Below are 70,921 nucleotides of genomic sequence, written 5' to 3'. Positions count from 1 at the left end.
ATGTAAACAATGGGTCTGACTGAGGGCCTCCATGAGAGAAGCCCAAGCAAGACGCGCCCCGAGGAGCGTCTTGCCACATGTCACCACTGGGTCTGACTGAGCGCCTCCAGGAGAGAGGCCCAAGCAAGACGCGCCCCAAGGAGCGTCTTGCCACATGTCACCACTGGGTCTGACTGAGCGCCTCCAGGAGAGAGGCCCAAGCAAGACGCGCCCCGAGGAGCGTCATGCCACATGTCAGTACTGGGTCTGACTGAGCGCCTCCAGGAGAGAGGCCCCAGCATGACGCGCCCCGAGGAGCGTCTTGCCTTATGTCAGCACTCGGTCTGACTGAGCTTCTCCAGGAGAGAGGCCCAAGCAAGACGCGCCCCGAGGAGCGTCCTGCCACATGTCAACAATGGGTCTGACTGAGGGCCTCCAGGAGAGAAGCCCAAGCAAGACGCGCCCCGAGGAGCGTCTTGACACATGTCAACACTGGGTCTGACTGGGCGCCTCCAGGAGAGAGGCCCAAGCAAGACGCGCCCGGAGGAGCGTCTTGCCACATGTCACCTCTGGGTCTGACTGAGCGCCTCCAGCAGAGAGGCCCAAGCAAGACGCGCCCCGAGGAGCGTCTTGCCACATGTGAACAATGGGTCTTACTGAGGGCCTCCAGGAGAGAAGCCCAAGCAAGACGCGCCCCTAGGAGCTTCTTGCCACATGTCAGCACTCGGTCTGACTGAGCGCCTCCAGGAGAGAGGCCAAAGCTAGACGCGCCCCGAGGAGCGACTTGACACATGTCAACACTGGGTCTGACAGAGGGCCTCCATGAGAGAGGCCCAAGCAAGACGCGCCCCGAGGAGTGTCTTGCCAAATGTCAACTCTGGGTCTGACTGAGCGCCTCCAGGAGAGAGGCCCAAGCAAAACGCGCCCCGAGGAGCATCTTGCCACGTGTCAACACTGGGTCTGACTGAGTGCCTCCAGGAGAGAGGCCCAAGCAAGATGCGCCCCGAGGAGCGTCTTGTCACGTGTCAACAATGGGTCTTACTGAGGGCCTCCAGGAGAGAAGCCCAAGCAAGACGCGCCCCGAGGAGCTTCTTGCCACATGTCAGCACTCGGTCTGACTGAGCGCCTCCAGGAGAGAGGCCAAAGCTAGAAGCGCCCCGAGGAGCGTCTTGACACATGTCAACACTGGGTCTGACAGAGGGCCTCCAGGAGAGAGGCCCAAGCAAGACGTGCCCCGAGGAGCGTCTTGCCACATGTCAACACTGGGTCTGACAGAGGGCCTCCAGGAGAGAGGCCCAAGCAAGACGCGCCCCGAGGAGCATCTTGCCACATGTCACCTCTGGTTCTGACTGAGGGCATCCAGGAGAGAGGCCCAAGCAAGACGCGCCCCGAGGAGCGTCTTGTCACATGTCAACAATGGGTCTGTCTGAACGCCTCCAGGAGAGAATCCCAAGCAAGACGCGCCCCGAGGAGCGTCTTGCCACATGTCAACAATGGGTCTGACTGAGGGGCTCCAGGAGAGAAGCCCAAGCAAGACGCGCCCCGAGGAGCGTCTTGCCACACGTCACCACTGGGTCTCACTGAGCGCCTCCAGGAGAGGGGCCCAAGCAAGACACGCCCCGAGGAGCGTCAGGCGACATGTCAGTACTCAGTCTGATGGAGCGCCTCCAGGAGAGAGGCCCAAGCAAGACGCGCCCCGAGGAGCGTCTTGCCACATGTCAGCACTGGGTCTGACTGAGCGCCTCCAGGAGAGAGGCCCCAGCAAGACGTGCCCCGAGGAGCGTCTTTCCTTATGTCAGCACTCAGTCTGACTGAGCGCCTCCAGGAGAGAGGCCCCAGCAAGACGCGCCCCGAGGAGCGTCTTGCCACATGTCAACAATGGGTCTTACTGAGGGCCTCCAGGAGAGAAGCCCAAGCAAGACGCGCCCCGAGGAGCTTCTTGCCACATGTCAGCACTCGGTCTGACTGAGCGCCTCCAGGAGAGAGGCCAAAGCTCGACGCGCCCCGAGGAGCGTCTTGACACATGTCAACACTGGGTCTGAAAGAGGGCCTCCATGAGAGAGGCCCAAGCAAGACGCGCCCCGAGGAGTGTCTTGCCACATGTCAACTCTGGGTCTGACTGAGCGCCTCCAGGAGAGAGGCCCAAGCAAGACGCTCCCCGAGGAGCATCTTGCCACGTGTCAACACTGGGTCTGACTGAGTGCCTCCAGGAGAGAGGTCCAAGCAAGATGCACCCCGAGGAGCGTCTTGCCACTTGTCACCACTGGGTCTGACTGAGCGCCTCCAGGAGAGAGTCCCAAGCAAGACGCGCCCCTAGGAGCGTCTTGCCACGTGTCACCACTGGGTCTGATTGAGCGCCTCCAGGAGAGAGGCCCCAGCAAGACGCGCCCCGAGGAGCGTCTTGCCACATGTCACTACTCGGTCTAACTGAGCGCCTCCAGGAGAGAGGTCCAAGCAAGACGCGCCCCGAGGAGCGTCTTGCCACATGTCACTACTCGGTCTGACTGAGCGCCTCCAGGAAAGAGGTCCAAGCAAGACGCGCCCCGAGGAGTGTCTTGCCACATGTCAACACTGGGTCTGACTGAGTGCCTCCATGAGAGAAGCCCCAGCAAGACGCGCCCCGAGGAGTGTCTTGCCACATGTCACTACTCGGTCTGACTGAGCGCCTCCAGGAGAGAGGCCCAAGCAAGACGCGCCCCGAGGAGCGTCTTGCTACATGTCACTACTCGGTCTGACTGAGCGCCTCCAGGAGAGAAGCCCAAGCAAGAAGCGCCCCGAGGAGCGTCTTGCCACATGTCAACACTGGGTCTGACTGAGTGACTCCAGGAGAGAGGCCCAAGCAAGACACGCCCCGAGGAGCGTCTTGCCACATGTCAACACTGGGTTTAACTGAGCACCTCCAGGAGAGAGGCCCAAGCAAGACGCGCCCCGAGGAGCGTCTTGCCACATGTCACTACTCGGTCTGACTGAGCGCCTCCAGCAGAGAGGCCCAAGCAAGACGCGCCCCGAGGAGCGTCTTGTCACAAGTCAACACTGGGTCTGACTGAGCTCCTCCAGGAGAGAAGCCCCAGGAAGACGCGCCCCGTGGAGCGTCTTGCCACATGTCAGCACTCGGTCTGACTGAGCGCCTCCAGGAGAGAGGCCCAAGCAAGACGCGCCCCGAGGAGAATCTTGCCACATGTCAGCACTCGGTCTGACAGAGGGCCTCCAGGAGAGAGGCCCAAGCAAGACGCGCCCCGAGGAGCGTCTTGCCACATGTCAACACTGGGTCTGACTGAGCGCCTCCAGGAGAGAGGCCCAAGCAAGACGCGCCCCGAGGAGCGTCTTGCCACATGTCAACACTGGGTCTGATTGAGCGCCTCCAGGAGAGAGGCCCAAGCAACACGTGCCCGGAGGAGCGTCTTTTCACATGTCAACACTGGGTCTACCAGAGGGCCTCCAGGAGAGAGGCCCAAGCAAGACGCGCCCCTAGGAGCGTCTTGCCACATGTCACCTCTGGGTCTGACTGATCGCCTCCAGGAGAGAGGCCCAAGCAAGACGTGCCCCGAGGAGCATCTTGCCACATGTCAACAATGAGTCTGACTGAGGGCCTCCAGGAGAGAAGCCCAAGCAAGACGCGCCCCGAGGAGCGTCTTGCCACATGTCAGCACTCGGTCTGACTGAACGCCTCCAGGAGAGAAGCCCCAGCAAGACGCGCCCCGAGGAGCGTCTTGCCACATGTCAGCACTCGGTCTGACAGAGCGCCTCCAGGAGAGAGGCCCAAGCAAGACGCACACCGAGGTGCGTCTTTCCACATGTAAACAATGGGTGTGACTGAGGGCCTCCATGAGAGAAGCCCAAGCAAGACGCGCCCGAGGAGCGTCTTGCCACATGTCAACACTGGGTCTGACAGAGGGCCTCCAGGAGAGAGGCCCAAGCAATACGCGCCCCGAGGAGCGTCTTGCCACATGTCACCACTGGGTCTGACTGAGCGCCTCCAGGAGAGAGGCCCAAGCAAGACGCGCCCCAAGGAGCGTCTTGCCACATGTCACCACTGGGTCTGACTGAGCGCCTCCAGGAGAGAGGCTCAAGCAAGATGCGCCCCGAGGAGCGTCATGCCACATGTCAGTACTGGGTCTGACTGAGCGCCTCCAGGAGAGAGGCCCCAGCATGACGCGCCCCGAGGAGCGTCTTGCCTTATGTCAGCACTCGGTCTGACTGAGCTTCTCCAGGAGAGAGGCCCAAGCAAGACGCGCCCCGAGGAGCGTCCTGCCACATGTCAACAATGGGTCTGACTGAGGGCCTCCAGGAGAGAAGCCCAAGCAAGACGCGCCCCGAGGAGCGTCTTGCCACATGTCAACAATGGGTCTGACTGAGGGCCTCCAGGAGAGAAGCCCAAGCAAGACGCGCCCCGAGGAGCGTCTTGCCACATGTCAACACTGGGTCTGACTGAGCGCCTCCAGGAGAGAGGCCCAAGCAAGATGCGCCCGGCGGAGCGTCTTGCCACATGTCAACACTGGGTCTGACAGAGGGCCTCCTGGAGAGAGGCCCAAGCAAGACGCGCCCCGAGGAGCGTCTTGCCACATGTCACCTCTGGGTCTGACTGAGCGCCTCCAGCAGAGAGGCCCAAGCAAGACGCGCCCCGAGGAGCGTCTTGCCACATGTCAACAATGGGTCTTACTGAGGGCCTCCAGGAGAGAAGCCCAAGCAAGACGCGCCCCGAGGAGCTTCTTGCCACATGTCAGCACTCGGTGTGACTGAGCGCCTCCAGGAGAAAGGCCAAAGCTAGACGCGCCCCGAGGAGCGTCTTGACACATGTCAACACTGGGTCAGACAGAGGGCCTCCATGAGAGAGGCCCAAGCAAGACGCGCCCCGAGGAGTGTCTTGCCACATGTCAACTCTGGGTCTGACTGAGCGCCTCCAGGAGAGAGGCCCAAGCAAGACGCGCCCCGAGGAGCATCTTGCCACGTGTCAACACTGGGTCTGACTGAGTGCCTCCAGGAGAGAGGCCCAAGCAAGATGCGCCCAGAGGAGCGTCTTTCCACGTGTCAACAATGGGTCTTACTGAGGGCCTCCAGGAGAGAAGCCCAAGCAAGACGCGCCCCGAGGAGCTTCTTGCCACATGTCAGCACTCGGTCTGACTGAGCGCCTCCAGGAGAGAGGCCAAAGCTAGACGCGCCCCGAGGAGCGTCTTGACACATGTCAACACTGGGTCTGACAGAGGGCCTCCAGGAGAGAGGCCCAAGCAAGACGCGCCCCGAGGAGCGTCTTGCCACATGTCAACACTGGGTCGGACAGAGGGCCTCCAGGAGAGAGGCCCAAGCAAGACGCGCCCCGAGGAGCATCTTGCCACATGTCACCTCTGGTTCTGACTGAGGGCCTCCAGGAGAGAGGCCCAAGCAAGACGCGCCCCGAGGAGCGTCTTGTCACATGTCAACACTGGGTCTGTCTGAGCGCCTCCAGGAGAGAAGCCCAAGCAAGATGCGCCCCGAGGAGCGTCTTGCCACATGTCAACACTGGGTCTGACTGAGCGCCTCCAGGAGAGAGGCCCAAGCAAGACGCGCTCCGAGGAGCGTCTTGCCACATGTCAACACTGGGTCTGATTGTGCGCCTCCAGGAGAGAGGCCCAAGCAAGACGCGCCCGGAGGAGCGTCTTTTCACATGTCAACACTGGGTCTGACAGAGGGCCTCCAGGAGAGAGGCCCAAGCAAGACGCGCCCCGAGGAGCGTCTTGCCACATGTCACCTCTGGGTCTGACTGATCGCCTCCAGGAGAGAGGCCCAAGCAAGACGTGCCCCGAGGAGCATCTTGCCACATGTCAACACTCGGTCTGACTGAACGCCTCCAGGAGAGAAGCCCCAGCAAGACGCGCCCCGAGGAGCGTCTTGCCACATGTCAGCACTCGGTCTGACAGAGCGCCTCCAGGAGAGAGGCCGCAGCAAGACGCACCCCGAGGATCGTCTTTCCACATGTAAACAATGGGTCTGACTGAGGGCCTCCATGAGAGAAGCCCAAGCAAGACACGCCCCGAGGAGCGTCTTGCCACATGTCAACACTGGGTCTGACAGAGGGCCTCCAGGAGAGAGGCCCAAGCAATACGCGCCCCGAGGAGCGTCTTGCCACATGTCACCACTGGGTCTGACTGAGCGCCTCCAGGAGAGAGGCCCAAGCAAGACGCGCCCCAAGGAGCGTCTTGCCACATGTCGCCACTGGGTCTGACTGAGCGCCTCCAGGAGAGAGGCCCAAGCAAGACGCGCCCCGAGGAGCGTCATGCCACATGTCAGTACTGGGTCTGACTGAGCGCCTCCAGGAGAGAGGCCCCAGCATGACACGCCCCGAGGAGCGTCTTGCCTTATGTCAACAATGGGTCTGACTGAGGGCCTCCAGGAGAGAAGCCCAAGCAAGACGCGCCCCGAGGAGCAACTTGACACATGTCAACACTGGGTCTGACAGAGGGCCTCCAGGAGAGAGGCCCAAGCAAGACGAGTCCCGAGGAGTGTCTTGCCACACGTCACCACTGGGTCTGACTGAGCGCCTCCAGGAGACGGGCCCAAGCAAGACGCGCCCCGAGGAGCGTCAGGCGACATGTCACTACTCAGTCTGACTGAGCGCCTCCAGGAGAGAGGCCCAAGCAAGACGCGCCCCGAGGAGCGTCTTGCCACATGTCAGCACTGGGTCTGACTGAGCGCCTCCAGGAGAGAGGCCCCAGCAAGACGTGCCCCGAGGAGCGTCTTGCCTTATGTCAGCACTCAGTCTGACTGAGCGCCTCCAGGAGAGAGGCCCCAGCAAGACGCGCCCCGAGGAGCGTCTTGCCACATGTCAACAATGGGTCTTACTGAGGGCCTCCAGGAGAGAGGCCCAAGCAAGACGCGCCCCGAGGAGCGTCTTGCCACATGTCAACAATGGGTCTTACTGAGGGCCTCCAGGAGAGAAGCCCAAGCAAGACGCGCCCCGAGGAGCTTCTTGCCTCATGTCAGCACTCGGTCTGACTGAGCGCCTCCAGGAGAGAGGCCAAAGCTCGACGCGCCCCGAGGAGCGTCTTGACACATGTCAACACTGGGTCTGACAGAGTGCCTCCATGAGAGAGGCCCAAGCAAGACGCGCCCCGAGGAGTGTCTTGCCACATGTCAACTCTGGGTCTGACTGAGCGCCTCCAGGAGAGAGGCCCAAGCAAGACGCGCCCCGAGGAGCATCTTGCCATGTGTCAACACTGGGTCTGACTGAGTGCCTCCAGGAGAGAGGCCCAAGCAAGATGCGCCCCGAGGAGCGTCTTGCCACGTGTCACCACTGGGTCTAACTGAGCGCCTCCAGGAGAGAGTCCCAAGCAAGACGCGCCCCTAGGAGCGTCTTGCCACGTGTCACCACTGGGTCTGATTGAGTGCCTCCAGGAGAGAGGCCCCAGCAAGACGCACCCCGAGGAGCGTCTTGCCACATGTCACTACTCGGTCTAACTGAGCGCCTCCAGGAGAGAGGTCCAAGCAAGACGTGCCCCGAGGAGCGTCTTGCCACATGTCACTACTCGGTCTGACTGAGCGCCTCCAGGAGAGAGGTCCAAGCAAGACGCGCCCCGAGGACCGTCTTGCCACATGTCAACACTGGGTCTGACTGAGTGCCTCCATGAGAGAAGCCCCAGCAAGACGCGCCCCGAGGAGTGTCTTGCCACATGTCACTACTCGGTCTGACTGAGCGCCTCAAGGAGAGAGGGCCAAGCAAGACGTACCCCGAGGAGCGTCTTGCCACATGTCAACAATGGGTCTGACTGAGGGCCTCCAGGAGAGAAGCCCAAGCAAGACGCGCCCCGAGGAGCGTCTTGCCACATGTCACTACTCGGTCTGACTGAGCGCCTCCAGGAGAGAAGCCCAAGCAAGACGCGTCCCGAGGAGTGTCTTACCACATGTCAGCACTGGGTCTGACTGAGCGCCTCCAGGAGAGAGGCCCCAGCAAGACGTGCCCCGAGGAGCGTCTTGCCATATGTCAGCACTCAGTCTGACTGAGGGCCTCCAGGAGAGAGGCCCCAGTAAGACGCGCCCCGAGGAGCGTCTTGCCACATGTCAACAATGGGTCTGACTGAGGGCCTCCAGGAGAGAGGCCCAAGCAAGACGCGCCCCGAGGAGCGTCTTGCCACATGTCATCAATGGGTCTTACTGAGGGCCTCCAGGAGAGAAGCCCAAGCAAGACGCGCCCCGAGGAGCTTCTTGCCACATGTCAGCACTCGGTCTGACTGAGCACCTCCAGGAGAGAGGCCAAAGCTCGACGCGCCCGGAGGAGCGTCTTGACACATGTCAACACTGGGTCTGACAGAGGGCCTCCATGAGAGAGGCCCAAGCAAGACGCGCCCCGAGGAGTGTCTTGCCACATGTCAACTCTGGGTCTGACTGAGCGCCTCCAGGAGAGAGGCCCAAGCAAGACGCGCCCCGAGGAGCATCTTGCCACGTGTCAACACTGGGTCTGACTGAGTGCCTCCAGGAGAGAGGCCCAAGCAAGATGCGCCCCGAGGAGCGTCTTGCCACGTGTCACCACTGGGTCTGACTGAGCGCCTCCAGGAGAGAGTCCCAAGCAAGATGCGCCCCTAGGAGCGTCTTGCCACGTGTCACCACTGGGTCTGATTGAGCGCCTCCAGGAGAGAGGCCCCAGCAAGACGCGCCCCGAGGAGCGTCTTGCCACGTCACTACTCGGTCTAACTGAGCGCCTCCAGGAGAGAGGTCCAAGCAAGACGCGCCCCGAGGAGCGTCTTGCCACATGTCACTAATCGGTCTGACTGAGCGCCTCCAGGAGAGAAGTCCAAGCAAGACGCGCCCCGAGGAGCGTCTTGCCACATGTCCACACTGGGTCTGACTGAGTGCCTCCATGAGAGAAGCCCCAGCAAGACGCGCCCCGAGGAGTGTCTTGCCACATGTCACTACTCGGTCTGACTGAGCGCCTCAAGGAGAGAGGCCCAAGCAAGACGTGCCCCGAGGAGCGTCTTGCCACATGTCAACAATGGGTCTGACTGAGGGCCTCCAGGAGAGAAGCCCAAGCAAGATGCGCCCCGAGGAGCGTCTTGCCACGTGTCACCACTGGGTCTGATTGAGCGCCTCCAGGAGAGAGGCCCCAGCAAGAAGCGCCCCGAGGAGCGTCTTGCCTTATGTCAGCACTCGGTCTGACTGAGCGCCTCCAGGAGAGAGGCCCAAGAGAGACGCGTCCCGAGGAGCGTCTTGCCACATGTCAACACTGGGTCTGACTGAGCGCCTCCAGGAGAGAGGCCCAAGCAAGACACGCCCCGAGGAGCGTCTTGCCACATGTCACCACTGGGTCTGACTGAGTGCCTCCAGGAGAGAGGCCCAACCAAGACGCGCCCGGAGGAGCGTCTTGCCACATGCCAACACTGGGTCTGACTGAGCGCCTCCAGGAGAGAGGCCCAAGCAAGACACGCCCCGAGGAGCGTCTTGCCACATGTCACCACTGGGTCTGACTGAGTGCCTCCAGGAGAGAGGTCCAAGCAAGACGCGCCCCGAGGAGCGTCTTGCCACATGTCACTACTCGGTCTGACTGAGCGCCTCCAGGAGAGAGGTCCAAGCAAGACGCGCCCCGAGGAGCGTCTTGCCACATGTCAACACTGGGTCTGACTGAGTGCCTCCATGAGAGAAGCCCCAGCAAGACGCGCCCCGAGGAGTGTCTTGCCACATGTCACTACTCGGTCTGACTGAGTGCCTCAAGGAGAGAGGGCCAAGCAAGACGTACCCCGAGGAGCGTCTTGCCACATGTCAACAATGGGTCTGACTGAGGGCCTCCAGGAGAGAAGCCCAAGCAAGACGCGCCCCGAGGAGCGTCTTGCCACATGTCACTACTCGGTCTGACTGAGCGCCTCCAGGAGAGAAGCCCAAGCAAGACGCGTCCCGAGGAGTGTCTTGCCACATGTCAGCACTGGGTCTGACTGAGCGCCTCCAGGAGAGAGGCCCCAGCAAGACGTGCCCCGAGGAGCGTCTTGCCATATGTCAGCACTCAGTCTGACTGAGCGCCTCCAGGAGAGAGGCCCCAGTAAGACGCGCCCTGAGGAGCGTCTTGCCACATGTCAACAATGGGTCTGACTGAGGGCCTCCAGGAGAGAGGCCCAAGCAAGACGCGCCCCGAGGAGCGTCTTGCCACATGTCATCAATGGGTCTTACTGAGGGCCTCCAGGAGAGAAGCCCAAGCAAGACGCGCCCCGAGGAGCTTCTTGCCACATGTCAGCACTCGGTAGGACTGAGCGCCTCCAGGAGATAGGCCAAAGCTCGACGCGCCCCGAGGAGCGTCTTGACACATGTCAACACTGGGTCTGACAGAGGGCCTCCATGAGAGAGGCCCAAGCAAGACGCGCCCCGAGGAGTGTCTTGCCACGTGTCAACACTGGGTCTGACTGAGCGCCTCCAGGACAGAGGCCCAAGCAAGATGCGCCCCGAGGAGCGTCTTGCCACGTGTCACCACTGGGTCTGACTGAGCGCCTACAGGAGAGAGTCCCAAGCAAGATGCGCCCCTAGGAGCGTCTTGCCACGTGTCACCACTGGGTCTGATTGAGCGCCTCCAGGAGAGAGGCCCCAGCAAGACGCGCCCCGAGGAGCGTCTTGCCACATGTCACTACTCGGTCTAACTGACCGCCTCCAGGAGAGAGGTCCAAGCAAGACGCGCCCCGAGGAGCGTCTTGCCACATGTCACTACTCGGTTTGACTGAGCGCCTCCAGGAGAGAAGTCCAAGCAAGACGCGCCCCGAGGAGCGTCTTGCCACATGTCAACACTGGGTCTGACTGAGTGCCTCCATGAGAGAAGCCCGAGCAAGACGCGCCCCGAGGAGTGTCTTGCCACATGTCACTACTCGGTCTGACTGAGCGCCTCAAGGAGAGAGGCCCAAGCAAGACGTGCCCCGAGGAGCGTCTTGCCACATGTCAACAATGGGTCTGACTGAGGGCCTCCAGGAGAGAAGCCCAAGCAAGACGCGCCCCGAGGAGCGTCTTGCCACGTGTCACCACTGGGTCTGATTGAGCGCCTCCAGGAGAGAGGCCCCAGCAAGACGCGCCCCGAGGAGCGTCTTGCCTTATGTCAGCACTCGGTCTGACTGAGCGCCTCCAGGAGAGAGGCCCAAGAGAGACGCGCCCCGAGGAGCGTCTTGCCACATGTCAACACTGGGTCTGACTGAGCGCCTCCAGGAGAGAGGCCCAAGCAAGACACGCCCCGAGGAGCGTCTTGCCACATGTCACCACTGGGTCTGACTGAGTGCCTCCAGGAGAGAGGCCCAACCAAGACGCGCCCTGAGGAGCGTCTTGCCACATGCCAACACTGGGTCTGACTGAGCGCCTCCAGGAGAGAGGCCCCAGAGAGACGCGCCCCGAGGAGCGTCTTGCCACATGTCAACAATGGGTCTGACTGAGGGCCTCCAGGAGAGAGGCCCAAGCAAGTTGCGCCCGGAGGAGCGTCTTGCCACATGTCAACACTGGGCCTGACAGAGGGCCTCCAGGAGAGAGGCCCAAGCAAGACGCCTCCCGTGGAGCGTCTTGTCACATGTCAACACTGGGACTGTCTGAGCGCCTCCAGGAGAGAAGCCCAAGCAAGACGCGCCCCGAGGAGCTTCTTGCCACATGTCAACACTGGGTCTGACTGAGCGCCTCCAAGAGAGAGGCCCAAGCAAGACGCGCCCCGAGGAGCGTCTTGCCACATGTCAACACTGGGTCTGATTGAGCGCCTCCTGGAGAGAGGCCCAAGCAAGACGCGCCCGGAGGAGCGTCTTTCACATGTCAACACTGGGTCTGACAGAGGGCCTCCAGGAGAGAGGCCCAAGCAAGACGCGCCCCGAGGAGCGTCTTGCCACATGTCACCTCTGGGTCTGACTGATCGCCTCCAGGAGCGAGGCCCAAGCAAGACGTGCCCCGAGGAGCATCTTGCCACATGTCAACAATGAGTCTGACTGAGGGCCTCCAGGAGAGAAGCCCAAGCAAGACGCGCCCCGAGGAGCGTCTTGCCACATGTCAGCACTCGGTCTGACTGAACGCCTCCAGGAGAGAAGCCCCAGCAAGACGCGCCCCGAGGAGCGTCATGCCACATGTCAGCACTCGGTCTGACAGAGCGCCTCCAGGAGAGAGGCCTAAGCAAGACGCGCCCCGAGGAGCTTCTTGCCACATGTCAGCACTCGGTCTGACTGAGCGCCTCCAGGAGAGAGGCCAAAGCTCGATGCGCCCCGAGGAGCGTCTTGACACATGTCAACACTGGGTCTGACAGAGGGCCTCCATGAGAGAGGCCCACGCAAGACGCGCCCCGAGGAGTGTCTTGCCACATGTCAACTCTGGGTCTGACTGAGCGCCTCCAGGAGAGAGGCCCAAGCAAGGCGCGCCCCGAGGAGCATCTTGCCACGTGTCAACACTGGGTCTGACTGAGTGCCTCCAGGAGAGAGGCCCAAGCAAGATGCGCCCCGAGGAGCGTCTTGCCACGTGTCACCACTGGGTCTGACAGAGGGCCTCCATGAGAGAGGCCCAAGCAAGACGCGCCCCGAGGAGTGTCTTGCCACATGTCAACTCTGGGTCTGACTGAGCGCCTCCAGGAGAGAGGCCCAAGCAAGACGAGTCTCGAGGAGTGTCTTGCCACATGTCAGCACTGGGTCTGACTGAGCGCCTCCAGGAGAGAGGCCCCAGCAAGACGTGCCCCGAGGAGCGTCTTGCCATATGTCAGCACTCAGTCTGACTGAGCGCCTCCAGGAGAGAGGCCCCAGTAAGACGCACCCCGAGGAGCGTCTTGCCACATGTCAACAATGGGTCTGACTGAGGGCCTCCAGGAGAGAGGCCCAAGCAAGACGCGCCCCTAGGAGCGTCTTGCCACATGTCATCAATGGGTCTTACTGAGGGCCTCCAGGAGAGAAGCCCAAGCAAGACGCGCCCCGAGGAGCTTCTTGCCACATGTCAGCACTCGGTCTGACTGAGCGCCTCCAGGAGAGAGGCCAAAGCTCGACGCGCCCCGAGGAGCGTCTTGACACATGTCAACACTGGGTCTGACAGAGGGCCTCCATGAGAGAGGCCCAAGCAAGACGCGCCCCGAGGAGTGTCTTGCCACATGTCAACTCTGGGTCTGACTGAGCGCCTCCAGGAGAGAGGCCCAAGCAAGAACCGCCCCGAGGAGCATCTTGCCACGTGTCAACACTGGGTCTGACTGAGTGCCTCCAGGAGAGAGGCCCAAGCAAGATGCGCCCCGAGGAGCGTCTTGCCACGTGTCACCACTGGGTCTGACTGAGCGCCTCCAGGAGAGAGTCCCAAGCAAGATGCGCCCCTAGGAGCGTCTTGCCACGTGTCACCACTGGGTCTGATTGAGCGCCTCCAGGAGAGAGGCCCCAGCAAGACGCGCCCCGAGGAGCGTCTTGCCACGTCACTACTCGGTCTAACTGAGCGCCTCCAGGAGAGAGGTCCAAGCAAGACGCGCCCCGAGGAGCGTCTTGCCACATGTCACTACTCGGTCTGACTGAGCGCCTCCAGGAGAGAAGTCCAAGCAAGACGCGCCCCGAGGAGCGTCTTGCCACATGTCAACACTGGGTCTGACTGAGCGCCTCCATGAGAGAAGCCCCAGCAAGACGCGCCCCGAGGAGTGTCTTGCCACATGTCACTACTCGGTCTGACTGAGCGCCTCAAGGAGAGAGGCCCAAGCAAGACGTGCCCCGAGGAGCGTCTTGCCACATGTCAACAATGGGTCTGACTGAGGGCCTCCAGGAGAGAAGCCCAAGCAAGATGCGCCCCGAGGAGCGTCTTGCCACGTGTCACCACTGGGTCTGATTGAGCGCCTCCAGGAGAGAGGCCCCAGCAAGACGCGCCCCGAGGAGCGTCTTGCCTTATGTCAGCACTCGGTCTGACTGAGCGCCTCCAGGAGAGAGGCCCAAGAGAGACGCGTCCCGAGGAGCGTCTTGCCACATGTCAACACTGGGTCTGACTGAGCGCCTCCAGGAGAGAGACCCAAGCAAGACACGCCCCGAGGAGCGTCTTGCCACATGTCACCACTGGGTCTGACTGAGTGCCTCCAGGAGAGAGGCCCAACCAAGACGCGCCCAGAGGAGCGTCTTGCCACATGCCAACACTGGGTCTGACTGAGCGCCTCCAGGAGAGAGGCCCAAGCAAGACACGCCCCGAGGAGCGTCTTGCCACATGTCACCACTGGGTCTGACTGAGTGCCTCCAGGAGAGAGGTCCAAGCAAGACGCGCCCCGAGGAGCGTCTTGCCACATGTCACTACTCGGTCTGACTGAGCGCCTCCAGGAGAGAGGTCCAAGCAAGACCCGCCCCGAGGAGCGTCTTGCCACATGTCAACACTGGGTCTGACTGAGTGCCTCCATGAGAGAAGCCCCAGCAAGACGCGGCCCGAGGAGTGTCTTGCCACATGTCACTACTCGGTCTGACTGAGCGCCTCAAGGAGAGAGGGCCAAGCAAGACGTACCCCGAGGAGCGTCTTGCCACATGTCAACAATGGGTCTGACTGAGGGCCTCCAGGAGAGAAGCCCAAGCAAGACGCGCCCCGAGGAGCGTCTTGCCACATGTCACTACTCGGTCTGACTGAGCGCCTCCAGGAGAGAAGCCCAAGCAAGACGCGTCCCGAGGAGTGTCTTGCCACATGTCAGCACTGGGTCTGACTGAGCGCCTCCAGGAGAGAGGCCCCAGCAAGACGTGCCCCGAGGAGCGTCTTGCCATATGTCAGCACTCAGTCTGACTGAGCGCCTCCAGGAGAGAGGCCCCAGTAAGACGCGCCCTGAGGAGCGTCTTGCCACATGTCAACAATGGGTCTGACTGAGGGCCTCCAGGAGAGAGGCCCAAGCAAGACGCGCCCCGAGGAGCGTCTTGCCACATGTCATCAATGGGTCTTACTGAGGGCCTCCAGGAGAGAAGCCCAAGCAAGACGCGCCCCGAGGAGCTTCTTGCCACATGTCAGCACTCGGTCTGACTGAGCGCCTCCAGGAGATAGGCCAAAGCTCGACGCGCCCCGAGGAGCGTCTTGACACATGTCAACACTGGGTCTGACAGAGGGCCTCCATGAGAGAGGCCCAAGCAAGACGCGCCCCGAGGAGTGTCTTGCCACGTGTCAACACTGGGTCTGACTGAGCGCCTCCAGGAGAGAGGCCCAAGCAAGATGCGCCCCGAGGAGCGTCTTGCCACGTGTCACCACTGGGTCTGACTGAGCGCCTCCAGAAGAGAGTCCCAAGCAAGATGCGCCCCTAGGAGCGTCTTGCCACGTGTCACCACTGGGTCTGATTGAGCGCCTCCAGGAGAGAGGCCCCAGCAAGACGCGCCCCGAGGAGCGTCTTGCCACATGTCACTACTCGGTCTAACTGAGCGCCTCCAGGAGAGAGGTCCAAGCAAGACGCGCCCCGAGGAGCGTCTTGCCACATGTCACTACTCGGTTTGACTGAGCGCCTCCAGGAGAGAAGTCCAAGCAAGACGCGCCCCGAGGAGCGTCTTGCCACATGTCAACACTGGGTCTGACTGAGTGCCTCCATGAGAGAAGCCCGAGCAAGACGCGCCCCGAGGAGTGTCTTGCCACATGTCACTACTCGGTCTGACTGAGCGCCTCAAGGAGAGAGGCCCAAGCAAGACGTGCCCCAAGGAGCGTCTTGCCACATGTCAACAATGGGTCTGACTGAGGGCCTCCAGGAGAGAAGCCCAAGCAAGACGCGCCCCGAGGAGCGTCTTGCCACGTGTCACCACTGGGTCTGATTGAGCGCCTCCAGGAGAGAGGCCCCAGCAAGACGCGCCCCGAGGAGCGTCTTGCCTTATGTCAGCACTCGGTCTGACTGAGCGCCTCCAGGAGAGAGGCCCAAGAGAGACGCGCCCCGAGGAGCGTCTTGCCACATGTCAACACTGGGTCTGACTGAGCGCCTCCAGGAGAGAGGCCCAAGCAAGACACGCCCCGAGGAGCGTCTTGCCACATGTCACCACTGGGTCTGACTGAGTGCCTCCAGGAGAGAGGCCCAACCAAGACGCGCCCTGAGGAGCGTCTTGCCACATGCCAACACTGGGTCTGACTGAGCGCCTCCAGGAGAGAGGCCCCAGAGAGACGCGCCCCGAGGAGCGTCTTGCCACATGTCAACAATGGGTCTGACTGAGGGCCTCCAGGAGAGAGGCCCAAGCAAGTTGCGCCCGGAGGAGCGTCTTGCCACATGTCAACACTGGGCCTGACAGAGGGCCTCCAGGAGAGAGGCCCAAGCAAGACGCCTCCCGAGGAGCGTCTTGTCACATGTCAACACTGGGTCTGTCTGAGCGCCTCCAGGAGAGAAGCCCAAGCAAGACGCGCCCCGAGGAGCTTCTTGCCACATGTCAACACTGGGTCTGACTGAGCGCCTCCAAGAGAGAGGCCCAAGCAAGACGCGCCCCGAGGAGCGTCTTGCCACATGTCAACACTGGGTCTGATTGAGCGCCTCCAGGAGAGAGGCCCTAGCAAGACGCGCCCGGAGGAGCGTCTTTCACATGTCAACACTGGGTCTGACAGAGGGCCTCCAGGAGAGAGGCCCAAGCAAGACGCGCCCCGAGGAGCGTCTTGCCACATGTCACCTCTGGGTCTGACTGATTGCCTCCAGGAGCGAGGCCCAAGCAAGACGTGCCCCGAGGAGCATCTGGCCACATGTCAACAATGAGTCTGACTGAGGGCCTCCAGGAGAGAAGCCCAAGCAAGACGCGCCCCGAGGAGCGTCTTGCCACATGTCAGCACTCGGTCTGACTGAACGCCTCCAGGAGAGAAGCCCCAGCAAGACGCGCCCCGAGGAGCGTCATGCCACATGTCAGCACTCGGTCTGACTGAGCGCCTCCAGGAGAGAGGCCAAAGCTCGATGCGCCCCGAGGAGCGTCTTGACACATGTCAACACTGGGTCTGACAGAGGGCCTCCATGAGAGAGGCCCAAGCAAGACGCGCCCCGAGGAGTGTCTTGCCACATGTCAACTCTGGGTCTGACTGAGCGCCTCCAGGAGAGAGGCCCAAGCAAGACGCGCCCCGAGGAGCATCTTGCCACGTGTCAACACTGGGTCTGACTGAGTGCCTCCAGGAGAGAGGCCCAAGCAAGATGCGCCACGAGGAGCGTCTTGCCACGTGTCACCACTGGGTCTGACTGAGCGCCTCCAGGAGAGAGTCCCAAGCAAGATGCGCCCCTAGGAGCGTCTTGCCACGTGTCACCACTGGGTCTGATTGAGCGCCTCCTGGAGAGAAGCCCCAGCAAGACGCGCCCCGAGGAGCGTCTTGCCACGTCACTACTCGGTCTAACTGAGCGCCTCCAGGAGAGAGGTCCAAGCAAGACGCGCCCCGAGGAGCGTCTTGCCACATGTCACTACTCGGTCTGACTGAGCGCCACAAGGAGAGAGGCCCAAGCAAGACGTGCCCCGAGGAGCGTCTTGCCACATGTCAACACTGGGTCTGACTGAGTGCCTCCATGAGAGAAGCCCCAGCAAGACGCGCCCCGAGGAGTGTCTTGCCACATGTCACTACTCGGTCTGACTGAGCGCCACAAGGAGAGAGGCCCAAGCAAGACGTGCCCCGAGGAGCGTCTTGCCACATGTCAACAATGGGTCTGACTGAGGGCCTCCAGGAGAGAAGCCCAAGCAAGACGCGCCCCGAGGAGCGTCTTGCCACGTGTCACCACTGGGTCTGATTGAGCGCCACCAGGAGAGAGGCCCCAGCAAGACGCGCCCCGAGGAGCGTCTTGCCTTATGTCAGCACTCGGTCTGACTGAGCGCCTCCAGGAGAGAGGCCCAAGAGAGACGCGTCCCGAGGAGCGTCTTGCCACATGTCAACACTGGGTCTGACTGAGCGCCTCCAGGAGAGAGGCCCAAGCAAGACACTCCCCGAGGAGCGTCTTGCCACATGTCACCACTGGGTCTGACTGAGTGCCTCCAGGAGAGAGGCCCAACCAAGACGCGCCCTGAGGAGCGTCTTGCCACATGCCAACACTGGGTCTGACTGAGCGCCTCCAGGAGAGAGGCCCAAGCAAGACACGCCCCGAGGAGCGTCTTGCCACATGTCACCACTGGGTCTGACTGAGTGCCTCCAGGAGAGAGGTCCAAGCAAGACGCGCCCCGAGGAGCGTCTTGCCACATGTCACTACTCGGTCTGACTGAGCGCCTCCAGGAGAGAGGTCCAAGCAAGACGCGCCCCGAGGAGCGTCTTGCCACATGTCAACACTGGGTCTGACTGAGTGCCTCCATGAGAGAAGCCCCAGCAAGACGCGCCCCGAGGAGTGTCTTGCCACATGTCACTACTCGGTCTGACTGAGCGCCTCAAGGAGAGAGGGCCAAGCAAGACGTACCCCGAGGAGCGTCTTGCCACATGTCAACAATGGGTCTGACTGAGGGCCTCCAGGAGAGAAGCCCAAGCAAGACGCGCCCCGAGGAGCGTCTTGCCACATGTCACTACTCGGTCTGACTGAGCGCCTCCAGGAGAGAAGCCCAAGCAAGACGCGTCCCGAGGAGTGTCTTGCCACATGTCAGCACTGGGTCTGACTGAGCGCCTCCAGGAGAGAGGCCCCAGCAAGACGTGCCCCGAGGAGCGTCTTGCCATATGTCAGCACTCAGTCTGACTGAGCGCCTCCAGGAGAGAGGCCCCAGTAAGACGCGCCCTGAGGAGCGTCTTGCCACATGTCAACAATGGGTCTGACTGAGGGCCTCCAGGAGAGAGGCCCAAGCAAGACGCGCCCCGAGGAGCGTCTTGCCACATGTCATCAATGGGTCTTACTGAGGGCCTCCAGGAGAGAAGCCCAAGCAAGACGCGCCCCGAGGAGCTTCTTGCCACATGTCAGCACTCGGTCTGACTGAGCGCCTCCATGAGAGAGGCCCCAGCAAGACGCGCCCCGAGGAGCGTCTTGCCTTATGTCAGCACTCGGTCTGACTGAGCGCCTCCAGGAGAGAGGCCCAAGAGAGACGCGCCCCGAGGAGCGTCTTGCCACATGTCAACACTGGGTCTGACTGAGCGCCTCCAGGAGAGAGGCCCAAGCAAGACACGCCCCGAGGAGCGTCTTGCCACATGTCACCACTGGGTCTGACTGAGTGCCTCCAGGAGAGAGGCCCAACCAAGACGCGCCCTGAGGAGCGTCTTGCCACATGCCAACACTGGGTCTGACTGAGCGCCTCCAGGAGAGAGGCCCCAGAGAGACGCGCCCCGAGGAGCGTCTTGCCACATGTCAACAATGGGTCTGACTGAGGGCCTCCAGGAGAGAGGCCCAAGCAAGTTGCGCCCGGAGGAGCGTCTTGCCACATGTCAACACTGGGCCTGACAGAGGGCCTCCAGGAGAGAGGCCCAAGCAAGACGCCTCCCGAGGAGCGTCTTGTCACATGTCAACACTGGGTGTGTCTGAGCGCCTCCAGGAGAGAAGCCCAAGCAAGACGCGCCCCGAGGAGCTTCTTGCCACATGTCAACACTCGGTCTAACTGAGCGCCTCCATGAGAGAAGCCCGAGCAAGACGCGCCCCGAGGAGTGTCTTGCCACATGTCACTACTCGGTCTGACTGAGCGCCTCAAGGAGAGAGGCCCAAGTAAGACGTGCCCCGAGGAGCGTCTTGCCACATGTCAACAATGGGTCTGACTGAGGGCCTCCAGGAGAGAAGCCCAAGCAAGACGCGCCCCGAGGAGCGTCTTGCCACGTGTCACCACTGGGTCTGATTGAGCGCCTCCAGGAGAGAGGCCCCAGCAAGACGCGCCCCGAGGAGCGTCTTGCCTTATGTCAGCACTCGGTCTGACTGAGCGCCTCCAGGAGAGAGGCCCAAGAGAGACGCGCCCCGAGGAGCGTCTTGCCACATGTCAACACTGGGTCTGACTGAGCGCCTCCAGGAGAGAGGCCCAAGCAAGACACGCCCCGAGGAGCGTCTTGACACATGTCAACACTGGGTCTGACAGAGCGCCTCCAGGAGAGAGGCCCAAGCAAGATGCGCCCCGAGGAGCTTCTTGCCACATGTCAGCACTCGGTCTGACTGAGCGCCTCCAGGAGAGAGGCCAAAGCTCGACGCGCCCCGAGGAGCGTCTTGACACATGTCAACACTGGGTCTGACAGAGGGCCTCCATGAGAGAGGCCCAAGCAAGACGCGCCCCGAGGAGTGTCTTGCCACATGTCAACTCTGGGTCTGACTGAGCGCCTCCAGGAGAGAGGCCCAAGCAAGACGCGCCCCGAGGAGCATATTGCCACGTGTCAACACTGGGTCTGACTGAGTGCCTCCAGGAGAGAGGCCCAAGCAAGATGCGCCCCGAGGAGCGTCTTGCCACGTGTCACCACTGGGTCTGACTGAGCGCCTCCAGGAGAGAGTCCCAAGCAAGATGCGCCCCTAGGAGCGTCTTGCCACGTGTCACCACTGGGTCTGATTGAGCGCCTCCTGGAGAGAGGCCCCAGCAAGACGCGCCCCGAGGAGCGTCTTGCCACATGTCACTACTCGGTCTGACTGAGCGCCTCCAGGAGAGAAGTCCAAGCAAGACGCGCCCCGAGGAGCGTCTTGCCACATGTCAACACTGGGTCTGACTGAGTGCCTCCATGAGAGAAGCCCCAGCAAGACGCGCCCCGAGGAGTGTCTTGCCACATGTCACTACTCGGTCTGACTGAGCGCCACAAGGAGAGAGGCCCAAGCAAGACGTGCCCCGAGGAGCGTCTTGCCACATGTCAACAATGGGTCTGACTGAGGGCCTCCAGGAGAGAAGCCCAAGCAAGACGCGCCCCGAGGAGCGTCTTGCCACGTGTCACCACTGGGTCTGATTGAGCGCCTCCAGGAGAGAGGCCCCAGCAAGACGCGCCCCGAGGAGCGTCTTGCCTTATGTCAGCACTCGGTCTGACTGAGCGCCTCCAGGAGAGAGGCCCAAGAGAGACGCGTCCCGAGGAGCGTCTTGCCACATGTCAACACTGGGTCTGACTGAGCGCCTCCAGGAGAGAGGCCCAAGCAAGACACGCCCCGAGGAGCGTCTTGCCACATGTCACCACTGGGTCTGACTGAGTGCCTCCAGGAGAGAGGCCCAACCAAGACGCGCCCTGAGGAGCGTCTTGCCACATGCCAACACTGGGTCTGACTGAGCGCCTCCAGGAGAGAGGCCCAAGCAAGACACGCCCCGAGGAGCGTCTTGCCACATGTCACCACTGGGTCTGACTGAGTGCCTCCAGGAGAGAGGTCCAAGCAAGACGCGCCCCGAGGAGCGTCTTGCCACATGTCAACACTGGGTCTGACTGAGTGCCTCCATGAGAGAAGCCCCAGCAAGACGCGCCCCGAGGAGTGTCTTGCCACATGTCACTACTCGGTCTGACTGAGCGCCTCAAGGAGAGAGGGCCAAGCAAGACGTACCCCGAGGAGCGTCTTGCCACATGTCAACAATGGGTCTGACTGAGGGCCTCCAGGAGAGAAGCCCAAGCAAGACGCGCCCCGAGGAGCGTCTTGCCACATGTCACTACTCGGTCTGACTGAGCGCCTCCAGGAGAGAAGCCCAAGCAAGACGCGTCCCGAGGAGTGTCTTGCCACATGTCAGCACTGGGTCTGACTGAGCGCCTCCAGGAGAGAGGCCCATGCAAGACGTGCCCCGAGGAGCGTCTTGCCATATGTCAGCACTCAGTCTGACTGAGCGCCTCCAGGAGAGAGGCCCCAGTAAGACGCGCCCTGAGGAGCGTCTTGCCACATGTCAACAATGGGTCTGACTGAGGGCCTCCAGGAGAGAGGCACAAGCAAGACGCGCCCCGAGGAGCGTCTTGCCACATGTCATCAATGGGTCTTACTGAGGGCCTCCAGGAGAGAAGCCCAAGCAAGACGCGCCCCGAGGAGCTTCTTGCCACATGTCAGCACTCGGTCTGACTGAGCGCCTCCAGGAGAGAGGCCAAAGCTCGACGCGCCCCGAGGAGCGTCTTGACACATGTCAACACTGGGTCTGACAGAGGGCCTCCATGAGAGAGGCCCAAGCAAGACGCGCCCCGAGGAGTGTCTTGCCACGTGTCAACACTGGGTCTGACTGAGCGCCTCCAGGAGAGAGGCCCAAGCAAGATGCGCCCCGAGGAGCGTCTTGCCACGTGTCACCACTGGGTCTGACTGAGCGCCTCCAGGAGAGAGTCCCAAGCAAGATGCGCCCCTAGGAGCGTCTTGCCATGTGTCACCACTGGGTCTGATTGAGCGCCTCCAGGAGAGAGGCCCCAGCAAGACGCGCCCCGAGGAGCGTCTTGCCACATGTCACTACTCGGTCTAACTGAGCGCCTCCAGGAGAGAGGTCCAAGCAAGACGCGCCCCGAGGAGCGTCTTGCCACATGTCACTACTCGGTTTGACTGAGCGCCTCCAGGAGAGAAGTCCAAGCAAGACGCGCCCCGAGGAGCGTCTTGCCACATGTCAACACTGGGTCTGACTGAGTGCCTCCATGAGAGAAGCCCCAGCAAGACGCGCCCCGAGGAGTGTCTTGCCACATGTCACTACTCGGTCTGACTGAGCGCCTCAAGGAGAGAGGCCCAAGCAAGACGTGCCCCGAGGAGCGTCTTGCCACATGTCAACAATGGGTCTGACTGAGGGCCTCCAGGAGAGAAGCCCAAGCAAGACGCGCCCCGAGGAGCGTCTTGCCACGTGTCACCACTCCCAGATAGCAAACATTTTGGTTTTATTTTGGTTTTATTTTGGCATTAATTGGGCATTTTGGCATTCTTCTGGCATAAAAATGTTCGAAAAAGTATTTTGGTTTAAATGTGGCATAATTTTGGGTTCCCATTATAGACAATTACGTCAGTGAGTGTTTCTGTTTTAACCGTGGCATAAATATGGTTTGCCATAATAGAAAATTAGGCGGCTGGCGATTATGGCATATTCTGGGTAGCCAGACGAGAGCGGGACAGTGTCTGTGACTTCTGCAGGTGTGCTATGGTGTTATTTTGGCAAGCCATAAAACTCATCAAATGGCGGGAAAAATAGTGATCGAAAACCGGGAATCAGGACTAATTTGCTCATTTCTCCAGCATCACGACAGAGGTGAGTACTATTTCTTCTTGAATCCTACCTTTTTGTTTGCTATAGTTTTGTTTTAGGTCTGTATTGTTTGTTTTAGCAAAATGTAATATTCGGCCACGTTCCGGGTTCCAGAACTAATGGCTTGGTTTCTGCTAGTAGATAGTGGCTGTGCCTCTGTTTAGATGAGGTACAGATGCTAACTGTGGCTAACCTACAGCTAACGGAACCAGCGTCTATATACGACCAAGTGGCTTTGCCAAAGGGTCACGCGGTTTGCTGCGGCTGCAGCAGACTGTAACGGTACCGGGTGGTAGAGGGCTGCATCGGGATTGGGTCCTGCGGGACCCAACACAAGTCTTGCGGGGGAGGGCGGTGTGAATTTTGCTGCGGGCGGGAACGGTCGGCTGGATTGGGATGAGTATGATGGAGTCGGCAACTGATGTTGAAAAGAAGCTGAAACAAGGTCTTTATGACACAAAAACCAAAGCAAGGCAAGTCAGACATTTGGAGCAGTTTCTCCGATTGTGTTAATATTTCTCATTCAGGTCTCAGAAAAGTGACCTCGATCACTGCCTGATTACAGAGGAGAATAGAATATGAAACGGCCTTGATTTCATTATCCCTTTAAGCACCACACAGTAGCTCCTTTATGTTTTTTTTAAAGAATTTTATAGTTTAAGTAGCGAGTTGTTTGAAATAACATGCGCCGATGCATCACCGGTGATCCTGGTGATGCATCGGCGTTAAAGGGTTAAAAACTAAATGAAAACAAAGTGCGTCAATCCCGACCAATGTGTTAAAAGACGTGCAGGATCCGATCAATTTGTTTTTCCCTCATTTCCAGTCACGGAGATAACGGCGCACTGGCTCTGGTGTTAATCAAGTTTAAATTTAATCTCTTTCCAACAATTTTCACACGAAAACAAAACAGTAAAAAGCAGGGCTTGTGTTGTGTTGACCGGATAGTTCCCGTATTTGACCGTTTATTTTGACGGAGAAAGAATAGAAAGAATACGCATGCAGATGAACTGACATTTTATTGCAGATATAGCTAAATCACCCGAGAAAAGATTCCCATCTGAACATCTGAGCTGGACACTGCTCAGCGCAGCTCGCTGTCAGCGCGTACATAAGGTGCACAGCGAGCTGAAGATGTGGAGAGGGGCTTGGAGCACGTCGCAGAACCAGGGTGCATGCGGGAAGATTCCTCCCACTGAAGCGAGTGTTTTCCTAACCCTGTCTCTCAGAGAGACTGTCAGAAAATGTTCCCTGATTATGAAACTTTGGCTGAATAGCGCTTGTTCCTGTCTCCAATGTGGCAACGCATCCAGGAGCCGTCTGAGGAGAAGCCCAGAATCTCACATCCTCTTCAGCTCAGAAAATGCCAATTATGCACAAGCGTGACCTGTCAACCTGGTAAGACCGGGTTGGAACTGTTCAGGATTACGCAGACAATCTTTACATTTAGAATTGACTTACAGATATAAAATTAATTCAGTAAAATATAAAGCATTTCATTTAAATATCCATTATTTTACAAGCACAGAGAGCCGCACCAGATGGATGGAAGAGCCGCGAGTTGCCGACCCCTGGTATAGCCTATAAAATGACATGTTTTCTCCAGGACCAGAGAGGACACAAACTCAGTACATGTCTTTTATTGTGAGGTAATAATTTCTCAGAGTTTTGCGGTTGCGGGCGGGAGTAGACATGCACACAGCGGGTGCGGGAGTGTTACACACACGTTGCGGTTGCAGGCGGTAATGGTCAGAAATTCAGCGGGAGCGGGCAGGAGCGGGATATTTAATAAAGATGATTAAGAAAGTGACACAACATGAAAATGTACTCTGTTGTGAACACAGATGACTTAATGAGGCGAGGAGGAAGCTCCCTCTTACTGAGGAGCAGACAGACCTCCAGTCTGAGGCGGAAGCCATTGAAAGGCCTCAAAGAAGAATTAAGTAAGAATTTTGTGAACTTTCCATTCCTCCACTTCTTGGGCCTGTGTTGAATTTGCACTCATTAACTTAAAATAAATGTTTAATTCCAAAAATATTTTGTATTGTGTGTTAATTTCCAAAGGCCAAGTAGATATGTCCAGGACCGGGCCTCATCAGAGGATGAAGCCCAGACCCCCGGAAGAGGGCTTCCCCCACCCCCAGCCATCCCCCCAGTGAGGAGAAGGTTCATCCTCCCCAAAAACCTGTACCTCTGCCTGACCTGACCAATTACCAGGTAATGGAAATCTCAACAAATACCACAGTAACATATGTATAGCAAATGGGTTTGAGTGTAGCTGATCATGTAAGTGTGGTGTTTCAAATGTGATACATTAGGAAATTTACAAAGGTTAATGAGGCAGTTACATGGAGAAAAACTGGAGCCATTACGTCACTGTTGAGGTCGATAATTGCATTTTGTAAACTGTTGTTCTTCTTCCTCTCCCTCTTCTACACACTCTTCCAGCATGTCATGACCCTGGGGACATCATTGCGGCAGGCCATTGACCTGCAGGGTCACCAGGGAACCCAGGGGGTTCCAGTTCAAACTCCCTCTTCATCTGGTGGGATGATGAGGGAGGAATCGGCTGTCCAGGTGCCTACAGTTTGCCCTAGCTCCTCTCCAGGGCAGTGGCAGCAGTGGGACGATACGACATGTAAGGTTATTATGGTTTACACTTACCCAGTCCTCACATGCCAGTTTCAGTATACAAACACACATGATCCACGCATACATACTAATATAAGATGGTTTATAAAGCTAAACACACACACACACACACACACAGAGAGAGAGAGAGAGAGAGAGAGAGAGAGAGAGAGAGAGAGAGAGAGAGAGAGAGAGAGAGAGAGAGAGAGTCTGAATGGAAAAAAATTATGTTTATGTATTTAGCAGATGCTTTTGTCCAAAGCGACTAAGTGATAATTGGCATGTTGCCCTTGAGGCTAACCACAACAATAACAACAACTTGACATCAATCATGGAGAGGAGGGAACAAGGGAGGGGGTACAGGTGCAGGGAGGGTGCTAGTTAAGAAGATGCTCTCTGAAGAGCAGGGTCTTCAGGAGTTTCTGGAAAATTGAAAAGGAAGCTCCTGTTCTGGTAGTGCTTGGAAGGTCGTTCCACATTTGTGGAACGCTGCATGAGAAGAGTCTGGATTGTCCTGAGCGTGGTGTAGGCACTGCTAGCCGACGATCCTGTGATGACCGGAGCGGCCGGGCCGAGACGTAAGCCTTTGCAAGAGGATTCAGGTAGATGGGAGCCGTACCATCTTGGACTTTGTATGCTAGTGTTAGCCATTTGAATTTGATGCGTGCTGCTAGCGGTAGCCAGTGGAGCTCAATGAACAGAGTGGTGACGTGTGCTCTTTTTGGTTAATTAAAATGCCACACACACACACAACATGTAAATGCAAAAATGCTTAAACTATGTTGTTTCTTTGTGTCTGAAATGCTTTTCAGCTCTCCTGTATGAAGTCCTGGTGAAACAGGAAATAATCCTTCAGCAGCACTGCGGCCTCACCAAAATGGTGCAGGACCTTTTTGTTGCTGTTGCTGCTCTTCAGGGCCTGACCACAGGGGGAAGTGTGGAGACCAGGCACCACGGCATCTTCCCCTTGGCAGATGTTCAGGCCCTGATGGCCCTGGAGAGGGAGCTTGGAATCAGTCCAACATTGGCCCATGAATTGGTGAGCTTTTTTCTGTCCTTTACAACAAAGTTTTGGACAATGCATTTTGGCATGCACATCCAATTTATGTGTTGTTCAATATCTTAAAGTGGTAGATATGCCAAAGGAGTTAAAGGACTGCTTGTGCAGTCAACGAGGTACACCCAATTATCCCCCCCCCCCCCCCCCACACACACACACACATGTTTCAGGTCTCTGCCCTTCATCAGGCAACCATGAAACGCCAAATAAATTAATAGTGGAGCACAATGGCTATCTAGGCTTTTCTTTAAGTTTGTATAATATTTGTTTAAAATTCAATGAAAATCAATCTTTGTTTAAAAAATTAATGAAGATCAATTTTTCTAATTTTAGGGTTCAACACTCGGCCTTGCGGGGGGGTCCACAGTTAAGGACATGGTGTGGCGGGTCCTCAAAGGAGCCATGACTAATGCCCTCGCCGAGGGCAAAATGGGAAGGTGGCCTTTGAGAGGCTCCACCTAAAAGGCATTGTAATTGGTAAGTTTAATCACAACAGTAACACGACTGTTCTATCTGATAAAATCATAGTTTAGGATAAAATTATTAGCCACCCATGACAATCACATTTCTTTTCAAAGTCAAAATTCTTATAGTCTTAACAACTCATTTGCGAAATGGCACGCAGTGCGCCTGTGAATGTCTCGTAATTATAACACCACGCTATCGCTGGCTTCAAGACAGCTATTGCCACTTTGCCCGCAATGTGACGCGTTCTTCAGGGTCAACTCTCGCTCGTGAAATTCTTGTTTGGTTTTAGTGTCAGGAAAGAACTGCTGGTTTGTGTTTGGTAAAGTAAACTGTGGCAGTGTAAGTACTAAGTGACTATGATGATTTAATGTTGTAACTTTGGCTGTCACTTTCAACCCCATATGACGAGATGCATCCATTAACTAATGCAAAACTGACTTTTTAACTAGCCAGTTATTTAGCCCACCACAGGTCTCTTTTGCATGGACTGTTGCGTCGTCCTTTTTTAAGTCTTTCTCCATGTGTATGCCTTTATTTTCAGCTGCAGTGAGAAGGAATCTGGTCTGTGTGGCGTCTACGGAGGCAGAAATTATAAATACAATTAAAAAATGGTTCTACTGGGCTGGGGATGGGGACGGAGGGCGCAAAAGGAGAATGCCCACTCAACCAACCCCTCAACCAGCCCAGGACTCAGTCCAGGACTGACCTTTACAAAAATAAATAAATAAAATATTCAAATGTTACTCTTGTTTGGTTTTATGTTTATGCACCTCGTACACACAGTAACTTAGGCTATTTCACAAGGCTATTTAACTGAGGCACAAAATCTGAATCTTCTGTACAAGGACATTTTATAGTCTATTAAAATGTTAAATTAAATTTAGCATAAGGTTCAGAATAAAATACAATCTTTTGGTAAATGTATGGCTAATTATGGATAAGTTATGGCTCATATTTGGCTTTATTATGGGATTTTGGGATGGTTATGGCTATGCTTTGGAAAGCCACATTTTATTTTGGGTGATCTTTTGGCAAACTTATGGTTACACCTTGATATCCTTTGGCCATTTTGTGGTGTTTTGGGGTTCTTTTGGTATAGTTATGGTTGTGCTTTGGAATTCCACAATTTATTTTGGAAGAATTCTGGCAACCTTTTGACAATCCATAATTCTATTTTGGCGTGCCTTATTTGGGCCATATTTGGCCCATCATTCCACCCAAAAGAGTACCAAACTGGCATGCCAAACTATTGCCAAAAATGATTCTGGCAACCTTTTGACAATCCATAATTCTATTTTGGTGTGCCTAATATGGGCCATATTTGGCCCATCATTCCATCCAAAAGAGTACCAAGACTGGCTTGCCAAACTTGGGCCAAAAAGAATTTGCTATCTGGGCTGGGTCTGATTGAGCGCCTCCAGGAGAGAGGCCCCAGCAAGACGCGCCCCGAGGAGCGTCTTGCCTTATGTCAGCACTCGGTCTGACTGAGCGCCTCCAGGAGAGAGGCCCAAGAGAGACGCGCCCCGAGGAGCGTCTTGCCACATGTCAACACTGGGTCTGACTGAGCGCCTCCAGGAGAGAGGCCCAAGCAAGACACGCCCCGAGGAGCGTCTTGCCACATGTCACCACTGGGTCTGACTGAGTGCCTCCAGGAGAGAGGCCCAACCAAGACGCGCCCTGAGGAGCGTCTTGCAGCATGCCAACACTGGGTCTGACTGAGCGCCTCCAGGAGAGAGGCCCCAGAGAGACGCGCCCCGAGGAGCGTCTTGCCACATGTCAACAATGGGTCTGACTGAGGGCCTCCAGGAGAGAGGCCCAAGCAAGTTGCGCCCGGAGGAGCGTCTTGCCACATGTCAACACTGGGCCTGACAGAGGGCCTCCAGGAGAGAGGCCCAAGCAAGACGCCTCCCGAGGAGCGTCTTGTCACATGTCAACACTGGGTCTGTCTGAGCGCCTCCAGGAGAGAAGCCCAAGCAAGACGCGCCCCGAGGAGCTTCTTGCCACATGTCAACACTGGGTCTGACTGAGCGCCTCCAAGAGAGAGGCCCAAGCAAGACGCGCCCCGAGGAGCGTCTTGCCACATGTCAACACTGGGTCTGATTGAGCGCCTCCAGGAGAGAGGCCCAAGCAAGACGCGCCCGGAGGAGCGTCTTTCACATGTCAACACTGGGTCTGACAGAGGGCCTCCAGGAGAGAGGCCCAAGCAAAACGCGCCCCGAGGAGCGTCTTGCCACATGTCACCTCTGGGTCTGACTGATCGCCTCCAGGAGCGAGGCCCAAGCAAGACGTGCCCCGAGGAGCATCTTGCCACATGTCAACAATGAGTCTGACTGAGGGCCTCCAGGAGAGAAGCCCAAGCAAGACGCGCCCCGAGGAGCGTCTTGCCACATGTCAGCACTCGGTCTGACTGAACGCCTCCAGGAGAGAAGCCCCAGCAAGACGCGCCCCGAGGAGCGTCATGCCACATGTCAGCACTCGGTCTGACAGAGCGCCTCCAGGAGAGAGGCCCAAGCAAGACGCACCCCGAGGAGCGTCTTTCCACATGTAAACAATGGGTCTGACTGAGGGCCTCCATGAGAGAAGCCCAAGCAAGATGCGCCCCGAGGAGCGTCTTGCCACATGTCAACACTGGGTCTGACAGAGGGCCTCCAGGAGAGAGGCCCAAGCAATACGCGCCCCGAGGAGCGTCTTGCCACATGTCACCACTGGGTCTGACTGAGCGCCTCCAGGAGAGAGGCCCAAGAAAGACGCGCCCCAAGGAGCGTCTTGCCACATGTCACCACTGGGTCTGACTGAGCGCCTCCAGGAGAGAGGCCCAAGCAAGACGCGCCCCGAGGAGCGTCATGCGACATGTCAGTACTGGGTCTGACTGAGCGCCTCCAGGAGAGAGGCCCCAGCATGACGCGCCCCGAGGAGCGTCTTGCCTTATGTCAGCACTCGGTCTGACTGAGCTTTTCCAGGAGAGAGGCCCAAGCAAGACGCACCCCGAGGAGCGTCCTGCCACATGTCAACAATGGGTCTGACTGAGGGCCTCCAGGAGAGAAGCCCAAGCAAGACGCGCCCCGAGGAGCGTCTTGCCACATGTCAACACTGGGTCTGACTGAGCGCCTCCAGGAGAGAGGCCCAAGCAAGACGCGCCCCGAGGAGCGTCTTGCCACATGTCAGCTCTGGGTCTGACTGAGCGCCTCCAGCAGAGAGGCCCAAGCAAGACGCGCCCCGAGGAGCGTCTTGCCACATGTCAACAATGGGTCTTACTGAGGGCCTCCAGGAGAGAAGCCCAAGCAAGACGCGCCCCGAGGAGCTTCTTGCCACATGTCAGCACTCGGTCTGACTGAGCGCCTCCAGGAGAGAGGCCAAAGCTAGACGCGCCCCGAGGAGCGTCTTGACACATGTCAACACTGGGTCTGACAGAGGGCCTCCATAAGAGAGGCCCAAGCAAGACGCGCCCCGAGGAGTGTCTTGCCACATGTCAACTCTGGGTCTGACTGAGCGCCTCCAGGAGAGAGGCCCAAGCAAAACGCGCCCCGAGGAGCATCTTGCCACGTGTCAACAATGGGTCTTACTGAGGGCCTCCAGGAGAGAAGCCCAAGCAAGACGTGCCCCGAGGAGCTTCTTGCCACATGTCAGCACTCGGTCTGACTGAGCGCCTCCAGGAGAGAGGCCAAAGCTAGACGCGCCCCGAGGAGCGTCTTGACACATGTCAACACTGGGTCTGACAGAGGGCCTCCAGGAGAGAGGCCCAAGCAAGACGCGCCCCGAGGAGCGTCTTGCCACATGTCAACACTGGGTCTGACAGAGGGCCTCCAGGAGAGAGGCCCAAGCAAGACGCGCCCCGAGGAGCATCTTGCCACATGTCACCTCTGGTTCTGACTGAGGGCCTCCAGGAGAGAGGCCCAAGCAAGACGCGCCCCGAGGAGCGTCTTGTCACATGTCAACACTGGGTCTGTCTGAGCGCCTCCAGGAGAGAAGCCCAAGCAAGACGCGCCCCGAGGAGCGTCTTGCCACATGTCAACAATGGGTCTGACTGAGGGCCTCCAGGAGAGAGGCCCAAGCAAGACGCGTCCCGAGTAGTGTCTTGCCACACGTCACCACTGGGTCTGACTGAGCGCCTCCAGGAGAGGGGCCCAAGCAAGACGCGCCCCGAGGAGCGTCAGGCGACATGTCACTACTCAGTCTGACTGAGCGCCTCCAGGAGAGAGGCCCAAGAAAGACGCACCCCGAGGAGCGTCTTGCCACATGTCAGCACTGGGTCTGACTGAGCGCCTCCAGGAGAGAGGCCCCAGCAAGACGTGCCCCGAGGAGCGTCTTGCCTTATGTCAGCACTCAGTCTGACTGAGCGCCTCCAGGAGAGAGGCCCCAGCAAGACGCGCCCCGAGGAGCGTCTTGCCAAATGTCAACAATGGGTCTGACTGAGGGCCTCCAGGAGAGAGGCCCAAGCAAGACACGACCCGAGGAGCGTCTTGCCACATGTCAACAATGGGTCTTACTGAGGGCCTCCAGGAGAGAGGCCCAAGCAAGACACGCCCCGAGGAGCGTCTTGCCACATGTCAACAATGGGTCTTACTGAGGGCCTCCAGGAGAGAAGCCCAAGCAAGACGCGCCCCGAGGAGCTTCTTGCCACATGTCAGCACTCGGTCTGACTGAGCGCCTCCAGGAGAGAGGCCCAAGCAAGACGCGCCCCGAGGAGTGTCTTGCCACATGTCAACTCTGGGTCTGACTGAGCGCCTCCAGGAGAGAGGCCCAAGCAAGACGCGCCCCGAGGAGCATCTTGCCAAGTGTCAACACTGGGTCTTACTGAGGGCCTCCAGGAGAGAAGCCCAAGCAAGACGTGCCCCGAGGAGCTTCTTGCCACATGTCAGCACTCGGTCTGACTGAGCGCCTCCAGGAGAGAGGCCAAAGCTAGACGCGCCCCGAGGAGCGTCTTGACACATGTCAACACTGGGTCTGACAGAGGGCCTCCAGGAGAGAGGCCCAAGCAAGACGCGCCCCGAGGAGCGTCTTGCCACATGTCAACACTGGGTCTGACAGAGGGCCTCCAGGAGAGAGGCCCAAGCAAGACGCGCCCCGAGGAGCATCTTGCCACATGTCACCTCTGGTTCTGACTGAGGGCCTCCAGGAGAGAGGCCCAAGCAAGACACGCCCCGAGGAGCGTCTTGTCACATGTCAACACTGGGTCTTTCTGAGCGCCTCCAGGAGAGAAGCCCAAGCAAGACGCGCCCCGAGGAGCGTCTTGCCACATGTCAACAATGGGTCTGACTGAGGGCCTCCAGGAGAGAGGCCCAAGCAAGACGCGTCCCGAGGAGTGTCTTGCCACACGTCACCACTGGGTCTGACTGAGCGCCTCCAGGAGAGGGGCCCAAGCAAGACGCGCCCCGAGGAGCGTCAGGCGACATGTCACTACTCAGTCTGACTGAGCGCCTCCAGGAGAGAGGCCCAAGAAAGACGCGCCCCGAGGAGCGTCTTGCCACATGTCAGCACTGGGTCTGACTGAGCGCCTCCAGGAGAGAGGCCCCAGCAAGACGTGCCCCGAGGAGCGTCTTGCCTTATGTCAGCACTCAGTCTGACTGAGCGCCTCCAGGAGAGAGGCCCCAGCAAGACGCGCCCCGAGGAGCGTCTTGCCACATGTCAACAATGGGTCTGACTGAGGGCCTCCAGGAGAGAGGCCCAAGCAAGACACGCCCCGAGGAGCGTCTTGCCACATGTCAACAATGGGTCTTACTGAGGGCCTCCAGGAGAGAAGCCCAAGCAAGACGCGCCCCGAGGAGCTTCTTGCCACATGTCAGCACTCGGTCTGACTGAGCGCCTCCAGGAGAGAGGCCCAAGCAAGACGCGCCCCGAGGAGTGTCTTGCCACATGTCAACTCTGGGTCTGACTGAGCTTCTCCAGGAGAGAGGCCCAAGCAAGACGCGCCCCGAGGAGCATCTTGCCACGTGTCAACACTGGGTCTGACTGAGTGCCTCCAGGAGAGAGGCCCAAGCAAGATGCGCCCCGAGGAGCGTCTTGCCACGTGTCACCACTGGGTCTGACTGAGCGCCTCCAGGAGAGAGTCCCAAGCAAGTCGCGCCCCTAGGAGCGTCTTGCCACGTGTCACCACTGGGTCTGATTGAGCGCCTCCAGGAGAGAGGCCCCAGCAAGACGCGCCCCGAGGAGCGTCTTGCCACTTGTCACTACTCGGTCTGACTGAGCGCCTCCAGGAGAGAGGTCCAAGCAAGACGCGCCCCGAGGAGCGTCTTGCCACATGTCAACAATGGGTCTGACTGAGGGCCTCCAGGAGAGAGGCCCAAGCAAGTTGCGCCCGGAGGAGCGTCTTGCCACATGTCAACACTGGGTCTGACAGAGGGTCTCCAGGAGAGAGGCCCAAGCAAGACGCGCCCCGAGGAGCGTCTTGTCACATGTCAACACTGGGTCTGTCTGAGCGCCTCCAGGAGAGAAGCCCAAGCAAGACGCGCCGGGAGGAGCGTCTTGACACATGTCAAAACTGGGTCTGACAGAGGGCCTCCAGGAGAGAGGCCCAAGCAAGACGCGCCATGAGGAGTGTCTTGCCACACGTCACCACTGGGTCTGACTGAGCGCCTCCAGGAGAGGGGCCCAAGCAAGACGTGCCCCGAGGAGCGTCAGGCCACATGTCACTCCTCAGTCTGACTGAGCGCCTCCAGGAGAGAGGCCCAAGCAAGACGCGCCCCGAGGAGCGTCTTGCCACATGTCAACAATGATTCTGACTGAGGGCCTCTAGGAGAGAAGCCCAAGCAAGATGTGCCCCGAGGAGCATCTTGCCACATGTCAGCACTCGGTCTGACTGAATGCCTCCAGGAGAGAAGACCCAGCAAGAAGCGCCCCGAGGAGCGTCTTGCCACATGTCAGCACTCGGTCTGACTGAGCGCCTCCAGGAGAGAGGCCAAAGCAAGACGCGCCCCGAGGAGCGTCTTGCCACATGTCACCTCTGGGTCTCACTGAGCGCCTCCAGGAGAGAGGCCCAAGCAAGACGCGCCATGAGGAGCGTCTTGTCACATGTCAACACTGGGTCTGACTGAGCGTCTCCAGGAGAGAGGCCCAAGCAAGAAACGCCCAGGAGCGTCTTGACACATGTCAACACTGGGTCTGCCTGAGCGCCTCCAGGAGAGAGGCCCAAGCAAGACGCGCGCCGAGGAGCGTCTTGCCACATGTCAACACTGGGTCTGACTGAGTGCCTCCATGAGAGAAGCCCCAGCAAGACGCGCCCCGAGGAGCGTCTTGCCACATGTCAGCACTCGGTCTGACTGAGCGCCTCCAGGAGAGAGGCTCAAGCAAGAAGCGCCCCGAGGAGCGTCTTGCCACATGCCAACAATGGGTCTGACTGAGGGCCTCCAGGAGAGAAGCCCAAGTGAGACGCGCCCTGAGGAGCGTCTTGCCACATGTCAACACTGGGTTTAACTGAGCACCTCCAGGAGAGAGGCCCAAGCAAGACGCGCCCCGAGGAGCGTCTTGCCACATGTCACTACTCGGTCTGACTGAGCGCCTCCAGGAGAGAGGCCCAAGCAAGACGCGCCCCGAGGAGCGTCTTGACACATGTCAACACTGGGTCTGACTGAGGGCCTCCATGAGAGAAGCCCAAGCAAGACGCGCCCCGAGGAGCGTCTTGCCACATGTCAACACTGGGTCTGACAGAGGGCCTCCAGGAGAGAGGCCCAAGCAAGACGCACCCCGAGGAGCGTCTTTCCACATGTAAACAATGGGTCTGACTGAGGGCCTCCATGAGAGAAGCCCAAGCAAGACGCGCCCCGAGGAGCGTCTTGCCACATGTCAACACTGGGTCTGACAGAGGGCCTCCAGGAGAGAGGCCCAAGCAATACGCGCCCCGAGGAGCGTCTTGCCACATGTCACCACTGGGTCTGACTGAGCGCCTCCAGGAGAGAGGCCCAAGCAAGACGCGCCCCAAGGAGCGTCTTGCCACATGTCACCACTGGGTCTGACTGAGCGCCTCCAGGAGAGAGGCCCAAGCAAGACGCGCCCCGAGGAGCGTCATGCCACATGTCAGTACTGGGTCTGACTGAGCGCCTCCAGGAGAGAGGCCCCAGCATGACGCGCCCTGAGGAGCATCTTGCCTTATGTCAGCACTCGGTCTGACTGAGCTTTTCCAGGAGAGAGGCCCAAGCAAGACGCGCCCCGAGGAGCGTCTTGCCACATGTCAACAATGGGTCTTACTGAGGGCCTCCAGGAGAGAAGCCCAAGCAAGACACGCCCCGAGGAGCTTCTTGCCACATGTCAGCACTCGGTCTGACTGAGCGCCTCCAGGAGAGAGGCCAAAGCTAGACGCGCCCCGAGGAGCGTCTTGACACATGTCAACACTGGGTCTGACAGAGGGCCTCCATAAGAGAGCCCCAAGCAAGACGCGCCTCGAGGAGTGTCTTGCCACATGTCAACTCTGGGTCTGACTGAGCGCCTCCAGGAGAGAGGCCCAAGCAAGACGCGCCCCGAGGAGCATCTTGCCACGTGTCAACACTGGGTCTGACTGAGTGCCTCTAGGAGAGAGGCCCAAGCAAGATGCGCCCCGAGGAGCGTCTTGCCACGTGTCAACAATGGGTCTTACTGAGGGCCTCCAGGAGAGAAGCCCAAGCAAGACGCACCCCGAGGAGCTTCTTGCCACATGTCAGCACTCGGTCTGACTGAGCGCCTCCAGGAGAGAGGCCAAAGCTAGACGCGCCCCGAGGAGCGTCTTGACACATGTCAACACTGGGTCTGACAGAGGGCCTCCAGGAGAGAGGCCCAAGCAAGACGCGCCCCGAGGAGCGTCTTGCCACATGTCAACACTGGGTCTGACAGAGGGCCTCCAGGAGAGAGGCCCAAGCAAGACGCGCCCCGAGGAGCATCTTGCCACATGTCACCTCTGGTTCTGACTGAGGGCCTCCAGGAGAGAGGCCCAAGCAAGACGCGCCCCGAGGAGCGTCTTGTCACATGTCAACACTGGGTCTGTCTGAGCGCCTCCAGGAGAGAAGCCCAAGCAAGACGCGCCCCGAGGAGCGTCTTGCCACATGTCAACAATGGGTCTGACTGAGGGCCTCCAGGAGAGAGGCCCAAGCAAGACGCGTCCCGAGGAGTGTCTTGCCACACATCATTACTGGGTCTGACTGAGCGCCTCCAGGAGAGGGGCCCAAGCAAGACGCACCCCGAGGAGCATCAGGCGACATGTCACTACTCAGTCTGACTGAGCGCCTCCAGGAGAGAGGCCCAAGCAAGACGCGCCCCGAGGAGCGTCTTGCCACATGTCAGCACTGGGTCTGACTGAGCGCCTCCAGGAGAAAGGCCCCAGCAAGACGTGCCCCGAGGAGCGTCTTGCCTTATGTCAGCACTCAGTCTGACTGAGCGCCTCCAGGAGAGAGGCCCCAGCAAGACGCGCCCCGAGGAGCGTCTTGCCACATGTCAACAATGGGTCTGACTGAGGGCCTCCAGGAGAGAGGCCCAAAAAAGACGCGCCCCGAGGAGCGTCTTGCCACATGTCAACAATGGGTCTTACTGAGGGCCTCCAGGAGAGAAGCCCAAGCAAGACGCGCCCCGAGGAGCTTCTTGCCACATGTCAGCACTCGGTCTGACTGAGCGCCTCCAGGAGAGAGGCCCAAGCAAGACGCGCCCCGAGGAGTGTCTTGCCACATGTCAACTCTGGGTCTGACTGAGCGCCTCCAGGAGAGAGGCCCAAGCAAGACGCGCCCCGAGGAGTGTCTTGCCACATGTCAACTCTGGGTCTGACTGAGCGCCTCCAGGAGAGAGGCCCAAGCAAGACGCGCCCCGAGGAGCTTCTTGCCACATGTCAGCACTCGGTCTGACTGAGCGCCTCCAGGAGAGAGGCCCAAGCAATACGCGCCCCGAGGAGCGTCTTGCCACATGTCACCACTGGGTCTGACTGAGCGCCTCCAGGAGAGAGGCCCAAGCAAGACGCGCCCCAAGGAGCGTCTTGCCACATGTCACCACTGGGTCTGACTGAGCGCCTCCAGGAGAGAGGCCCAAGCAAGACGCGCCCCGAGGAGCGTCATGCCACATGTCAGTACTGGGTCTGACTGAGCGCCTCCAGGAGAGAGGCCCCAGCATGACGCGCCCTGAGGAGCATCTTGCCTTATGTCAGCACTCGGTCTGACTGAGCTTTTCCAGGAGAGAGGCCCAAGCAAGACGCGCCCCGAGGAGCGTCTTGCCACATGTCAACAATGGGTCTTACTGAGGGCCTCCAGGAGAGAAGCCCAAGCAAGACGCGCCCCGAGGAGCTTCTTGCCACATGTCAGCACTCGGTCTGACTGAGCGCCTCCAGGAGAGAGGCCAAAGCTAGACGCGCCCCGAGGAGCGTCTTGACACATGTCAACACTGGGTCTGACAGAGGGCCTCCATAAGAGAGCCCCAAGCAAGACGCGCCTCGAGGAGTGTCTTGCCACATGTCAACTCTGGGTCTGACTGAGCGCCTCCAGGAGAGAGGCCCAAGCAAGACGCGCCCCGAGGAGCATCTTGCCACGTGTCAACACTGGGTCTGACTGAGTGCCTCTAGGAGAGAGGCCCAAGCAAGATGCGCCCCGAGGAGCGTCTTGCCACGTGTCAACAATGGGTCTTACTGAGGGCCTCCAGGAGAGAAGCCCAAGCAAGACGCGCCCCGAGGAGCTTCTTGCCACATGTCAGCACTCGGTCTGACTGAGCGCCTCCAGGAGAGAGGCCAAAGCTAGACGCGCCCCGAGGAGCGTCTTGACACATGTCAACACTGGGTCTGACAGAGGGCCTCCAGGAGAGAGGCCCAAGCAAGACGCGCCCCGAGGAGCGTCTTGCCACATGTCAACACTGGGTCTGACAGAGGGCCTCCAGGAGAGAGGCCCAAGCAAGACGCGCCCCGAGGAGCATCTTGCCACATGTCACCTCTGGTTCTGACTGAGGGCCTCCAGGAGAGAGGCCCAAGCAAGACGCGCCCCGAGGAGCGTCTTGTCACATGTCAACACTGGGTCTGTCTGAGCGCCTCCAGGAGAGAAGCCCAAGCAAGACGCGCCCCGAGGAGCGTCTTGCCACATGTCAACAATGGGTCTGACTGAGGGCCTCCAGGAGAGAGGCCCAAGCAAGACGCGTCCCGAGGAGTGTCTTGCCACACGTCACCACTGGGTCTGACTGAGCGCCTCCAGGAGAGGGGCCCAAGCAAGACGCACCCCGAGGAGCGTCAGGCGACATGTCACTACTCAGTCTGACTGAGCGCCTCCAGGAGAGAGGCCCAAGCAAGACGCGCCCCGAGGAGCGTCTTGCCACATGTCAGCACTGGGTCTGACTGAGCGCCTCCAGGAGAGAGGCCCCAGCAAGACATGCCCCGAGGAGCGTCTTGCCTTATGTCAGCACTCAGTCTGACTGAGCGCCTCCAGGAGAGAGGCCCCAGCAAGACGCGCCCCGAGGAGCGTCTTGCCACATGTCAACAATGGGTCTGACTGAGGGCCTCCAGGAGAGAGGCCCAAAAAAGACGCGCCCCGAGGAGCGTCTTGCCACATGTCAACAATGGGTCTTACTGAGGGCCTCCAGGAGAGAAGCCCAAGCAAGACGCGCCCCGAGGAGCTTCTTGCCACATGTCAGCACTCGGTCTGACTGAGCGCCTCCAGGAGAGAGGCCCAAGCAAGACGCGCCCCGAGGAGTGTCTTGCCACATGTCAACTCTGGGTCTGACTGAGCGCCTCCAGGACAGAGGCCCAAGCAAGACGCGCCCCGAGGAGCATCTTGCCACGTGTCAACACTGGGTCTGACTGAGTGCCTCCAGGAGAGAGGCCCAAGCAAGATGCGCCCCGAGGAGCGTCTTGCCACGTGTCACCACTGGGTCTGACTGAGCGCCTCCAGGAGAGAGTCCCAAGCAAGACGTGCCCCTAGGAGCGTCTTGCCACGTGTCACCACTGGGTCTGATTGAGCGCCTCCAGGAGAGAGGCCCCAGCAAGACGCGCCCCGAGGAGCGTCTTGCCACATGTCACTACTCGGTCTAACTGAGCGCCTCCAGGAGAGAGGTCCAAGCAAGACGCGCCCCGAGGAGCGTCTTGCCACATGTCAACAATGGGTCTGACTGAGGGCCTCCAGGAGAGAGGCCCAAGCAAGTTGCGCCTGGAGGAGCGTCTTGCCACATGTCAACACTGGGTCTGACAGAGGGCCTCCAGGAGAGAGGCCCAAGCAAGACGCGCCCCGAGGAGCGTCTTGTCACATGTCAACACTGGGTCTGTCTGAGCGCCTCCAGGAGAGAAGCCCAAGCAAGACGCGCCGGGAGGAGCGTCTTGACACATGTCAAAACTGGGTCTGACAGAGGGCCTCCAGGAGAGAGGCCCAAGCAAGACGCGCCATGAGGAGTGTCTTGCCACACGTCACCACTGGGTCTGACTGAGCGCCTCCAGGAGAGGGGCCCAAGCAAGACGTGCCCCGAGGAGCGTCAGGCCACATGTCACTCCTCAGTCTGACTGAGCGCCTCCAGGAGAGAGGCCCAAGCAAGACGCGCCCCGAGGAGCGTCTTGCCACATGTCAGCAATGGGTCTGACTGAGCGCCTCCAGGAGAGAGGTCCCAGCAAGACGCGCCCCGAGGAGCGTCTTGCCACATGTCAACAATGATTCTGACTGAGGGCCTCTAGGAGAGAAGCCCAAGCAAGACGTGCCCCGAGGAGCATCTTGCCACATGTCAGCACTCGGTCTGACTGAATGCCTCCAGGAGAGAAGCCCCAGCAAGACGCGCCCCGAGGAGCGTCTTGCCACATGTCAGCACTCGGTCTGACTGAGCGCCTCCAGGAGAGAGGCCAAAGCAAGACGCGCCCCGAGGAGCGTCTTGCCACATGTCACCTCTGGGTCTGACTGAGCGCTTCCAGGAGAGAGGCCCAAGCAAGACGCGCCATGAGGAGCGTCTTGTCACATGTCAACACTGGGTATGACTGAGCGTCTCCAGGAGAGAGGCCCAAGCAAGAAACGCCCAGGAGCGTCTTGACACATGTCAACACTGGGTCTGCCTGAGCGCCTCCAGGAGAGAGGCCCAAGCAAGACGCGCGCCGAGGAGCGTCTTGCCACATGTCAACACTGGGTCTGACTGAGTGCCTCCATGAGAGAAGCCCCAGCAAGACGCGCCCCGAGGAGCGTCTTGCCACATGTCAGCACTCGGTCTGACTGAGGGCCTCCAGGAGAGAGGCCCAAGCAAGAAGCGCCCCGAGGAGCGTCTTGCCACATGCCAACAATGGGTCTGACTGAGGGCCTCCAGGAGAGAAGCCCAAGCGAGACGCGCCCTGAGGAGCGTCTTGCCACATGTCAACACTGGGTTTAACTGAGCACCTCCAGGAGAGAGGCCCAAGCAAGACGCGCCCCGAGGAGCGTCTTGCCACATGTCACTACTCGGTCTGACTGAGCGCTTCCAGGAGAGAGGCCCAAGCAAGACGCGCCCCGAGGAGCGTCTTGACACATGTCAACACTGGGTCTGACTGAGGGCCTCCATGAGAGAAGCCCAAGCAAGACGCGCCCCGAGGAGCGTCTTGCCACATGTCAACACTGGGTCTGACAGAGGGCCTCCAGGAGAGAGGGCCAAGCAATACGCGCCACGAGGAGCGTCTTGCCACATGTCACCACTGGGTCTGACTGAGCGCCTCCAGGAGAGAGGCCCAAGCAAGACGCGCCCCGAGGAGCGTCTTGCCACATGTCAACAATGGGTCTGACAGAGGAACTCCAGGAGAGAGGCCCAAGCAAGACGCGCCCCGAGGAGCATCTTGCCACATGTCACCTCTGGGTCTGACTGAGCGCCTCCAGCAGAGAGGCCCAAGCAAGATGCACCCCGAGGAGCGTCTTGTCACATGTCAACACTGGGTCTGACTGAGCGCCTCCAGGAGAGAAGCCCCAGGAAGACGCGACCCGAGGAGCGTCTTGCCACATGTCAGCACTCGGTCTGACTGAGCGCCTCCAGGAGAGAGGCCCAAGCAAGACGCGCCCCGAGGAGAATCTTGCCACATGTCAGCACTCGGTCTGACAGAGGGCCTCCAGGAGAGAGGCCCAAGCAAGACGCGCCCCGAGGAGCGTCTTGCCACATGTCAACACTGGGTCTGACTGAGCGCCTCAAGGAGAGAGGCCCAAGCAAGACGCGCCCCGAGGAGCGTCTTGCCACATGTCAACACTGGGTCTGATTGAGCACCTCCAGGAGAGAGGCCCAAGCAAGACGCGCCATGAGGAGCGTCTTTTCACATGTCAACACTGGGTCTGACAGAGGGCCTCCAGGAGAGAGGCCCAAGCAAGACGCGCCCCGAGGAGCGTCTTGCCACATGTCACCTCTGGGTCTGACTGATCGCCTCCAGGAGAGAGGCCCAAGCAAGACGTGCCCCGAGGAGCATCTTGCCACATGTCAACAATGAGTCTGACTGAGGGCCTCCAGGAGAGAAGCCCAAGCAAGACGCGCCCCGAGGAGCGTCTTGCCACATGTCAGCACTCGGTCTGACTGAACGCCTCCAAGAGAGAAGCCCCAGCAAGACGCGCCCCGAGGAGTGTCTTGCCACATGTCAGCACTCGGTCTGACAGAGCGCCTCCAGGAGAGAGGCCCAACCAAGACGCACCCCGAGGAGCGTCTTTCCACATGTAAACAATGGGACTGACTGAGGGCCTCCATGAGAGAAGCCCAAGCAAGACGCGCCCCGCGGAGCGTCTTGCCACATGTCAACACTGGGTCTGACAGAGGGCCTCCAGGAGAGAAGCCCAAGCAAGACGCGCCTCGCGGAGCGTCTTGCCACATGTCAACACTGGGTCTGACAGAGGGCCTCCAGGAGAGAGGCCCAAGCAATACGCGCCCCGAGGAGCGTCTTGCCACATGTCACCACTGGGTCTGACTGAGCGCCTCCAGGAGAGAGGCCCAAGCAAGACGCGCCCCAAGGAGCGTCTTGCCACATGTCACCACTGGGTCTGACTGAGCGCCTCCAGGAGAGAGGCCCAAGCAAGACGCGCCCCGAGGAGCGTCATGCCACATGTCAGCACTGGGTCTGACTGAGCGCCTCCAGGAGAGAGGCCCCAGCATGACGCGCCCCGAGGAGCGTCTTGCCTTATGTCAGCACTCGGTCTGACTGAGCTTCTCCAGGAGAGAGGCCCAAGCAAGACGCGCCCCGAGGAGCGTCCTGCCACATGTCAACAATGGGTCTGACTGAGGGCCTCCAGGAGAGAAGCCCAAGCAAGACGCGCCCCGAGGAGCGTCTTGCCACATGTCAACAATGGGTCTGACTGAGGGCCTCCAGGAGAGAAGCCCAAGCAAGACGCGCCCCGAGGAGCGTCTTGCCACATGTCAACACTGGGTCTGACTGAGCGCCTCCAGGAGAGAGGCCCAAGCAAGACGCGTCCGGAGGAGCGTCTTGCCACATGTCACCTCTGGGTCTGACTGAGCGCCTCCAGCAGAGAGGCCCAAGCAACACGCGCCCCGAGGAAAGTCTTGTCACATGTCAACACTGGGTCTGACTGAGTTTCTCCAGGAGAGAAGCCCCAGCAAGACGCGCCCCAAGGAGCGTCTTGACACATGTCAACACTGGGTCTGACAGAGGGCCTCCAGGAGAGAGGCCCAAGCAAGACGCGTCCCGAGGAGTGTCTTGCCACACGTCACCACTGGGTCTGACTGAGCGCCTCCAGGAGAGGGGCCCAAGCAAGACGCGCCGCGAGGAGCGTCAGGCGACAAGTCACTACTCAGTCTGACTGAGCGCCTCCAGGAGAGAGGCCCAAGCAAGACGCGCCCCGAGGAGCGTCTTGCCACATGTCAGCACTGGGTCGGACTGAGCGCCTCCAGGAGAGAGGCCCCAGCAAGACGCACCCCGAGGAGCGTCTTTCCACATGTAAACAATGGGACTGACTGAGGGCCTCCATGAGAGAAGCCCAAGCAAGACGCGCCCCGCGGAGCGTCTTGCCACATGTCAACACTGGGTCTGACAGAGGGCCTCCAGGAGAGAAGCCCAAGCAAGACGCGCCTCGCGGAGCGTCTTGCCACATGTCAACACTGGGTCTGACAGAGGGCCTCCAGGAGAGAGGCCCAAGCAATACGCGCCCCGAGGAGCGTCTTGCCACATGTCACCACTGGGTCTGACTGAGCGCCTCCAGGAGAGAGGCCCAAGCAAGACGCGCCCCAAGGAGCGTCTTGCCACATGTCACCACTGGGTCTGACTAAGCGCCTCCAGGAGAGAGGCCCAAGCAAGACGCGCCCCGAGGAGCGTCATGCCACATGTCAGCACTGGGTCTGACTGAGCGCCTCCAGGAGAGAGGCCCCAGCATGACGCGCCCCGAGGAGCGTCTTGCCTTATGTCAGCACTCGGTCTGACTGAGCTTCTCCAGGAGAGAGGCCCAAGCAAGACGCGCCCCGAGGAGCGTCCTGCCACATGTCAACAATGGGTCTGACTGAGGGCCTCCAGAAGAGAAGCCCAAGCAAGACGCGCCCCGAGGAGCGTCTTGCCACATGTCAACAATGGGTCTGACTGAGGGCCTCCAGGAGAGAAGCCCAAGCAAGACGCGCCCCGAGGAGCGTCTTGCCACATGTCAACACTGGGTCTGACTGAGCGCCTCCAGGAGAGAGGCCCAAGCAAGACGCGCCCGGAGGAGCGTCTTGCCACATGTCACCTCTGGGTCTGACTGAGCGCCTCCAGCAGAGAGGCCCAAGCAACACGCGCCCCGAGGAAAGTCTTGTCACATGTCAACACTGGGTCTGACTGAGTTTCTCCAGGAGAGAAGCCCCAGCAAGACGCGCCCCAAGGAGCGTCTTGACACATGTCAACACTGGGTCTGACAGAGGGCCTCCAGGAGAGAGGCCCAAGCAAGACGCGTCCCGAGGAGTGTCTTGCCACACGTCACCACTGGGTCTGACTGAGCGCCTCCAGGAGAGGGGCCCAAGCAAGACGCGCCGCGAGGAGCGTCAGGCGACATGTCACTACTCAGTCTGACTGAGCGCCTCCAGGAGAGAGGCCCAAGCAAGACGCGCCCCGAGGAGCGTCTTGCCACATGTCAGCACTGGGTCGGACTGAGCGCCTCCAGGAGAGAGGTCCCAGAAAGACGTGCCCCGAGGAGCGTCTTGCCTTATGTCAGCACTCGGTCTGACTGAGCGCCTCCAGGAGAGAGGCCCAAGAGAGACGAGCCCCGAGGAGCGTCTTGCCACATGTCAACAATGGGTCTGACTGAGGGCCTCCAGGAGTGAGGCCCAAGCAAGTTGCGCCCGGAGGAGCGTCTTGCCACATGTCAACACTGGGTCTGACAGAGGGCCTCCAGGAGAGAGGCCCAAGCAAGACGCGCCCCGAGGAGCATCTTGCAAAATGTCACTGGTTCTGACTGAGGGCCTCCAGGAGAGAGGCCCAAGCAAGACGCGCCCCGAGGAGCGTCTTGTCACATGTCAACACTGGGTCTGTCTGAGCGCCTCCAGGAGAGAAGCCCAAGCAAGACGCACCCCGAGGAGCGTCTTGCCACATGTCAGCAATGGGTCTGACTGAGCGCCTCCAGGAGAGAGGTCCCAGCAAGACGCGCCCCGAGGAGCGTCTTGCCACATGTCACCACAGGGTCTGACTGAGCGCCTCCAGGAGAGATGCCCAAGCAAGACGCGCCCCGAGGAGCGTCATGCCACATGTCAGTACTGGGTCTGACTGAGCGCCTCCAGGAGAGAGGCCCCAGCATGACGCGCCCTGAGGAGCATCTTGCCTTATGTCAGCACTCGGTCTGACTGAGCTTTTCCAGGAGAGAGGCCCAAGCAAGACGCGCCCCGAGGAGCGTCTTGCCACATGTCAACAATGGGTCTTACTGAGGGCCTCCAGGAGAGAAGCCCAAGCAAGACGCGCCCCGAGGAGCTTCTTGCCACATGTCAGCACTCGGTCTGACTGAGCGCCTCCAGGAGAGAGGCCAAAGCTAGACGCGCCCCGAGGAGCGTCTTGACACATGTCAACACTGGGTCTGACAGAGGGCCTCCATAAGAGAGGCCCAAGCAAGACGCGCCCCGAGGAGTGTCTTGCCACATGTCAACTCTGGGTCTGACTGAGCGCCTCCAGGAGAGAGGCCCAAGCAAGACGCGCCCCGAGGAGCATCTTGCCACGTGTCAACACTGGGTCTGACTGAGTGCCTCTAGGAGAGAGGCCCAAGCAAGATGCGCCCCGAGGAGCGTCTTGCCACGTGTGAACAATGGGTCTTACTGAGGGCCTCCAGGAGAGAAGCCCAAGCAAGACGCGCCCCGAGGAGCTTCTTGCCACATGTCAGCACTCGGTCTGACTGAGCGCCTCCAGGAGAGAGGCCAAAGCTAGACGCGCCTCGAGGAGCGTCTTGACACATGTCAACACTGGGTCTGACAGAGGGCCTCCAGGAGAGAGGCCCAAGCAAGACGCGCCCCGAGGAGCGTCTTGCCACATGTCAACACTGGGTCTGACAGAGGGCCTCCAGGAGAGAGGCCCAAGCAAGACGCGCCGCGAGGAGCATCTTGCCACATGTCACCTCTGGTTCTGACTGAGGGCCTCCAGGAGAGAGGCCCAAGCAAGACGCGCCCCGAGGAGCGTCTTGTCACATGTCAACACTGGGTCTGTCTGAGCGCCTCCAGGAGAGAAGCCCAAGCAAGACGCGCCCCGAGGAGCGTCTTGCCACATGTCAACAATGGGTCTGACTGAGGGCCTCCAGGAGAGAGGCCCAAGCAAGACGCGTCCCGAGGAGTGTCTTGCCACACGTCACCACTGGGTCTGACTGAGCGCCTCCAGGAGAGGGGCCCAAGCAAGACGCACCCCGAGGAGCGTCAGGCGACATGTCACTACTCAGTCTGACTGAGCGCCTCCAGGAGAGAGGCCCAAGCAAGACGCGCCCCGAGGAGCGTCTTGCCACATGTCAGCACTGGGTCTGACTGAGCGCCTCCAGGAGAGAGGCCCCAGCAAGACGTGCCCCGAGGAGCGTCTTGCCTTATGTCAGCACTCAGTCTGACTGAGCGCCTCCAGGAGAGAGGCCCCAGCAAGACGCGCCCCGAGGAGCGTCTTGCCACATGTCAACAATGGGTCTGACTGAGGGCCTCCAGGAGAGAGGCCCAAAAAAGACGCACCCCGAGGAGCGTCTTGCCACATGTCAACAATGGGTCTTACTGAGGGCCTCCAGGAGAGAAGCCCAAGCAAGAAGCGCCCCGAGGAGCTTCTTGCCACATGTCAGCACTCGGTCTGACTGAGCGCCTCCAGGAGAGAGGCCCAAGCAAGACGCGCCCCGAGGAGTGTCTTGCCACATGTCAACTCTGGGTCTGACTGAGCGCCTCCAGGAGAGAGGCCCAAGCAAGACGCGCCCCGAGGAGCATCTTGCCACGTGTCAACACTGGGTCTGACTGAGTGCCTCCAGGAGAGAGGCCCAAGCAAGATGCGCCCCGAGGAGCGTCTTGCCACGTGTCACCACTGGGTCTGACTGAGCGCCTCCAGGAGAGAGTCCCAAGCAAGACGTGCCCCTAGGAGCGTCTTGCCACGTGTCACCACTGGGTCTGATTGAGCGCCTCCAGGAGAGAGGCCCCAGCAAGACGCGCCCCGAGGAGCGTCTTGCCACATGTCACTACTCGGTCTAACTGAGCGCCTCCAGGAGAGAGGTCCAAGCAAGACGCGCCCCGAGGAGCGTCTTGCCACATGTCACTTCTCGGTCTGACTGAGCGCCTCCAGGAGAGAGGTCCAAGCAAGACGCGCCCCGAGGAGCGTCTTGCCACATGTCAACAATGGGTCTGACTGAGGGCCTCCAGGAGAGAGGCCCAAGCAAGTTGCGCCTGGAGGAGCGTCTTGCCACATGTCAACACTGGGTCTGACAGAGGGCCTCCAGGAGAGAGGCCCAAGCAAGACGCGCCCCGAGGAGCGTCTTGTCACATGTCAACACTGGGTCTGTCTGAGCGCCTCCAGGAGAGAAGCCCAAGCAAGACGCGCCGGGAGGAGCGTCTTGACACATGTCAAAACTGGGTCTGACAGAGGGCCTCCAGGAGAGAGGCCCAAGCAAGACGCGCCATGAGGAGTGTCTTGCCACATGTCACCACTGGGTCTGACTGAGCGCCTCCAGGAGAGGGGCCCAAGCAAGACGTGCCCCGAGGAGCGTCAGGCCACATGTCACTCCTCAGTCTGACTGAGCGCCTCCAGGAGAGAGGCCCAAGCAAGACGCGCCCCGAGGAGCGTCTTGCCACATGTCAGCAATGGGTCTGACTGAGCGCCTCCAGGAGAGAGGTCCCAGCAAGACGCGCCCCGAGGAGCGTCTTGCCACATGTCAACAATGATTCTGACTGAGGGCCTCTAGGAGAGAAGCCCAAGCAAGACGTGCCCCGAGGAGCATCTTGCCACATGTCAGCACTCGGTCTGACAGAATGCCTCCAGGAGAGAAGCCCCAGCAAGACGCGCCCCGAGGAGCGTCTTGCCACATGTCAGCACTCGGTCTGACTGAGCGCCTCCAGGAGAGAGGGCAAAGCAAGACTCGACCCGAGGAGCGTCTTGCCACATGTCACCTCTGGGTCTGACTGAGCGCCTCCAGGAGAGAGGCCCAAGCAAGACGCGCCATGAGGAGCGTCTTGTCAAATGTCAACACTGGGTATGACTGAGCGTCTCCAGGAGAGAGGCCCAAGCAAGAAACGCCCAGGAGCGTCTTGACACATGTCAACACTAGGTCTGACTGAGTGCCTCCAGGAGAGAGGCCCAAGCAAGACGCGCGCCGAGGAGCGTCTTGCCACATGTCAACACTGGGTCTGACTGAGTGCCTCCATGAGAGAAGCCCCAGCAAGACGCGCCCCGAGGAGCGTCTTGCCACATGTCAGCACTCGGTCTGACTGAGGGCCTCCAGGAGAGAGGCCCAAGCGAGACGCGCCCTGAGGAGCGTCTTGCCACATGCCAACAATGGGTCTGACTGAGGGCCTCCAGGAGAGAAGCCCAAGCGAGACGCGCCCTGAGGAGCGTCTTGCCACATGTCAACACTGGGTTTCACTGAGCACCTCCAGGAGAGAGGCCCAAGCAAGACGCGCCCCGAGGAGCGTCTTGCCACATGTCACTACTCGGTCTGACTTAGCGCCTCCAGGAGAGAGGCCCAAGCAAGACGCGCCCCGAGGAGCGTCTTGACACATGTCAACACTGGGTCTGACTGAGGGCCTCCATGAGAGAAGCCCAAGCAAGACGCGCCCCGAGGAGCGTCTTGCCACATGTCAACACTGGGTCTGACAGAGGGCCTCCAGGAGAGAGGCCCAAGCAATACGCGCCACGAGGAGCGTCTTGCCACATGTCACCACTGGGTCTGACTGAGCGCCTCCAGGAGAGAGGCCCAAGCAAGACGCGCCCCGAGGAGCGTCTTGCCACATGTCAACAATGGGTCTGACAGAGGAACTCCAGGAGAGAGGCCCAAGCAAGACGCGCCCCGAGGAGCATCTTGCCACATGTCACCTCTGGGTCTGACTGAGCACCTCCAGCAGAGAGGCCCAAGCAAGATGCGCCCCGAGGAGCGTCTTGTCACATGTCAACACTGGGTCTGACTGAGCGCCTCCAGGAGAGAAGCCCCAGGAAGACGCGCCCCGAGGAGCGTCTTGCCACATGTCAGCACTCGGTCTGACTGAGCGCCTCCAGGAGAGAGGCCCAAGCAAGACGCGCCCCGAGGAGATTCTTGCCACATGTCAGCACTCGGTCTGACAGAGGGCCTCCAGGAGAGAGGCCCAAGCAAGACGCGCCCCGAGGAGCGTCTTGCCACATGTCAACACTGGGTCTGACTGAGCGCCTCCAGGAGAGAGGCCCAAGCAAGACGCGCCCCGAGGAGCGTCTTGCCACATGTCAACACTGGGTCTGATTGAGCACCTCCAGGAGAGAGGCCCAAGCAAGACGCGCCCGGAGGAGCGTCTTTTCACATGTCAACACTGGGTCTGACAGAGGGCCTCCAGGAGAGAGGCCCAAGGAAGACGCGCCCCGAGGAGCGTCTTGCCACATGTCACCTCTGGGTCTGACTGATCGCCTCCAGGAGAGAGGCCCAAGCAAGACGTGCCCCGAGGAGCATCTTGCCACATGTCAACAATGAGTCTGACTGAGGGCCTCCGGAGAGAAGCCCAAGCAAGACGCGCCCCGAGGAGCGTCTTGCCACATGTCAGCACTCGGTCTGACTGAACGCCTCCAGGAGAGAAGCCCCAGCAAGACGCGCCCCGAGGAGCGTCTTGCCACATGTCAGCACTCGGTCTGACAGAGCGCCTCCAGGAGAGAGGCCCAAGCAAGACGCACCCCGAGGAGCGTCTTTCCACATGTAAACAATGGGACTGACTGAGGGCCTCCATGAGAGAAGCCCAAGCAAGACGCGCCCCGCGGAGCGTCTTGCCACATGTCAACACTGGGTCTGACAGAGGGCCTCCAGGAGAGAAGCCCAAGCAAGACGCGCCCCGCGGAGCGTCTTGCCACATGTCAACACTGGGTCTGACAGAGGGCCTCCAGGAGAGAGGCCCAAGCAATACGCGCCCCGAGGAGCATCTTGCCACATGTCACCACTGGGTCTGACTGAGCGCCTCCAGGAGAGAGGCCAAAGCAAGACGCGCCCCAAGGAGCGTCTTGCCACATGTCACCACTGGGTCTGACTGAGCGCCTCCAGGAGAGAGGCCCAAGCAAGACGCGCCACGAGGAGCGTCATGCCACATGTCAGCACTGGGTCTGACTGAGCGCCTCCAGGAGAGAGGCCCCAGCATGACGCGCCCCGAGGAGCGTCTTGCCTTATGTCAGCACTCGGTCTGACTGAGCTTCTCCAGGAGAAAGGCCCAAGCAAGACGCGCCCCGAGGAGCGTCCTGCCACATGTCAACAATGGGTCTGACTGAGGGCCTCCAGGAGAGAAGCCCAAGCAAGACGCGCCCCGAGGAGCGTCTTGCCACATGTCAACAATGGGTCTGACTGAGGGCCTCCAGGAGAGAAGCCCAAGCAAGACGCGCCCCGAGGAGCGTCTTGCCACATGTCAACACTGGGTCTGACTGAGCGCCTCCAGGAGAGAGGCCCAAGCAAGACGCGCCCGGAGGAGCGTCTTGCCACATGTCAACACTGGGTCTGACAGAGGGCCTCCAGGAGAGAGGCCCAAGCAAGACGCGCCCCGAGGAGCGTCTTGCCACATGTCACCTCTGGGTCTGACTGAGGCCTCCAGCAGAGAGGCCCAAGCAACACGCGCCCCGAGGAAAGTCTTGTCACATGTCAACACTGGGTCTGACTGAGTTTCTCCAGGAGAGAAGCCCCAGCAAGACGCGCCCCGAGGAGCGTCTTGACACATGTCAACACTGGGTCTGACAGAGGGCCTCCAGGAGAGAGGCCCAAGCAAGACGCGTCCCGAGGAGTGTCTTGCCACACGTCACCACTGGGTCTGACTGAGCGCCTCCAGGAGAGGGGCCCAAGCAAGACGCGCCGCGAGGAGCGTCAGGCGACATGTCACTACTCAGTCTGACTGAGCGCCTCCAGGAGAGAGGCCCAAGCAAGACGCGCCCCGAGGAGCGTCTTGCCACATGTCAGCACTGGGTCTGACTGAGCGCCTCCAGGAGAGAGGCCCCAGCAAGACGTGCCCCGAGGAGCGTCTTGCCTTATGTCAGCACTCGGTCTGACTGAGCGCCTCCAGGAGAGAGGCCCAAGAGAGACGAGCCCCGAGGAGCGTCTTGCCACATGTCAACAATGGGTCTGACTGAGGGCCTCCAGGAGTGAGGCCCAAGCAAGTTGCGCCCGGAGGAGCGTCTTGCCACATGTCAACACTGGGTCTGACAGAGGGCCTCCAGGAGAGAGGCCCAAGCAAGACGCGCCCCGAGGAGCATCTTGCAAAATGTCACTGGTTCTGACTGAGGGCCTCAAGGAGAGAGGCCCAAGCAAGACGCGCCCCGAGGAGCGTCTTGTCACATGTCAACACTGGGTCTGTCTGAGCGCCTCCAGGAGAGAAGCCCAAGCAAGACGCGCCCCGAGGAGCGTCTTGCCACATGTCAGCAATGGGTCTGACTGAGCGCCTCCAGGAGAGAGGTCCCAGCAAGACGCGCCCCGAGGAGCGTCTTGCCTTATGTCAGCACTCGGTCTGACTGAGCGCCTCCAGGAGAGAGGCCCAAGCAAGACGCGCCCCGAGGAGCGTCTTTCCACATGTCAGCACTCGGTCTGACTGAGCGCCTCCAGGAGAGAGGCCAAAGCTAGACGCGCCCCGAGGAGCGCCTTGACACATGTCAACACTGGGTCTGACAGAGGGCCTCCATGAGAGAGGCCCAAGCAAGACGTGCCCCGAGGAGTGTCTTGCCACATGTCAACACTGGGTCTGACTGAGCGCCTCCAGGAGAGAGGCCCAAGCAAGACGTGCCCCGAGGAGCGTCTTGCCACGTGTCAACACTGGGTCTGACTGAGTGCCTCCAGGAGAGAGGCCCAAGCAAGATGCGCCCCGAGGAGCGTCTTGCCACGTGTCAACAATGGGTCTTACTGAGGGCCTCCAGGAGAGAAGCCCAAGCAAGACGCGCCCCGAGGAGCTTCTTGCCACATGTCAGCACTCGGTCTGACTGAGCGCCTCCAGGAGAGAGGCCCAAGCAAGATGCGCCCCGAGGAGCATCTTGCCACATGTCACCTCTGGTTCTGACTGAGGGCCTCCAAGAGAGAAGCCCAAGCAAGACGCGCCCCGAGGAGCGTCTTGACACATGTCAACACTGGGTCTGACAGAGGGCCTCCAGGAGAGAGGCCCAAGCAAGACGCGTCCCGAGGAGTGTCTTGCCACACGTCACCACTGGGTCTGACTGAGCGTCTCCAGGAGAGGGGCCCAAGCAAGACGCGCCGCGAGGAGCGTCAGGCGACATGTCACTACTCAGTCTGACTGAGCGCCTCCAGGAGAGAGGCCCAAGCAAGACGCGCCCCGAGGAGCGTCTTGCCACATGTCAGCACTGGGTCTGACTGAGGGCCTCCAGGAGAGAGGCCCCAGCAAGACGTGCCCCGAGGAGCATCTTGCCTTATGTCAGCACTCAGTCTGACTGAGCGCCTCAAGGAGAGAGGCCCCAGCAAGACGCGCCCCGAGGAGCGTCTTGTCACATGTCAACAATGGGTCTGACTGAGGGCCTCCAGGAGAGAGGCCCAATCAAGACGCGCCCCGAGGAGCGTCTTGCCACATGTCAACAATGGGTCTTACTGAGGGCCTCCAGGAGAGAAGCCCAAGCAAGATGCGCCCCGAGGAGCGTCTTGCCTTATGTCAGCACTCGGTCTGACTGAGCGCCTCCAGGAGAGAGGCCCAAGCAAGACGCGCCCCGAGGAGCGTCTTTCCACATGTCAGCACTCGGTCTGACTGAGCGCCTCCAGGAGAGAGGCCAAAGCTAGACGCACCCCGAGGAGCGCCTTGACACATGTCAACACTGGGTCTGACAGAGGGCCTCCATGAGAGAGGCCCAAGCAAGACGTGCCCCGAGGAGTGTCTTGCCACATGTCAACACTGGGTCTGACTGAGCGCCTCCAGGAGAGAGGCCCAAGCAAGACGTGCCCCGAGGAGCGTCTTGCCACGTGTCAACACTGGGTCTGACTGAGTGCCTCCAGGAGAGAGGCCCAAGCAAGATGCGCCCCGAGGAGCGTCTTGACACATGTCAACACTGGGTCTGACAGAGGGCCTCCATGAGAGAGGCCCAAGCAAGATGCGCCCCGAGAAGCGTCTTGCCACGTGTCTACACTGGGTCTGACTGAGCGCCTCCAGGAGAGAGGCCCAAGCAAGACGCGACCCGAGGAGCGTCTTGCCACGTGTCACCACTGGGTCTGACTGAGCGCCTCCAGGAGAGAGGCCCAAGCAAGACGCGACCCGAGGAGCGTCTTGCCACGTTGTCGCATGCTCCCGAAGATCAGAGCCACAGACAGAAGTGGCAAAGGAAGAGGACACAACGGGAGGGGCCACATGGAGAGCAAAGATAAGCGGAGCCCAGCGGAGCCTGCTGATGCGAGTGAAATCGAGGCAGGTGAAGACAGGAAGGGAGCCAACTGAAGACAGCACCACAGGATGTGAAGCCCCTTTGAAGACAGCTCGAGCTTTAGAAGGATCTGAAACCGTCCTACAAATGATAAATGATTACTTTGTTTTACTATCTTGTGACGCAGATGACTAAAGATTACATTGTTTTAGTTGTCTTAAAGTTAAATCATATATACGTCACTCTGAAAAAGTGCTTGTAACATGAAAATGCTATACAATGGAAAATGCTTTGCTTAGCAGTTTTTAGAACATATATAAGAACAAGTTAGAAGGGCGCGAAAACGCACGTATGTATGCATGCACGTACGCACGCAGCGCGAGTTCACGGCAACGAGAGACGGAGAGTCTACAGTAGCTTTTTCCTCTTAGATAGTTAGACGCAGCATACTCATAAGAGGATATTTAATCTTGGATTTACCCTTTTATATCTTTTGAATTTTGGAATAAACTTTTTTGAAAAAGGATTCTCATTCATTGGATTTTAAGGGACAATTTAATCTCTTTGAGTGGGAGCTCCGGCCCTGGCCTAACAGGAGTGGAGGTAAGCCACCTTATTGCTTGTACCTGCTTCACAGGACTTGTTTTTCAGGGTGTGACAGATTAATAAAAGATACCTTAGGCTAATGGGAGTTTCATCTCCCCCTCTCTCTTGAGTATCGGGACATGCCTAAGGGTGATAAGCCATGATAGTTCGTTGGTTCAAACAGGCTCTTTTTGCACCAAAAAAGTCTTTGTTAAGCGTGGGAAGGAACCATTTCAAAGGGTGGATTAATTAGATTAATTGATAAATCTATGTTAGCCTGATCAACTAACTGGTAATCATTTTCTAGTTACCACCGCCCACTTTGCTAACAAAGACGCAAATTAACCCTGATAGGACCCAAATAATAGTCAGTAAGATTGGCCAACTCTGAACTACCGCCTCAGTATCCAAAACCACTGGATAACAGGATTTAAAGGGGAGTGAATTAATACAGGAGAACAAGTACGGCAATTCCATTCCAACCTTTAAAATAGGAACAAGTTTTAATTGAGAAAGTCCATCCCAGGGTCTGATACAATAATACTCACCTACGGCCTCAACCTCCCTGAGAAAGCAGCGTAACTCGAGGATCTAACGGAACCTCTTAAAGGGCACGCTCGCATCATGGCGCCCAACGTGGGGCACTGGTGAAGGTCAAATATTGGATACCGGACTAATCGAAATAAGACTGGTTTCTAGGCTGATAAAGGCTCGTGCACCAAGGACCATTGTATGCTTATAACTTTGGAGTAAGTGAAAAACCGCACCAATCTCTCGAAAAGGAAAGAGATAGGGAGAACGGAGGATTAACTGAAAGAAAAAGTAGAAAGAAACAACGGCATTCCGACGCGAGAAAAGCCAAGGTTAAACTAGGAAGAAAAAAATAAAAATAAAATTAACAAATAATAAAAAATAAGAACGTAAAAAATAAATAAACAAAAATAAAACAAAATAAAAATAAAGAATAAGAAAAAACTTTTAACCAGTCATGGCAGATAGATCTTTAACAATAAAGCCGGAGAATATTCTCCCTAATGTGAGATTCGTAACTGGAGAAATAACCACATATCAAGGTGGATCGCAGGGCATTTTAGCAGTGTCCTGTAACCGGAACTTTCAAAATGCAGGAGGAACAGCTCGGGCGGCAGCAGAGCGCTGTCCAAATGCTGAAGCCCAAGTAAGAAATGCTCATGTTTTTCCGTTGGTCGGGGATTTAGTGCTCATGGGAGAACAACGTAACGACCCCTCTTTCAGCCAAGTGGCATGGTGCTGTTGGGAGAATCCAGCAAGCCTCACTAGGGAAGAACAATATGAGATCCTTCTGGGTCTGCTGGAGCAACTCCCAGCCGGACCGGAACCTTTAATTCTGACTCCTTTTGGGGTCGGTCAGTACCAATGTGACCCAGGAGCAATGTACTCGGCTATGGCAGAATTCATGACTCAACAAGCTAGCAGTAGAATAATATACTTTTTAACCAAAACCAAAAATGAGGCAGTTCAGATGAGACAGGCGCTATGTAATCGACTGGGAGTCACGGAGCTTCAGGCGGAAATGTACCGAAGGAGAGCTGCGGTTGAACCCTCATTATCTTGGGATGAGGATCCACCAGTGCCTAGCGCCCCCCCTTTATATCCAGTGATCTGTGGGGAACTCTCCGCGAGCCTCGGCTCCGAAAAAGGATTCCCCGCACCCCCACCGATGCCGCCACCCACTCCCCCGCCCGATGACCCGTTTCGGCCAGCGCGGTGGAACCCGTTCCTCCCCCTGCCGAACCACACCCCCCCTCCAGTGTTCTTAAAGGGCTCGAGGAGACCACCCACCGAACAGCATGGTTCAGTGTGGGAGAAGGAAGAGAGACAGGGACCGTTAGGGCCCGAAAGAACACTAAACCCAATTCCTTTCCCCCAGTTAGAACCCCATAGCTCCGCAGTATCTCAAAGTCATGTTGTGATAGGTCAAGAGCCGGTAATAATTTTATCAGGCAAGAAAATAGATGAAGAACTCCAAGAAGAAGATGTGTTGATCTTTCTGAAAGATCCGCAAAGCTCTGCGGGTACCACTTCCTCCCTTAGCTCCTTGAGGAGACTCCTAGGAGGGAGAGGCAGAAGTTCTATGATCCCGTTAGTGGATCGTAATAATGAAGGAGGAGAAATAACTACTCTTTTAGATAGGCAGCTAGGAAATCTACAGGGACGCATACGGGCTACTTCCATAATGAATGTGGACCCGAGCAGCCCTGATGTCACCTTCTACCAGGCTTGGGAACGGGTGGTGTCAGAGGCCCTGGATTTAGGAGCACGGAGACTAGTGTTGAAGCTCGATTACAAACCCCAGGTGTGCCGGATAAATGAGGCATTCGGTGCAAGCCTAGTAGTCTACTCTGAAGCCTCTAGCAGACTGGAAGATATCCCGGTAGTAATTCTGGTAGAAAAAACAACCCTGCCCCGAGTAGAGAAGAAATGCAAAAAATGCTTTGAGGACAGGAATAGAAGCAGTGAGAGTGAGACTGATTCTGAGGGAGAAGAGCACGGGCCCCAACTGGTGGTGCGCAGCACACCGAGGAGGACGCCCAGATCAGAGCACAGGTCCCAACAAAGGTGCAGCACTCGAATCTCGGGTGGCAAAACACCTGAAAGAGTGACTTGGCTCTCCCCAGTAACAGCCCATGAGAAGAGTGACAACAGAGAAAGTGTAGTGCAGCCTCCCCAGCCGGCAGTGAAAGAGGACAGGACAAATCTCATTTCTTATGGCATAAGAGGACTAAATAAAAACAGCCGCCCAGTGCAGATAAAATATTATGATCCGCAGGCACCTCCTAACATAGGCCCAGTGAGAGCAGTTCCAGAACCAGGTAAAGGTCAGTTTGCCATTAACACAGAGGGAGATCAGAGTTATGCAAATGAAGAAGCAGGAAACCCTTATCCAGACTGGTATCCTGTAGATGGGCCCACAGCTGCAGCAATCCGAGGAGCAAAGAGCAGAGAGGAGATTTTGCTTCAGCCAGGGTGGGGGCAGCCCTTTAAAAATGCTTATCTAGGCCAAGGGTATGATTATTACCGAGGAGGGTGTGTAGCTCGAGACACTGCAGTGAAAACACACTACTACTCGCCACAGAGCCCCTCTCAACTCCAAGATGCAGACAGAAACACTCCTCACGGAGGACAATATTACTCAATGGCTAGGGACAAAATCCCAGAACAGGAATATTCCCCACACTGGCAAACTATGCAGGAACAAACGAAAGGAAACTTAGGCAGTTTCGATCACACCATCCTGCCACAGAGAGCGCCTGGTGAATCGGATACTGCTTATGTTCAAAGGCTTCAGGATCGAGGGATGACGGTTGAACAGCTCTCGAGTCCAGAAATTTCTCAAGTCAAAGCATTAAAAAGCGACCTGTGTATAGCCCCAGGAGCTTCACTAATGTCCTTAGCAGATAGTTCACCAAGAGGAATAGGTGAGGATTTAGGTGAAAGAAAGAGGAAGGCTTTAAGTCTTGAGATCAGTACAGGGAAAACCACCCTAGCTGGATGCATGGGAACAATATCCATGTTGTCTCAGATCCAGCAGGAGAAACTTTTAGCCGATCTGCCAGGGGGCTTAATGATGGCAGCAATGTGGCCGTCTCTGTCCCCAGATGAAAAAATCCGGCAAGCTCAGACATGGGATAGAACACGAGAATACAAGCAGTCAAAAAACGTGAAAGGCAGGCAGGAAGGAAACGCGCCAAAGATTCAGGCTCAAACTCCTCTACACCCTGCCCATCCCCCACAGGGGAATCAGCTTCCAAACCCTCAGCTGAGACAGAGCTCAAACCAAGGCCAGAGGCTGCAGAAGCCACTGGACCCGAATGCAAGGCCGTTTTACTTGGGGCCACCAGGGTGCCCAGTGCCCCGGCCCAGGAGAGCGAATCCAGAAGAATGGGCCAAAATGACAAAAGACGAAAGGGACAAGCTGATCCAGTCCATAAAGGACTGGGATGCGAAATACAGCTCCAAGAACCGAGCTCCCCAGCAACAACAAAAGTAGAAGTTATTGAGGCGCTCTCATCCCACACATATTGGGACGGAGAATGGCTCAAAGTAAAGTATGAAGATAAAAAATATATCTTAGATACTGGAGCTTTAATATCGGTGAAGCGTGAGAATAATCCAATGGAACAAATAGGATACAAAAATGTAATACTAGCAGATGGTACAATTCGTAGCATGGCAGTTCACAAGGACAAACAGGGGATTCTTTATATAAAAGGAACGGAGAACTTAATCAGTTTAAAAGACTTAGTCACACTAACAAAGGACCCAGCACTGCGAGTGAGTTTTCTAGGTGAGCTGGATATGACCAAACTCGTTGAGGAACAGCTGGAGAAATCTAGTCTAGACCCAGACAGACTCAGAAAAATAATAGAGAAAGGAAATTGGGCTACACATAAAAATGATTGTGGTAGAGTGAAAGAGCAGTACATGATCAGAGGAGCCATGCCTGCAAGGGAAGCTCAGTATCCAATCAGAGAAGGGAAAGATGAGATCAGATGCACGCTCAGTGAGCTCTGTGACAAAGGGATAATAGAGGAAAAGGAAGTATTGTCCACGTGCCTCCCTATTCAAGCGGTCCCTAAGCCTGACGGAACTTACAGACTAGTACACAACTTAAAAGGGCTAAATAGAGTGTCTCCACACGACGTACGAAAGACATTTGACCCATACATGCAGCTCCGAAACATGCCTGTTAAAAAATATAAAACATGCATTGATCTGGCGAACGGTTTTTGGTCTGTCCCTCTAGCGCAAGAAAGCCGAGCTAAAACAGGGTTCACGTTTGAGGGGAAATGCTACGAGTGGGCCGTCTTGCCTCAGGGATATGTAAATTCGCCCAATGCGTTTCAAATCGTAGTACAGTCGTACCTGAAAGGATTACCTGTTGTACAGTATATCGATGACATATTTTTCACAGATGACGACGAAAGTGAGCACCTGAAAACCTTGGATGAGGTGGTGACCCGATTGACATGTGCAGGTTTCAAACTTAACTTAAAAAAGAGTCAACTAGGACGCACGAAAGTTACGTTCCTCGGATTTGAGATATCAGACTCGGTGTCAGTACCTTCTACCTATTTGCAGAACATAACGCCCCCACATGACCTACTCACATTGGAGGGTGTTATCGGTCAACTCCAATATATATCCAGCAACGTTCGTGAGTTCCGGAGTATAATTGACCCTATAATGTCACTTAAAAAGGGACTCAGAACGAAAGTAGGCCAAAAGCTAGTGACACACAACCGTAAACTGAGTTCACAGGAACTTGAGACTTATCAAACGGTGATGGATAAAATAGGAGCTAATCTGGTGAACCTTACGAATAGAGAAGACAGTGAGCCACTGGCCGTAAGAGTAATCGTAGGACAAGACTTCACTGAGTGCCTATTTCAGAACTATGACAGCAAGGGTTTAATAACATGTAAAGGTTATAAGCTCGCACCAACAGAGAGTCGTTACACGCCAAGTGAAAAAGTGCTGACCACGCTGATGAAACACAAAGATATGATGTTCGCTCTGGCAGGATCACAGAAAATCGTAATTCAAACCACAGATTATATGATCAAAGAGCTCAGAAAAGACCTACTGCCACAAGCAAGAGCAGTGATGCCAAGGTGGGCTAAATGGGAAATGCTTTTAGCAAATCCACAGATCCAAATAGAAGGGGACACAAAATTAAAACCTGCAAAGAAGGAAATCTCTAGGCCCATAAACCCAGAAGCAGTTTACTACACAGATGGGTCGAAAAGAGAGGGGGATGGAGACACTTGCAAGTGGGGGTTTGTGAGACAGATAAGAGACAGGAAATACCAGCAAGCAGGGCAAGTGATCGGTTCGGCCCAAACAGCAGAGCTGACAGCAGTGGTAATGGCACTTGCTGACGCAAGCAAACTCAAGCTGAGAGCAGTGAGATTGGTTACAGACTCCAAGTACGTGAAGGATGGTTTAGATGAACATCTGCCGTTCTGGGAAGTTAGAGATTTTCAAAAGACTGATGGGGAAAAGCTTGAGCATGCTGATTTGTGGACACTTATCTCGTGCTACTTGAAGAAATTAAAAATAGTGGTAACACATGTGAACAGTCATACAGGAGGTGTAGGAGCAGATGAGCTGGGAAATGCAGAGGTGGATGAACTGGTGCAGGCTCGAGGTTTGTTCCTACCTACAGCGTTCTTACAGAATAGAACTCCCGCAGGTGATGAAGAGCTAGTCATCCATGCTCATGAGGTGTACGGACATGTAGGAGCGCAGCGCTTACGTGAGATTTTCAAAAAGGAAAAGATTCATGTACCTAAATTAAGAGAACTAACAGCACAAGTGAAAGCTAAATGTGAGCAGTGTAAATTAAAAGGAGGTGCTCAGCCAGTACATTATGACCAATTGCCCATCACGTGTGAAGAACCGGGTGTGCATTTCAGCACAGATGTAGGAGAGTGTGCAACTAGAGGAGTAAACGGGCATAAGTTCTTTTTAGTGATAAAAGATAATGGTCCAGGAGATCAGAGCAAAGTGGTACCCCTAAAACGAGTAACAGGTAACACGGTGAGCATGTCTTTATCTCTACACCTGCCCCTGACCTGTAAAACACTTCGTTCAGATGGAGGACCTGAATTTAAAAATAACAAAGTTGCTTGTCTGCTGGAGTCAAGGGGTATACAACACGTTTTTTCTATCCCATATGAATCCCACACAAACGGAGTTGCAGAAAGAGCAGTTAGGACGGTAAAAAATCATATTCTTACCAACCTAGACTCCCACTGGGACACTCCCGAGGGAATTTCAGAACTGAATGTCATTCTAAATAGGATCAAACTGAAACGAGCAGAGAACGAAACTAACCCGGAACCCGTTTCTGTGTTACAGAAGGGGCAAACCATTTGGGTCAAACGGGGACCAAACCAGAAGGGAAATTGCATTAAACATAACGTGAGTGGACCGCATCAAATACATAACGTAACAGGAAACGTGGTTGTAACTGAGACTGGCATGCGCGTTCATCCTCATCAAGTTATAAGATAACTTCTCATAAAAATACTTTATTGAAAGCCATGGCTGGATTAAAACCTAGTACTGGAATGGATTGCTCGAACCTGGTTAATTCCGGCCTGATCATGGTGTCAAGAGGAGGATCTGTCGCATCCTGTAAGGTGGCCATGTTTCCTAGTTTCACAACTTCCCCAACTGGTTACCGATACGCTCAGTGGAGGGGTTGGATTCCGGGAACATGTATTATGTGTGGAAACCATTGCTCCTTAATTAGGTGGTCGGGGCTCCGGGAGGAGAAGCCGTGCTACCTGGAAAGGGGCGCTGACTTGCATCTGGGGGCATTGGAACTCTCTGCCCCAATTAAGATTTGTTTTTGCAGAAGCTGCTTGAGACATGAGCCTGGCGTCCGCTCATGGCAGGTGTGTGAGTGCACACATGGAGGCGAAAGCAAAGAAGGTTGCTGCTTTATAAGACATGGCATCTTGACTACCTGCTTACCAATATGCGAGCCCAGCCTGTTCTATGTGGGAGAGCTGCTCAGGGACCCTAGCCAGGTGAAAACAGTTAGGGACTTGTGGGTGGAAGCTTACCCATTCATCATCAAGCATAAAACTAGAGAAAGGGGACTGGAGACGATTCAGGCTCAGTCCCGCTTCAAGTCTATTAAGAGTTTGATCTTGGGACAGCAGTTTGGGACCCTGGCTAATGCATGGGAAGCAGGTACACAACTGGGGTTGAGCCGAGAATATAAAGATGAGAGGTGGGGCACCTATCTGGCAGGTGCACTTGATTGGCACACAGGTTTGTCCATGCAGGAGCCTAGAGGAATGTGTAAACGAGTGACCTCATGTCTGGTTGAGCTAAAGAGCCTTGGACCAGAGGCAGAGCGTGCTTTCATGCCTTATCAGCTGACATTGATAGAGGCGATAGACCCGTCTGGTCACATTTGCGGCTCAGCTGTTAACATTGCCACCACCCGAAAAGGAGCAGATTATTGGCCAAAGACTTACGGGACGGCATATACTAGGATATCACGTAGGCGGGTCCCAGGTCTGACACGGGTTAATTAGAGTAGGGCACTTTCACTTCCTGCTGATTTTTATGCTTCTGTTTTGCAGATGTTCTCTTCTCAGGAGCATAAAGGGGATAGCAGCAGGAAGCGGAAGGTTGTCAGGTATGCATCAGCTCCGGCTGGAGTTGATCCCGAAGACACACAGAGAAATGTAAATAATCCAAAAGGAAAGAATTGGATGAAAGACTGGACCAGATGGGCCTCCTTCATCCTATTCGAACTAAGCATCATAATATTGTGTATAACAATAGTGTATGGAGTACATGTATATCTTAGAACATATCATGTGTCCTCGGTAGCCTATAACATAACTCATGGGCAACCGCAACAATTAAGAGGACATTGGAACATGTCCAAAATAAGGCTGCAATGGCCTAAGGAAGACTTTAATGAGAATATAACCACCTGCATGATAGCAGAACAGATTGGATTCAAGATTTGCAGTGTAACAGGGAACAGAACCGGCTGCCTGCGCTTGTCCTGTGGGGAAGATCATGCAGGGGACTCGGTTGTGGCTACACCCTCTGTGACCGTGCCTTCTGCAACAGAACAGGAAGTTGGAAATGACCCGATGAACAATGAGACCCACCCATGGGCAGAGTATATGTCCATCATGCTGGATCAGACAGGATCAACAGAGCCTAATCAGTCCTGTCAGGTAGTATTAAGAAAGAAGAAAATCTTGGATCAAACTTCAGGTGAAGTAGAGCTGTGGGTGTACAAATACTGTCTTAAAGATGATTTAGACAAAGGACACAACTTCACGACATATAAAGTGATAAAAATAGAAAAATGGTGGCCGCATAGAATTGAATATGGGTGCTTCCAAACCAGGGACAGCAGCCTTAGTTCCTGGCAAACAGGAAACGTTACGTACTGGTATCAAAGGATGTCGAAGGGGAGAGAAAAAAGGGAGAATTGTCCTACCCCCCCTCCTAATACTACACTGAAATATGATTCTTTATCTGTGGTGGAGGAAAGTCACATGTGGCAGAATGTAAAAGATAATGTGATTAAATGGTTATTAAGAGTGCCCCCTACAGTAACTGGTCCCATGGAAGAGACAGAGGAAAGTGAAGAAACTGTTCCTCTCTTTGTGGAACCCGGGGGGAGAAACAAGAGGTCTGCCTCACTGGATCTAGCTCGACTTTTACGAAAAGGTCACAGTGAGTACGCGAATTACACAGGATATCAAAATTATGTAATTTCCATTAATAGTACATATTTTAATTGGACCTTTTTCAGCCTTCACAATGAAGTGAGCCTTCAGCCTCAGGGCTGGGAGCTGCATAAGGTAATACACACTCTTTATACTGAATGGATATATCAGGTTCCTAATTTCAAACATCCAGGCGTAGTGCAATGGATGAAGAAGAATCAATCTGATCCCACTAATTTAGACACAGGGTTCCATGCATGGAACGAAGAAACCAGGAGGTGTTTAACTAAAAGGGCTAACGATAGTTCTTTATGGCAAGGTGGAGAACCACTTAGACTAAGATTAACAGGGACATATTATCAGAAAGGTACAGCCACTCCTGATGATAAAATCGAGGCTGATTCCATATTCGAAGCAGTAAATGAAATGATTAGACCAAGCCACAAGAAAGATTTTTATCACAGTCCGACCTGGGCAAGAAATTACACATTAATGCTTGAAGGATGTCAGGCTGAAGTCTGTAACAACACTAAGGGGTTAACTAGAAGGATGTGTATTTTTTGGTATTCACAATTATATGGATTAACGGTAGGGGGTTTGCGTCCTGACACATTAGGAGATCGGGAATTTTTTAAGCCAAGACCCCCTTATTTAAATATAGCTACTTTAGGAACTGGAGAATTATGCTATAAAGTCTTACGTGGATATATGCAAAGAAATATACCAGAAGATTATAGGTATTATAGAAAAGGTATGTATGAGACGTATCCTATGACGTACTGGTATGGGGAGGGATATAATAAGCAAAAATATGATTATTATCCCCAGGACACAAGGATTGAAGCAGAGACCTTTGAAAGAAAATTAATAGGAACAAAGACGCTAGTGTTGGAGGATGGACAGCTCAGAGTTAAGACGAATTGGTTTACAGTAGATAAGACAAATACGTGGGAAAAGAATAATACGAAAACGGGAAATGGCCTTTTAGATCGCATAATGATTATGGGTGATAAGGTTGGAGACTTGGTGCCGCCTGGGTTTACGACCCCTGGAACAACTAAGTGGGGCGCTTTTAGTTTAGTGAACTTTAATTACTTTAACGGATTAGGAATAGATCATCATGTGTGCTTTAATGAGCCCAGAATAGGGAAGAATCCTCAACCTGAAAGATATACAATTGACCCTGACACGCCCAAAGAATTTCCTAATTTCAGGGATTATTCAAACTGGGACCTACGGAGCGGATATTGCTCTCCATTCAGACGATCTCTTGACCAACAGGAAGCGGAGTGGTTTGACTACTTTGCATATGGGATTAACGGCACGCTAAGAGGAGTAAGCTTGATTGTACGAGGAGTTGGTGAAATATTATCTGACAGTGTGGTACAGGTCTCAAATAATGTTATACAAGGAACAAGTCATTCGATTGAGACGGTCGTAAGAGGGGTACGTGATAATATAATAGCTCCAGTCTGGGACGCGTTGTTTTGGCCTCTCTGCGCACTTGGGTTAATGGTAGGAATGATAGTTTTATTGGTAAGCATGATTTTGGCCTGCAAGCATGAGAAGTGGCAGCTGAGAGGGAGGAAGCTACTTAGAGATAAGGGACCTGGTCAGCAGGAGAATGACAGACCAGCAGGAAAGGCAGGAAGTAATGACATCATTCCTTCTTCAGGGGGTTCTATTTAATACAGGGGGTGCAGCACTGACAGCTCCAGCCTGGTCCTGACCTGTCAGTTTGAACAGCTACTCTAGTAAGCAGCAAGGATGAGCCAGCAGTTTCAGTCAGAGCAAAAACCGATTGTAGTGGCTGGATATGAGGTATGTCACGTCCTTAAGATTACCTTTATGCTTTTCTTTTTACTGTTAGCTCAGATTAGAGACATCAATATTAGAAAATTATTAATATACGCAAGCATCTTTGCATTTATGAATGTGACCAGATGGTTGAATAATGATTTTATTACTAGTGCAAGCTTATTACCATGGTTGTACAGTGATGAAATGCCAACGAGTTTAGTGATAGGAGGAATGATTATTTGTTTGCTTACGGCAACGGGGGAAAGCTTAGCGTGGTGTATGAAAGCTCACCTGACTATTATTGCAGCCTGTACAGATTTTTTTATCATAATCACGGGCCTTTGTGCAGTGATGACGTTGTTTTACAGTTCACAGGCTGAGTGGGGAAGATATAAGTCTATGGTTATACTGGTTGCTCTTGTGGGCTTCAGTGTGGAAATACTCTCTTGGTTTTGCCAGGAAGGTGCACTAATTCTGTGGGGCGTAATTATGTTTATTCTAGGTGGACCTGGACATGCAGCGCATTTTAAAGGGACTAATCCCAGCTGCAGATGCACCAGTGCCTATGTCCAGGGATACCGTGACTTATGTGTGCACGGTGAAACTCAGGGGACGAATGATGGGCCCGCTGAAAACGATCGCTCTTCAATGTGAGCATTCTGCAATGTTTGAACAATGCATGTGTTGCAGGCTTGTTGCGGAATCTCGGACCGCATGGAAACGGAACTCCCAGGGTCGTTTGTTGAGGAAACAGACGTACTAATCCTAACTTCACCTGATATTCAAGAGCTTTTCAGGGAGAGCCACGAGGAGATGCTGACAACGGTGTGTCCAGTCGCCGTGGCTGAAGATGAAGCGGATTTGAACAAAGATTGCCAAACGAAGGAGGCTGTATTAGCAATAAGAACAGCTTCGACTCAAGATCCTAACCCTAATAATGTGTACATAATCCCTATGATTACTTGTGATAAAGCGCAAGAAGAAACGTCCTCCCCTGTTCAGCGGACCTCAAGAGGAGAGCTGAAGTGGAAGATCAAGTTTGAAAGAGGATGTTATTACATGGGCCAGAGCAAGCCCTTAGATTGCTATCAGTTCATGAATATGTTGTCTGTGAAGAACGGATGGTTTGATTCTGAGATCAAAGTCTCTTATGGGACAGCTCCTCTGTTAGAAATGAGAAGTAATCCCCTGGTGTTTAGCGCAAGTTTTCCACCAGGAATGCTGGGGAAGCTCCCGTCTGGGGAACATCAGGTCACGGACCTGTCACTGTTTTACCTTGGAGAAGAGGTTCCAGGTGAGAGGAAGAAGTTTCGTGGTTATATTACTACCAGCAAAGGTACCCTGTGCATGCCGATTTCTGACGATGGCATAATGATGAGGAGAAGAATCGATGTGGAGGCTACGGTTCAAGCTCTGCGTTTCCAGCCAGATCCGGATAAGATGGATACCAAGTTCCTGAAGGCTTGTGTGTTCGCATTGAAACATTATGGTCCCCTACCACGATTTAACTCGCAAAGAGGATGTCGCATGCTCCCGAAGATCAGAGCCACAGACAGAAGTGGCAAAGGAAGAGGACACAACGGGAGGGGCCACATGGAGAGCAAAGATAAGCGGAGCCCAGCGGAGCCTGCTGATGCGAGTGAAATCGAGGCAGGTGAAGACAGGAAGGGAGCCAACTGAAGACAGCACCACAGGATGTGAAGCCCCTTTGAAGACAGCTCGAGCTTTAGAAGGATCTGAAACCGTCCTACAAATGATAAATGATTACTTTGTTTTACTATCTTGTGACGCAGATGACTAAAGATTACATTGTTTTAGTTGTCTTAAAGTTAAATCATATATACGTCACTCTGAAAAAGTGCTTGTAACATGAAAATGCTATACAATGGAAAATGCTTTGCTTAGCAGTTTTTAGAACATATATAAGAACAAGTTAGAAGGGCGCGAAAACGCACGTATGTATGCATGCACGTACGCACGCAGCGCGAGTTCACGGCAACGAGAGAAGGAGAGTCTACAGTAGCTTTTTCCTCTTAGATAGTTAGACGCAGCATACTCATAAGAGGATATTTAATCTTGGATTTACCCTTTTATATCTTTTGAATTTTGGAATAAACTTTTTTGAAAAAGGATTCTCATTCATTGGATTTTAAGGGACAATTTAATCTCTTTGAGTGGGAGCTCCGGCCCTGGCCTAACAGGAGTGGAGGTAAGCCACCTTATTGCTTGTACCTGCTTCACAGGACTTGTTTTTCAGGGTGTGACAGATTAATAAAAGATACCTTAGGCTAATGGGAGTTTCATCTCCCCCTCTCTCTTGAGTATCGGGACATGCCTAAGGGTGATAAGCCATGATAGTTCGTTGGTTCAAACAGGCTCTTTTTGCACCAAAAAAGTCTTTGTTAAGCGTGGGAAGGAACCATTTCAAAGGGTGGATTAATTAGATTAATTGATAAATCTATGTTAGCCTGATCAACTAACTGGTAATCATTTTCTAGTTACCACCGCCCACTTTGCTAACAAAGACGCAAATTAACCCTGATAGGACCCAAATAATAGTCAGTAAGATTGGCCAACTCTGAACTACCGCCTCAGTATCCAAAACCACTGGATAACAGGATTTAAAGGGGAGTGAATTAATACAGGAGAACAAGTACGGCAAGTCCATTCCAACCTTTAAAATAGGAACAAGTTTTAATTGAGAAAGTCCATCCCAGGGTCTGATACAATAATACTCACCTACGGCCTCAACCTCCCTGAGAAAGCAGCGTAACTCGAGGATCTAACGGAACCTCTTAAAGGGCACGCTCGCATCAACGTGTCACCACTGGGTCTGACTGAGCGCCTCCAGGAGAGAGGCCCAAGCAAGACGAGCCCCGAGGAGCGTCTTGCCACATGTCAGCACTCGGTCTGACTGAGCGCCTCCAGGTGAGAGGCCCAAGCAAGAAGTGCCCCGAGGAGCATCTTGCCACATGTCACTACTCGGTCTGACTGAGCGCCTCCAGGAGAGAGGCCCAAGCAAGACGCACCCGGAGGAGCGTCTTGGCACATGTCAACAATGGGTCTGACTGAGGGCCTCCAGGAGAGAAGCCCAAGAAAGACGCGCCCCGAGGAGCGTCTTGCCACATGTCACCACTGGGTCTGACTGAGTGCCTCCAGGAGAGAGGCCCAAGCAAGACGCGCCCCGAGGAGCGTCTTGCCACATGTCAACAATGGGTCTGACTGAGGGCCTCCAGGAGAGAAGCCCAAGCAAGACGTGCCCCGAGGAGCGTCTTGCCACATGTCAACACTGGGTCTGACTGAGCGCCTCCAGGAGAGAGGCCCAAGCAAGACGCGCCCCGAGGAGCGTCTTGACACATGTCACCACTGGGTCTGACTGAGCGCCTCCAGGAGAGAGTCCCAAGCAAGACGCGCCCCGAGGAGCGTCTTGCCACATGTCAGCACTCGGTCTGACTGAGCGCCCCCAGGAGAGAGGCCCAAGCAAGGCGCGCCCCGAGGAGCGTCTTGCCACATGTCAGCACTGGGTCTAACTGAGCGCCTCCAGGAGAGAGGTCCAAGCAAGACGCGCCCCGAGGAGCGTCTTGCCACATGTCACTACTCGGTCTGACTGAGCGCCTCCAGGAGAGAGGTCCAAGCAAGACGCGCCCCGAGGAGCGTCTTGCCACATGTCAACACTGGGTCTGACTGAGTGCCTCCATGAGAGAAGCCCCAGCAAGACGCGCCCCGAGGAGTGTCTTGCCACATGTCACTACTCGGTCTGACTGAGCGCCTCCAGGAGAAAGGCCCAAGCAAGACGCGCCGCGAGGAGCGTCAGGCGACATGTCACTACTCAGTCTGACTGAGCGCCTCCAGGAGAGAGGCCCAAGCAAGACGCGCCCCGAGGAGTGTCTTGCCACATGTCAACTCTGGGTCTGACTGAGCGCCTCCAGGAGAGAGGCCCAAGCAAGACGCGCCCCGAGGAGCATCTTGCCACGTGTCAACACTGGGTCTGACTGAGTGCCTCCAGGAGAGAGGTCCAAGCAAGACGCACCCCGAGGAGCGTCTTGCCACATGTCACTACTCGGTCTGACTGAGCGCCTCCAGGAGAGAGGTCCAAGCAAGACGCGCCCCGAGGAGCGTCTTGCCACATGTCAACACTGGGTCTGACTGAGTGCCTCCATGAGAGAAGCCCCAGCAAGACGCGCCCCGAGGAGTGTCTTGCCACATGTCACTACTCGGTCTGACTGAGCGCCTCCAGGAGAAAGGCCCAAGCAAGACGTGCCCCGAGGAGCGTCTTGCCACATGTCAACACTGGGTCTGACTGAGTGCCTCCATGAGAGAAGCCCCAGCAAGACGCGCCCCGAGGAGTGTCTTGCCACATGTCACTACTCGGTCTGACTGAGCGCCTCCAGGAGAAAGGCCCAAGCAAGACGTGCCCCGAGGAGCGTCTTGCCACATGTCAACAATGGGTCTGACTGAGGGCCTCCAGGAGAGAAGCCCAAGCAAGACGCGCCCCGAGGAGCGTCTTGCCACATGTCACTACTCGGTCTGACTGAGCGCCTCCAGGAGAGAGGTCCAAGCAAGACGCGCCCCGAGGAGCGTCTTGCCACGTGTCACCACTGGGTCTGATTGAGCGCCTCCAGGAGAGAGGCCCCAGCACGCGCCACGAGGAACGTCTTGCCTTATGTCAGCACTCGGTCTGACTGAGTGCCTCCAGGAGAGAGGCCCAAGAGAGACGCGCCCCGAGGAGCGTCTTGCCACATGTCAACAATGGGTCTGACTGAGGGCCTCCAGGAGAGAGGCCCAAGCAAGTTGCGCCCGGAGGAGCGTCTTGCCACATGTCAACACTGGGTCTGACAGAGGGCCTCCAGGAGAGAGGCCCAAGCAAGACGCGCCCCGAGGAGCGTCTTGTCACATCTCAACACTGGGTCTGACTGAGTGCCTCCAGGAGAGAGGCCCAAGCAAGATGCGCCCCGAGGAGCGTCTTGCCACGTGTCACCACTGGGTCTGACTGAGCGCCTCCAGGAGAGAGTCCCAAGCAAGACGCGCCCCGAGGAGCGTCTTGCCACGTGTCACCACTGGGTCTGATTGAGCGCCTCCAGGAGAGAGGCCCCAGCAAGACGCGCCACGAGGAGCGTCTTGCCACATGTCACTACTCGGTCTAACTGAGCGCCTCCAGGAGAGAGGCCCAAGCAAGACGCGCCCCGAGGAGCGTCTTGCCACATGTCACTACTCGGTCTGACTGAGCGCCTCCAGGAGAGAGGCCAAAGCTAGACGCGCCCCGAGGAGCGTCTTGACACATGTCAACAATGGGTCTGACTGAGGGCCTCCAGGAGAGAGGCCCAAGCAAGACGTGCCCCGAGGAGCGTCTTGCCACATGTCAACAATGGGTCTGACTGAGGGCCTCCAGGAGAGAAGCCCAAGCAAGACGCGCCCCGAGGAGCTTCTTGCCACATGTCAGCACTCGGTCTGACTGAGCGCCTCCAGGAGAGAGGCCAAAGCAAGACGCGCCCCGAGGAGCGTCTTGACACATGTCAACACTGGGTCTGACAGAGGGCCTCCAGGAGAGAGGCCCAAGCAAGACGCGCCCCGAGGAGCGTCTTGACACGTGTCACCACTGGGTCTGACTGAGCGCCTCCAGGAGAGAGCCCCAAGCAAGACGCGACCCGAGGAGCGTCTTGCCACGTGTCACCACTGGGTCTGACTGAGCGCCTCCAGGAGAGAGGCCCAAGCAAGACGAGCCCCGAGGAGCGTCTTGCCACATGTCAGCACTCGGTCTGACTGAGCGCCTCCAGGTGAGAGGCCCAAGCAAGAAGCGCCCCGAGGAGCATCTTGCCACATGTCACTACTCGGTCTGACTGAGCGCCTCCAGGAGAGAGGCCCAAGCAAGACGCGCCCCGAGGAGCTTCTTGCCACATGTCAGCACTCGGTCTGACTGAGCGCCTCCAGGAGAGAGGCCAAAGCAAGACGCGCCCCGAGGAGCGTCTTGACACATGTCAACAATGGGTCTGACAGAGGGCCTCCATGAGAGAGGCCCAAGCAAGATGCGCCCCGAGAAGTGTCTTGCCACGTGTCTACACTGGGTCTGACTGAGCGCCTCCAGGAGAGAGGCCCAAGCAAGAAGCGCCCCGAGGAGCGTCTTGACACATGTCAACACTGGGTCTGACAGAGGGCCTCCATGAGAGAGGCCCAAGCAACATGCGCCCCGAGAAGCGTCTTGCCACGTGTCTACACTGGGTCTGACTGAGCGCCTCCAGGAGAGAGGCCCAAGCAAGACGCGACCCGAGGAGCGTCTTGCCACGTGTCACCACTGGGTCTGACTGAGCGCCTCCAGGAGAGAGGCCCAAGCAAGACGCGACCCGAGGAGCGTCTTGCCACGTGTCACCACTGGGTCTGACTGAGCGCCTCCAGGAGAGAGGCCCAAGCAAGACGAGCCCCGAGGAGCGTCTTGCCACATGTCAGCACTCGGTCTGACTGA

This window comes from Nothobranchius furzeri, chromosome 14 (assembly GCF_043380555.1).
Source record: "Nothobranchius furzeri strain GRZ-AD chromosome 14, NfurGRZ-RIMD1, whole genome shotgun sequence".
NCBI classification, from domain to species: domain Eukaryota; kingdom Metazoa; phylum Chordata; class Actinopteri; order Cyprinodontiformes; family Nothobranchiidae; genus Nothobranchius; species Nothobranchius furzeri.
The sequence above is the reverse complement of the archived record's forward strand: the minus strand, read 5'-3'. Positions refer to the sequence as shown.